The sequence below is a fragment of the Anoplopoma fimbria genome, chromosome 24 (assembly GCF_027596085.1).
Source record: "Anoplopoma fimbria isolate UVic2021 breed Golden Eagle Sablefish chromosome 24, Afim_UVic_2022, whole genome shotgun sequence".
NCBI lineage: Eukaryota > Metazoa > Chordata > Actinopteri > Perciformes > Anoplopomatidae > Anoplopoma > Anoplopoma fimbria.
The window spans coordinates 16,932,410-16,999,461 of NC_072472.1; the positions used below are offsets into that span (position 1 = coordinate 16,932,410).

At 39.9% G+C, this 67,052-nt stretch overlaps 6 protein-coding genes across 7 annotated transcripts; 3 read left to right on the forward strand and 3 right to left on the reverse strand.

Moving 5' to 3' along the window:
- Positions 1-7,843: 7,843 nt before the first annotated feature.
- Positions 7,844-22,905, reverse strand: LOC129113193 (gap junction delta-2 protein-like). Its single transcript, XM_054625390.1, has 2 exons — positions 22,835-22,905; positions 7,844-8,705 (listed from the first exon to the last, which is right to left on the reverse strand). The coding sequence occupies exons 1-2, from the start codon at positions 22,903-22,905 to the stop codon at positions 7,844-7,846; spliced, it is 933 nt and encodes a 310-aa protein (XP_054481365.1).
- A 4,852-nt stretch (positions 22,906-27,757) lies between these two features.
- LOC129113557 (ras-related protein Rab-6A) lies at positions 27,758-40,621 on the forward strand. 2 transcript variants are annotated; one of them, XM_054625926.1, is made up of 8 exons: positions 27,758-28,097; positions 30,448-30,506; positions 30,626-30,679; positions 31,309-31,414; positions 36,588-36,699; positions 37,075-37,168; positions 38,598-38,664; positions 39,173-40,621. In XM_054625926.1, exons 1-8 carry the CDS (start codon positions 28,028-28,030, stop codon positions 39,235-39,237), a joined length of 627 nt encoding a protein of 208 aa, XP_054481901.1. In that variant the 5' UTR covers positions 27,758-28,027; the 3' UTR covers positions 39,238-40,621. The 2 variants fall into 2 exon arrangements, with proteins under 2 accessions (XP_054481901.1, XP_054481902.1); XM_054625927.1 differs by lacking the exon at positions 37,075-37,168 and adding an exon at positions 37,625-37,718.
- Positions 40,622-41,173: 552 nt separating this feature from the next.
- Positions 41,174-43,682, forward strand: dnajb13 (DnaJ heat shock protein family (Hsp40) member B13). The gene is made up of 8 exons (XM_054625330.1): positions 41,174-41,241; positions 41,341-41,444; positions 41,570-41,731; positions 41,812-41,960; positions 42,049-42,162; positions 43,007-43,120; positions 43,209-43,285; positions 43,510-43,682. The coding sequence occupies exons 1-8, from the start codon at positions 41,174-41,176 to the stop codon at positions 43,661-43,663; spliced, it is 942 nt and encodes a 313-aa protein (XP_054481305.1). The 3' UTR covers positions 43,664-43,682.
- A 174-nt stretch (positions 43,683-43,856) lies between these two features.
- Positions 43,857-46,042, reverse strand: ucp2 (uncoupling protein 2). The gene is made up of 8 exons (XM_054625329.1): positions 45,943-46,042; positions 45,692-45,845; positions 45,238-45,445; positions 44,892-45,108; positions 44,613-44,810; positions 44,423-44,524; positions 44,146-44,326; positions 43,857-43,975 (listed from the first exon to the last, which is right to left on the reverse strand). Exons 3-8 carry the CDS (start codon positions 45,361-45,363, stop codon positions 43,861-43,863), a joined length of 939 nt encoding a protein of 312 aa, XP_054481304.1. The 5' UTR covers positions 45,364-45,445; positions 45,692-45,845; positions 45,943-46,042; the 3' UTR covers positions 43,857-43,860.
- A 2,233-nt stretch (positions 46,043-48,275) lies between these two features.
- LOC129113535 (dicarboxylate carrier SLC25A8-like) lies at positions 48,276-49,701 on the reverse strand. The gene is made up of 6 exons (XM_054625889.1): positions 49,576-49,701; positions 49,268-49,466; positions 48,975-49,172; positions 48,780-48,881; positions 48,483-48,663; positions 48,276-48,390 (listed from the first exon to the last, which is right to left on the reverse strand). The coding sequence occupies exons 1-6, from the start codon at positions 49,699-49,701 to the stop codon at positions 48,276-48,278; spliced, it is 921 nt and encodes a 306-aa protein (XP_054481864.1).
- A 4,843-nt stretch (positions 49,702-54,544) lies between these two features.
- Positions 54,545-60,617, forward strand: ppme1 (protein phosphatase methylesterase 1). Its single transcript, XM_054626069.1, has 14 exons — positions 54,545-54,839; positions 55,857-55,950; positions 56,200-56,292; positions 56,458-56,515; positions 57,255-57,306; positions 57,769-57,923; positions 58,356-58,446; positions 58,735-58,800; positions 58,897-59,020; positions 59,115-59,244; positions 59,424-59,468; positions 59,592-59,656; positions 59,877-59,944; positions 60,212-60,617. The coding sequence occupies exons 1-14, from the start codon at positions 54,754-54,756 to the stop codon at positions 60,213-60,215; spliced, it is 1,131 nt and encodes a 376-aa protein (XP_054482044.1). The 5' UTR covers positions 54,545-54,753; the 3' UTR covers positions 60,216-60,617.
- Positions 60,618-67,052: the final 6,435 nt, after the last annotated feature.

The following is a 67,052-nucleotide window of genomic DNA, read 5'->3' on the forward strand; positions in this document are numbered from 1 at the left end:
TGTATCGAAGACACACTCTAGACGTGCTTAATGACAATCTGACTATAACAATGGGGGTTTACATTAATATGTTTTCTTACACTAGGGCTGTAGTGTGCAGTTTGGTCCTCTTGGAGGCGCTGTGTTTCAGTGTGAGCCGTAGCACTAAACACAGTGTTCACTCTGCTGTCACTCAGCCTCTCAACTGTGACCCCTAAATGTCCATATAAATCTTTTCCTCTGCACATCCCCCCTCTAATAATGCTATGAGACGGAAACCAGCTGTGCAGAAAAAAGGGTCTACAGTGCAATTCACATGTTCAAGGTGGAGATGGTGTGTGTGATTAATCACAACAGTAATCAGGTAATTACTTGTTTACATACTGGCTCAAATCAGATGATTGTACCCTCTGCCCTTAAGAAATGGGGACTGCATGCCAAGGGTTTTGTAAAATGTCACATTTGGAGGACGCACCTGCAATAGGGACAGCTGCATGCTCTGCCACTAGACTTTATTGCACACAACTGATACATGCCAACTGAATGCTATCTGGTGCAATTAAAAAATAAGACCTAGATTTGACCACTGTGTATTGATCCAGGAGGCCAAGGTGCGTGGATGGGGGATGGGTGCAGAGAGAGGAGCCAAGGGTCCTTGGGCAACCCTGTGTGTTTTGATGTGTGTGTATGGACAGATCATGCTGCACAGGAGCTAGGAGTCCACCTGATTGTTTTGGGGCATAATGTAGGGCATACAGTTTGAGCATTTCTGTTGTTTGCATCCAGCTCCACGTCAGTCTGCTTCTAATCCAAAATATGTGTCCTTTTTGTGTGGTGGAGTGTTTAAAAAATGTCTCTGGGTTTCTGTTTAGTAGAAGTGTCAGTCTCTGGGTTTCAAAAAACGGCTGTAGCAGGAGCTGTGTGTTGTTAATCCGTGCTATCTCTATCCATAAGAGGAGCTGGTCTAATAACAGAAGGCGTTAAACTTGCTTGTGGCTATTTTTTCTAAATCACAACCTCAGAAGATATTTATCTGAGACGGATGAACACTTCTCCTCTGCTCAGGTCTTTACATACTGATTAAATGAGACCAAGATTACCCACAAGCATTACTCCCAGAGCAGTTAAACTGCCCGTACTAACAAAAAAAATCAGCATTACAGCAAAATTGAATTCATATTTCAAGGTTTCCATTACAGTAGTTTGACAATTGAATTCAAAGACATGCAGCATTACAAAAATAAAATCAGCATAAAATGACAACTTCTCACATCATCGACTGGGCAAGAAATTAAGGAGTTTCATGTGATGCAGGGTTAGGTGCTCCACGTGCATAATAGGTGTTTTTGAGCCAGATCATTTTATATATGTGAAGAACAACTGTATATGTGCAAACATGCATTTTTACACATCATTCTTCAGCAGTGGAAGGACATTTTTGCTCTTAAGCAGCACAGGAAATTCCGGTGATCTTAGATAGATCAAATCAGAAACATCAGTCATACAGACCTCAGTTTGTCACCCATGTCATGAAACTAAATTACCAGAACATCCACATTAGAGGCAGATTTGCTCTGAGTGTATTGTTAGGGGTATTTTAGAGATACAGCTGGTAAAATAAGTATTGAACACGTCACCATTTTTCTCAGTAAATATATTTCTAAAGGTGCTATTGACATGAAATTTTCACTAGATGTCGATAACAACCCAAGTAATCCATACATACAAAGAAAACAAATAAGTTCAGAAATTAAGTTATGTGTAATAAAATGGAATGACACAGGGAAAAAGTATTGAACACATGGAAGGCATGGAAAGTCAAGACACCAGCTGAAATCTATCAGTAATTATAAAGCAATCCTGCCCCTTGTCAGTACAAATTAATATCAGCTGGTTCAGTCCCAACTGATGGCCTATAAAAAGGTCTCTCATTACCAAGGTGTCATACAAGAAACATCTCATGATGGCATTGGTTACAGATGGATTTCTAAACTTCTGAATGTTCCGGTGATCACTGTTGGGGCAATAATCCGGAAGTGGAAAGAACATAGATTTCACCATAAACCGGCCACGACCAGGTGCTCCTCGCAAGATTTCTGACAGAGGAGTGAAAATAATTATCAGAAAAGCCAAGGACCACTTGTGGAGAGCTTCAGAAAGACCTGGAATTAGCAGGTACAATTGTTTCAAAGAAATCAATAAGTAATGCACTCAACCGCCGTGGCCTGTATGCACGCTCACCACACCATGTTTGGAGGTCAAATGGCACAGCACATCACCCAAAAAACACCATGGTGTGGGGCTGTTTTTCAGCATACGGCACTGGCAAACTTCATATAATTGAAGGAAGGATGAATGGAAAAACCGAGACATTCTTGCTAAAAATCTGCTGCCATCTACCAGGATGATGAAGATGAAACGAGGGTGGACATTTCAGCAAGACAATGATCCCAAACACACAGCCAAGGAAACTCTCAATTGGTTTCAGAGAAAGAATCCTTGGATCTGGAATGAATAATACCATCAGACAAAACTTGCATATTGTCTGCTCCAATTATGTCATATTTCCAGGATTACTGGGGAGAGAGACAACATCAGCAGAGATAATGAAAGCTGGTGAGCTGTTGGGAGAATATGTCTCAGTTTTTTTGTCAGCGTTTTCTTTGAAAAAGGCGAAAAAATCTTTGTGGAGAGAAAAATGGGAGGAATTAGGGTCAAAGACAGTTTATGAGAGAGAAGAGGGTGAAGAAGGACTCTCCTGCAGTAATTTAGCTTCAGCAGCTTTGACAATTATAAATAAGGAACACATACACCTGAGACCCAGGTGGAAAAGCAGGAGCAGGCCGACATGAAAGAGGACAAAGAAGGTCAGAGGAAGGCAGGAGGGCAGGATAAAATGGGGAGGTTGAGGAAGCAGTTGAAAGAGCGAGGAATGAGTCAGGTGGAGCAGGAGAGGACCAGATGGAGACAGAGAGAGAGGAAGGGCAGAGAGACTGTGCCAAGCAGGGCTATCACGCAAGGAGACCAAGTCACTGGCGGAGTGCAGAATGGAGACTGACACAAATTGATGATCCGAGACATTAGGAGGCTAGAAGTGGAGCAGGCTCCAGAGAGGAATAAGCCATCTCCAATTTCATATTTATGAATGAATGAAGAGGCAGAGAGGGAAAGTATGAGGAACAGGGGAGATGAATAATGAAATGATTCTTCGCTTATTGCTGTCTTATCAGGGGGGATAGTAATGAATCAGTTGTGGAGAGTAGGTCACAGAGACGATGAAAATTTGATGAGGAGGCAAAGGGGAATGCCTTTGAATAGATTGTCAATGCCAATCAATCTGCTAACACAGATTTATCCTTAACAAGATTTTTTTTTTTTCTTTGATTTTTTTTAAAGGTCAAGGTCAGAAAAATTAGATTTACATTGAATGCCTTACACAAGTCTGTAACATTCAGGCACTTCCTGGTTTGAGTAGCGACAGGGAGGTTTTTTTCCAGATCTAATGGATTAAACGGTATAGCTTATAACTATTCCTTTGGTTTTAATGATGTTTTAGTGTTTTATGCTTTGAGAAGAAAAAAGGGAATTGCTGATAAATGAAGTAAGTCAGTGAAAAATTAGTGAGAGAGAGAGAGAGAGAACGTGTTACTGTGTTATGTGGTGTAAATTCACTGTAAATCCTCAAAAAAGTTGAGGTTTTCATTTCAGCCACTTTAGTGGAGAGCATAAAAGAGCATTTTATGAAAACAACAATGGTTAAACAATGGTTATTTTACAGCTTATAACTGGGTCAAACACTTCCTAATCCACTGTTGTGGAAATAATTTGGGCTGAAGCCAGCATATGGCTCACATGTTTGACCCAGCTTGCCCATCCATTTGTTAAATTTAGCTAATTTGTTCTTTTTGTCATTAACAGTCAGCACACCAGCCCCCTGCTAATATAAAACTCTGTGTAAAATTCCTAACTATTCCTGTGATCACACGGTGCGGTGAACTGTCTATTTGCATGCTTTAATACCCAAGTAAGCAGTTAGGATGAACTCCTAAATTGTAGTTAAGCATTTGTGCTATACTTTATGGTCTGTATTGAGTGCACAAATGTTGAGTTATGTGGGAGTTGATTAATGTAATCAGAGCATATAGAAACACCTGCATATGTTTTCCAGTCAGGCTATTACTAACTAACAGTACAATACACAGTCAGTGTATAATGTATTCTCATAAAGCTGAAGGTGGCAGGAACCAGTAGCTATTAAAGTTTCTTCTTTAATTATGTTGGACTGTACCACTGCATCTGATGGAAGAACAATTTATGTGTTTTAAAAAAGCTTCTCTGGGTGATCAATTTTAAATATAGAATTATTATACACAAAATAATATTAATATGGAAAACTAGACTCTAAAATGTGTTGCTATGCTAACTCCTGTGGAAAACATCAGTGTTGTGGTCAAGACCACCTAAGCAGATATCATGACCAAGACCAGAGTGTACTGTCCGGTTTATAAAATCCTACATCTAAACATCCATATGAAAGGGCATTTTTCATTAAAACTGTATGTTTAATATTATGGGTGTATTATTATGGGGTTTTGCAGCTTCTGCTGTTTACTTTACACCAAATGATTGTGAAAGAATTGTAACTAAAGATATTCTTAGCAGGGAATTACTGTACTTACCTGTTTTTTTACTTGTACTGCAGCTGCAGGATAAAGCACAGAACAGCAGGCGTCTAACTTTCTCCATAAAAGAGTCTCAGGCTGCTGCGGTGCGACGGACTGAGAGATGGTGCAGTGCTGTTTCTGTAGTCTCTGTGGTGCTTAACATCATTACTGTGCCCCTGTCACCACAGCAACCGGCCTGGCTACATCCTCAGAAATGCTTTTGTTTAGGCATTTATTGACTTGTGTGTCTGTGTGTGTTGTTGTTGTTGGGTGCTTGTTGATGTGAATGTATATCAGCACACAGCAGAGAGTCAATCATGGCAACCTGAATGTCAATAACAACACTCTGTGGCCTTTAAGTGAATGAACAACGACGAAATTCATTACTCTACGTCCTATCAGACAATCAGCTTTATTAACACACTTCTCCATCAGCATCACCCTCGTCCCTCTTCCTCTAGTCCCACTGTGCTTTCAGTGTTTCCCAGGACACAGCCACATGACGCCTGATGGTTTAATAAAACTAAAAGGTCCACCGTCCCCGCACATCTCTCCTCTCTCCCTCAGTAACCTCGCTCATTACTGAAATTATCAGGTACGCTTTAATATGCCTATGAGTCACGCTGATTCTGAGAAACAACCGTGTGAGTATTAAAAACATTTTACTGTAGCAAAAAAATAAATAATACAATTTCACTGAAAAACAGAGAAGTAAATATAGTAAATTAGCAATAACACATTGGAAAGTTCTTACATGATACATATACTTTAGTCAGGCGTTTTATATCAAGGAAATACAGGTTAAATCTATAATTTATCAACAGAAACTCAGAGAGCGCAGTTATGCATCTCTCAGAGATGTATCATTTCTCAGCGTTGAATAATAAATAAAAGCATGTTTTGAAACTGTGCAGCTGAGAGCACTGCATTATATACACTGTGTTGCGTCAACCTATGTATTATGTACAGCACGAGACGCTACTGTATGTTTTATGTTACAGTAATACCACACTGTCATCCACACCACCAGTGATGGAAAGTGAAGAAGAATATCTACTCAAGTTAAAAACTGTAGCTACAACCGGAACTCATTCCCAACCCATCATATATGGACGCTCAAGAAGCCTTGGCGTCACTTTTTGAATTCAGTGAATATCCCTTTATTTCCAACTATGAGGTTTTTGATCACCTGGGAATGTAAGGAAGAGTTTTAAAAAGTACTTAGTAATAAGAGTATTGTTAAAAAATTGTATTTGAATCGGAACTCAAATCATAATCCTCTTAGAGTAAAGTTTTAAACCGGGCTAGTATTTTGCATTTTAAGGTACTTTATTATTGCCATTTTCTGCTACTTACAGTAATACTTCTATTACATAACATCTTGGTGTGAACTGTTGTACTTTTACTCCACCCAACTGATTTGACACTTAGAGTTTCTTTGCACATTTTTTACTTTTAGTTTTTTCACACTGTGGTATTATTGCAGTATTGGTAAGATTTCTTTAGTATGTGTAAACACTCACAACATCCTGAAAGTAAAATAATAAAAAAGTTAAAAAAGTAAAGTAAAATGGCAGCATTTCAAAGTAATTACCACATATTTGTTAAACACAGCACAGCCAAAATCTCTGTTTGCATAATAATTTATTCACATATTTTTTTTCACATACTATATATTATTATTGCTGCAGTTCTGGAGCCTTTCAGATATTCACTTTCAATATTCCCACAATGGGATTCTATGTTCATATCTCTTTATATTTTTCATCTTCATGCATGCTGAGTATAACATTTCACAGGAGCAGGATGCAAATAAATAAAACAGTCTCTTTTTAAGTTACATGTCATAATCTATCCATTCTATTAATGCTTCAGTAACATGCCTTTTCAAAGTCCATAGCGGGAAGGGGGGATGGGGGCTGGGGGCACTTTTCGGAACATATAGTCTCCATTAGAGGGCGAAGGCTTAACAAAGGGCACATTAATAATACATATTATTAAAGCTGGCAATCTATGATTAATCTTCATTACCACCCAAACCCCTGCTCCTCATCCAAGTGAAGACGACTACATCGCATAGGGAAAAAGGCTAAGTGTAATTCTTACATTTTATCTATGTACACATACTTTGAAATATGGCACCAAATCAGCTTGTGAAAAAAAGCTTGAGGTTACACGTTAAAATATTTGTGAGTACAATACTTTCCCCTGTTTAACTGAAAAACCCCTTAGACACCAATCACGCCTAATGAGCCAAAGTGGAAACACTGGCACACTTTTCTTGACTTTTCTGGGAGTAAACAGTGTGCCCTGCAGGCATTGAGAGCATTATGGTGCGTGACACAGTGTTGAAAAGTTAATCTAACTCATCTTCAATACACCATGTGTCTCACTTTGAGCAAAATCTCCCGGGCAATGTCAGTCTGCCGTGTGATTGGCACCTAAGAATATGAAGAAGAGTGACGATTTTTAAGAAAAAAGCCTGGTACACTGACAGCAAATACTGTGTTCCAGTTCCTGCTGAAAGCTTTAGTGCTGTTGGTTTTTGTGTTTCACTTTGTGTAAATGTCTTACAACATGATTAAAAAGGTGCTTTTTTTCCCCCAGCGAGTGACTTCACTCGAAGATCATGGACAAAGACAAATAACATCGTCTTTCTCTTAGAAGCTCAGATTAGCTTAGCATTCAATTTTCTGACTTAAGTCAGACGTTGGCTTTTTTCCCCCACTCACATGCGTATGCATGCACACGCTTAAGCTTTTGCATATGCATATACATACATAATTGGAACATGAGGGGATTATTTCTGACCTACAGCAAAGGCAAATAATGAAGATCTTCAAATGACTCAAACTGACTATCTTTACAGTATTTTAAATATAATTAGTAATTGCTCAGTTTTGTCTGTTGGGTTCTTTGAAGGCACCTAGTGTCACCTAGGCATCATGTAGGTTTTGGGTGTAAGCTTTGTTACAGCAAGACAGTAGCCTTTTTAGGAGGACGGTTCTGCCCTCCTGAAGTGTCAAAGAATCTACTTTGTGAATCAATGCTTCGTCACGACTACACAGAGTCTGTCTGTGCTCCTGAATAATAATGCAGTGGTGAGTTTTTGTGCCCTAATGATCTGTTGTCCTGGGCCAGGGAAAAGCTCTTCTCCAAAATTTAAGAGGTCCTCGAGCCCCCAGGCAGAGGAGCCTCTGTCAGACGTAGGCTGACTCACTAGACTGGGTCCTGCCCAGGTTTGGGGCCTGGGACAGGTGTGAAACATCCTTCTTGCGGACTTCACAGATGGACTTTCTTCGGGCCTGCACCCCTCGCATGGCCGTCTTTATCTTCCTCCAGCCAAGGTGATTGAGCTCAGCCAGGTTGAGCAGCACACAAATGCCACTTACTGCAAACATGAAGACCAGAAACACAGTCTTTTCTGTGGGACGTGACACGTAACACTCCACCTCCTTCACGCATGGGTAGCGATCACACTCAAACATCCCCGGCACATTGAAGCCGTACAGGAAGTACTGGCCAGCCAAGAAGCCGATCTCCAGCGCGTTGCGGAACACCACCTGGATGACATAGAAACGGGAGATGCCTTCCTGCCGTCGTACTTTAGCACTCTTGTGTGTTTGAGGGAGTCCCCGGGGTCCGTTGGGGATCTCCTTGACCTCCAGGCAGTCATGATCCTCCTTACTGCTGTCAGGATGCACCAGGATGCCGTTGATGTTGCGAGAGTGAAGCTTGCGAGCGTGATGGTCGTGGCGGCCGTGGTGACCGTGACTGTGGTGATCCATGTAAGGATGCAGGAGAGAGTAGCTTCGGTCACGCGCTTTGGCAGACTGGTGGACAGAGTATGTGATGAAGCACAGGCTCGGCGTGCACACCAGGATGATCTGAAAGACCCAGTAGCGGATGTGCGAGATGGGGAAGGCCTTGTCGTAACAGGCCTGGTTGCAGCCGGGCTGCATGGTGTTACAGATGAACATGATTTGCTCGTCCTCGTACACCTTCTCCCCCACAATGCCTACTATGAGGATACGGAAAATCACCACCACTGTCAGCAGGATCCTGCAGAGAGACAGAAGGAGAAGGAAAGGGCAGGATGGGGAGGGGGTGAAAGGGAGAAAGGTAATGTCAGTTAGTGAGGAACAAATGCACATGCTCAGGAAATATCTCACTATGATTCTGACCATTTCAAATTGCTTGTAGGTCTTGGTTTAACATAATCTAAATGGTGATTGGATGCTGCTTTGTTTATGTTGTATGCTAAAACAATATCCGGACAACAGAATGAATATAGTTTTCAGGCGAGATGTCGGACTGAACTGTGTGCCTTTGTGTGTGCTCATAGGTATGTTCATGCATGAATGTGTGTGTGCTTGTGTTATCACTCAGCTGCTGTGACAAACAACACCGTAGGATGGTAGAGTTGTGCTCTAGATAGCCTGCACACATGAGCTCACTCATAATAAGAGACTAAAACAGGAGGGGTCGTCACAAGGTAAAGGTGATTCACACTCATCTTCGCTGCTGAGCTGAAATGGAACATCAGTGGGAGTGACTGCACATACATAGTTAAACAGTGATTTCTGTTCATCAATCCATTGAAATAAGGATTAGTGTTAGTAATTAATTGTTAGTATTTGTCCGATAATATTATTTCCTGCTTTCACTCGTACTCTATCAACAAATCTCTTCATCGTTTTAAAGCTATTTAACAAATATCAAACTCTTTTTAACGCCTCTTAGAGGCATCTCCTGTTACCACTGTCATGGTAAGAGTGCTGATTATAAGCAGCATAGGGCTTAACCATATACGCTGAAACATACAGGTGAAATCTTCTTAAAACTGGGAGGACTTCCCAATGAGGCTCATTAGTGCATTGCTGCAGTTAGCGAGAGATGTGTCCAGGGGCTGGAGGATCTAGAGATCAGTGTGGCTGCTTTTCAAGGCCTCTGAGGGACTGGTGTGCTGTACTGTTATCTCCTGGTGTCGATCCAGCAGGAGCACTGCGGAGGAGGACTAGTGCTGCACTGTCAGCTCTTTCTAATGAGCGAGGAAAGCCTGAACATCATGGGGCTCCCTGGTATTTATGCCACAATGCAGTGGATGTGCACGCTCCCTGCGTGGAGGAGCCAATTACTTAGAACACACTTGTTTCCAAGCACAAGAGGGGCCACCCAAGGCTACGGGAGGGACAGAGATAGATGGGAGTTGGCCCCAGGTGGGTAAGAACAACTGGGGTTAATAGTGGCTATATGGTACGTATGTTATTAGCCTTTCATTCAAGTGATGTCACATAATACAATTCCTGTGCATTTTAATATTTACACGAAAAGTAGTTCTTTGTTAAGTCTGTGTCAATTAAACTCCATACTACAGCATTTAATAAAGCCTCAAACATTCCCACACCTGCTTTTCTTGCTCAGTAACCACAGCAACCAGCGAATTAGTCAAAAGGTGAGGAGAGAAAAGGGTTGTAGACACCAAGGTATAGAGAAACAAATATATTTTCCTTAAGGAGGGAAAAAAATAAATGTCTTCCAATGAGGTGGTTTAGGAGACAACTCTTGAAAGTTCAGAGGTATTGCAGAGGAATATCTGTGAAACAGATCTAAAATAGAGCAGCGTGCCGCTGCAGGACTGTTCTTGCTCCACCTGCGAGAGCATGCCTGTGTGTGTGTGTGTGTGTGTGTGTGTGTGTGTGTGTGTGTGTGTGTGTGTGTGTGTGTGTGTGTGTGTGTGTGTGTGTGTGTGTGTGTGTGTGTGTGTGTGTGTTTATTTTTGTGTGTGTGGGCAAGACAGACACAAGGACACAGAGACAAAGAGGGAGAGTCAGCCATGTGTGTAACTTGTGCAAAATGGCAAACATGTTCGGTCGTCAGTGCTCAGGGCAGCTGTGAGCATATACGCTACACCGACTTTCAGTACGTTTGGAAATACAACATAATAAAGCTTCTCTGCACCTTTGGCCTTTTAGAAGTGAAATGAGAGTCGTGTGTGTGGTTTATATTCAGTCACTTCATGATCCTTTGCTGTGAGCCGATGTATCTGCCTTCACTGCAGGTTTGACAGCAGTAGATTTTCTAAAAGTGCTGATATTGACGGAGCTCTGCACCACAAGGAGTCCTTTGACGCATTCTGCTCAATGAGATAGAAATCTGTAACTGACATTGCTCATTTATATGCAAATATTTGTTTAGGAAATACGGCTCATGTTCAGTGTCAGTGTGAGAATCTGCTGCTCTGGATGCTGATTTAAAACCATATAAAATGACAGAAGGCATATAAAATGATAGAAGGCAGCTGACTGTCTGTTTCTATTCAAGGTCTGCTTCTTCCAATGCCAGAGATAATTACTACATCATAATAGCATTAACTAAATGTCACAAAGTCTGCCCACTGTCCACTCTCTGTATACTGACACAAGTTAAGAGACTGGACAGGTCTTTCATGGTAAAAACACATACTGCATGTCTGATTATGTTCTCCCTCATTAGCAGTGGATACTGTGTATCCCATATCCTTATTTGTAAAAAACACTGTACTGTATCTGAGGCTTCCTACCAGTCCAGGTTCATTTAGGTTAATTATAGGCAGCTTTCTATGCATACATTTTTGTTGTTGTTTTGTGTCTTTTAACTGTCTTTAACTTATTCCACATGCATGGTATCCTCTTTTTAGCACAACTCAGCCAGGAACCAGAAATGACAAAATAATGACCCATTACAAGGTCCTAAGAATATTGTTTCTCTACTCGTACACACAGCAGAAAAACATTAACTATGATGCAGTTTTATCCCATCTCATTATGGTGCCTTTTTTCATTAAAAAGTCTATGAACGTATAAAAGCAGCTCATCAGCACTTTCATCTGTTTTTTCCTGCTTGGCGCTACATATATAAATAAAGTTCAGTTACTATAAATAAAACATGCTCTGTGTATACACAAGTGAATAGACAGACTCCAGAGGGTTGGAAACCACCTACTGATGTGTGGTGTTTTAATTGAGGGCGGGTGAACTTGTGTCTCATCAATAAATGAGACAGTCTGCAGGAGTCATTGTGGAATCATTGCGAAACTTATCATAAACCAAAAGTAACAAGGCATTTGGATGACCCTCATCAACTTGTTTAGTCGAAAAATGTTCAAATTTATAACATGAAGTTGCCTTCAAAGTTAGACAGCTTCTTCTCTGACTACTCGTGGAGACATTTTAGCTCATCGCTTGGACAACTGGCAACAACGTAATTATAAATATATAACTCCTAGTTCTCTTTCCAACCATGTCTAAATTATTGTGACAGTGGGGATGAACAAGAAGCTGTTTATGGCGGGTGTGTTGCAGCCGCATTGCATAGGTCTATTTCACACCATGTGACCACTGCAGCTTTATTCACCTTAACAGTCAGAGTTTTTCAGATGTACTTATGGACTTTCCTTGATAGAAAACTTTTGTAAAGTACTGTACTGCAGATATTGCGTCTATACTTGTTTGTTGGGCAGATTTATGCTGTTAAAATTTCCAAGACATTGCAAGTATTGAGTGTTGTGCTGTGTGTGTTTGCAGGCTTATGTGTGCGTTCATGTCTGCATGTGTGTGTGTGTGTGTGTGTGTGTGTGTGTGCGTACTCTACTGCTGGATAACAGGATAATCAGCACGAGGCAGATTGCTGCATTAGCAGAAAGTATTGGACGAAGGTTATCTGCAAACATCAGTGTTTTAAGTCCTGCAGGGTAACGAGCCAATACTGTACGTGAGGGCAGATTGGGACTGGACAGCCTGATCCTGCAGAATATTCAATAACCACCATTAATGATGAATTTATTTTTTGTAGTGTCTCAAAACCGAGTAAAGAATATTAAAATAAGGCCAACGGCAGAGTGGATTCAATACAGCTCATTCTCTATCTATCACACGGTTCTTTTAACATTCCCACATCTGTTACCACTTATCACCTCATTTAGCTGCCCGCTCTCCGAAGGACCTCCCTTCAGACCAATCATTACATTTTTGGAGACTTTCTAAATCCCTGACACTTTACCAGAGATCTAATAAGATTTGGAATAAAATTAATGGAGTCTTTATCCATGGATTGTGCTGCCATGTGGAAGTTATTTTCAAATTTTCCTTGTGCTGCATCAGTGACAGCTGGTATTTTCATAAAGTGCAAAGATCAACAGATCTCACAGACAGGCTAACGTTTATGTCTAGTGGGACAACGAGAGGAGGAAGTAAAGACAATGAAGTGCTGCTTCGCTACTGTGTAACTGTACAAACTGATGTGTAGGCAGCTGAGTGACCTGTGAGAATGTGAATATAGTGTAATGCTGCTTTTCAGCTGGTGTGTCGGCTGGACATGCAGGCTCTGACTCTCCCAGAGGCTTTTACACACACACACACACACACACACACACACACACACACACACACACACACACACACACGTTCATTCATACAGCAGCTGCTGTCACCAGCCTCAAGGGACAACAATTGCCTCCAGCACAACAGCAGATGCATTAGAAAACACACACGTAGACACACACACACACACACACACACACACACACACACACACACACACACACACACACACACACACACACACACACACACACACACACACATATATACACATTGTGATTATAAATAAGCCTTTAAATTATATGAGTCAGCACATATAGGTACACCGACTCTCTATACAGTGAGCAGTCCTCTGAAGGACTGGCTAATTGTAGTGTTATCTGTAGAGCTACCCTGAGTAAAAATACTCTTCCCGCCCGTATGCTCTCAATAATAAGCTCCACTGATTGCTGATGGCAGCACATAATGAATAAAGACCTTACCAAGGCATAGAAATTAGGCAGCTTAATTATCAGAGTGCAGACATTTCTTCCCACCCGCCCCTCATCCACTGTTCCTCTCTCAAACTGTTTTAATAGTTTTAGGTCTTGCCCACATATCAGGCAGATTTTCATGACCGCCTGAGGTGCCGCTAAGAGCCGGCGTGACAAATACATTAATATGAAGCTAAACTTGTGTGGTGGTTCACTCACTTCTGGCCTCTTCTTTCAATACTTATCAGCGATAGTGAGAGTGTAATACATAAATGGTTTAAAATAACTGTAAGCTCTCTGATATTTAGGACATTTTTACACATAAATCACAGAGGTCTTTTGAAGCTGTGAACTTCCTTGGTGCCACAACATGCGCGGAAATGTAATTATCTCACTCGCTCATTCAACAACTCTGAGGGAAATGACTTCCAGCTGCTTTTTTTAGGAATAAATGAGGAAAGTGAGGGAGACGCTTCAGGTAACTGCCTAAATTATACCTAGCCTGAGATAGACATAAACAGGTTTGGATTTATGATAATGCCTCACTATGAAAATATGCTAATATCTTCTTTTTTTTTTCTAAAGAAAACTCCTTTTTCGAAACAAATAGATAACATAATCATCGCCCAAAGCTGGAGGATTTTGTGTTTGAAGATATTTATAATAAGTGATCGCACAGCCCAACCATGCGTGGTGATGATGCCAGTGAATACCAGATGCAGGCCTTCTTCCATTCCATTTGTCTTTATGCATCTAAAATTTCCCTTTCATCTGAATTTTAGCTAAGGGAGGCAAACATGGTTCTGCTCAAAGTATCTCTTTATTAAATGACTTGAAAGTTGAAAACCTACAAACAAATGACATCAGCATTTCCCTTTGATTCCTAACAAGCATATTTTGCAGACTGCATCAATACGCGATTTCAGGATATTGTAGCTGTATTAGAAACCCTACTCTATATTTACAGTATGTTTTGCAAGTTATCTGTTATGAAACAAAAGATACGAACAATTTGGAAACATGGATTCAAGGTGAATAATTTTTCTGGGGTCTTTAGTGTAGATTTACACTGATGCCTTTAACATGTTTCAACCTCCTCATGAAGAATTGCTATCATCCCACTGTGACAAGTAACCAAACTGAGCACAGATTCGTCTGAATTTATGTTAGGTTCGCCTATTGTGATTCAAGTAAATCGAAGACATTGTGGGAAATTATATATGTTTCTCAGCTCCTTGGAAAATGTGCTGCAACCCCTATAGGAATCATATATAGTCCCCCTGAACTGATCAATAGATGATTTTTAATACAAAATGGTTCCAAGGTGAAAGTTTTGTTCTGTTGAAATTTGTAGATTAACATATAAAGTTAATGTTATTAAGCATTTCCCCCCTTTTAGTTGTGGTTAACTGGGATTACAAGGCTATCTTCACAGTTAATTTAACATGTCTGCTGGATTTATTAACAAGTTAACAAGTCACGTGACATAGGCTTTTAGGAGTTGTGGTTAATATTGTTTGGAGTGAAAGTGATAAAAAAACGGCACTCATAAATATACTTTGATTTAAAAAAACAAACAAACATGGTTCTCCATGTCCTTATGCAGATTTTCATCTTTCTAAATGTACTCAACTAGCTGGTAATAACCAGACGCACACAGCACTGACATGGCTTCACCTCCTCAGTCATAACCGTCACTGACTCAGCTGACTAGGCATTGCCCCACTTGGCATGATGTCTAGAACAGAGTCAAAGATGGAGGATTGAAATCTGACCTGACGTGAACATGAAAGGTTTATAATTGTTTTTGATCTGAATGAAATATCTTTGAAAATATATCACAATGTATTTTATGTTTAATATGTCATCTCTCAATTATTTTTTCAGGATGAAACAAGTAACCAATGTTTAAAGAAAAGCAACAACTGGGTCACTTCTGCCAATGTGATGCAACCTGGCTGTTGCTGATAATTGTTAGTAGAACTTATTAGTTGGCTGCAAAAATCAAGTTTGCTATTTTTAATTCCATCATACCTTTAATTGTATTTGCCACAGACTGAACTTAAATTTGGTAAATAGTGTTTTAATATCAATCTGATTTTATTCAGTTACTCTGAAAATGTAAAGTACACTAGCCACACTATAAAGAAAAGATGACGCAAAAACACATTCAGGAACCTCTGATACTGCATTTCTCAAATGTAATAGCTAACTGTGTACTATTATTATAAAGATAACTCATGGTCATTTAAAATGCATTCTGAATTAATGAACTATTACAGCAACTTTAAATATATGTTTTCATTTGAAATTCCAAATTACAGACTAGTACAGTCGATATGTTTGCCTCACATTCTCTTTTTTTGCATATCTTTTATTTAGTCTATATCAAATAGTAAATTTTGTATTCTGATACATGGATTGGTGATCATTGCCCTACAATGATTATGTATTGTTTATTAGAAAAAACCCACAGCAGTTCATACAGTTTGACAATATAATATCTTAACCACACAGACAGATTTCTATGACTGATATATCTATATTTATTGGATACATATTTATTCTAAAAAACAAAGGTTAAAAATCATATCTCTGTACAGTCTACCTCTGGCTGCCTTTATGATTTTGAAAATAGAGCCATTAATTATGTGCCAAAACATTGTACTGTATTTCTGGTTTATGAGAGTTGTTTTATCTAAAAACAGGCTCACAGGGCATCCTGTCCTAACCTCGTTAAGGAATTCAAACATGTAATTGAAATAAAGAACATCTAAGCTATGTAAAGGGAAACATTACACGCCCGGTGAAGCGCCAACACACACCATCAATATGTTGCTGAAATGAATAATAGCCCTCGCTGGAAGAAAGCTGAGCTCAGCTTTACTGGCAAAATCCCCCTGTCGAACCGTGTAATCAATAACATTCAACAGCAGGGACTGCTCCACAAATACACTAATGACAACTCTAGATGTGCAGAGGAATGGTTTAATTTGAAAGACAGTCCCGCTCCTCGCCAAAGGATGATGGATCACTAATCCTGTCGAATGCTGAAATATTGCTTCAATTGTTTTGCTTTGCAACACAATCCTCCCAGGCAGTATAGATTTTTTTTTACAGAAAGCTTATTATTAATGGTACATGACATATACTGTGGTTCACTAGTAGACAGGATGATGCCCTCAATTAAAGCAGAACATTCCTGCATCTCAAATTATTCTGGGAGAAGAAGTAGGGTGCCCGTCTCAAAGTAGGATACCTCCTTTTCGTGGATATCCTGACCTATTTAGACAAAGTGGAGAGAGAGCACAAATACGTGCACGAAAACTACTGGAGGATACAACTTTTAGGCAGACGGTCTACTGTACTTTGCTTTTAGAGCCAGCAAACAAGGGTGCGGATATATTTGTTTTCATCAAACCTTTCAAAACCGTCCGTTATAGTGTTGTTGTTTTTACCAAATAAACAGAGTTGAAGAGCAACAAGGTATTTTCAACACCACTTTGTCCATTCCATTAAAAGGCTGGACAAAACTTCATGCATTTTTAATGAACGACTTGAAATCAGTTGCAACTTACAACAATGGCCACATAACATTTATTATTATTTTATGAAGTGCTTATAATGCTAAAGTGGGAAGTGATAGATGTTAAATAATAGATTTCTCTGTGATGCAGGAATAAAAATCTAATAAAAGGTAAAGGATACAGATTCGCTTATCAGAGTACATCAATTATATATGGACAAAATTAGATTTTCTAAAATAACTATTATTCTGTCGGAAATGCAATATATGAGATGTAAGTCAAAATACATGAGTTCATTACATTTTTAAACAACAGAGAGCTTTTGCCTCTTATTAAAGGTGTTGTTTATTCAGCCATACCTGCGCCGCTGTGTTTGCAAAGATTGGTGAATATTGCATGTAATTTCTCTCAGGATGTCCTTGTGCTCGTCTCTTATGAGAGCTACAGTTAGAGCATTACATTCAGATGGATGTTAATTTAAAACACACAAAGGTCTTGTGTATTTTTAGAAGCCCTCATCAATGCAGAGGACACATATTGAGTTTGTGTGTGTGTGTGCAGACTGTTTCCTCAGCAGCAGGGTCAGTCAGCAGCTCCAGAGGAAGGAGCTCTGACACAGATTCTCAGCATTGAACATCTGCAGTGGGAAAACTTCTCTTCCTTCCTTTGTCTCCTTCTCCCCCCTCCAAGGATGCCCCCTGTATCCTTTTTGTTCTACAGCTCACATCCTCTCCTCTCTATTCTTCCATCCGGCAGCCCTTCTTATTTTATCATCCTTAGATCACTCACTTTAGTCCTCCATTATCTCTGCCTCTTTTTTTTCACTCTACTTGTCTTTGGCAGTGACCTCACCACAGCATTGCGGGGAAGATGCATCAACACACTTTCCTTGTTCTTTCCTACCTGCAAGGTGGATACCTCAAACCCAAAGGCTTCATGCTCTCACAGTTGAACGCACATACATGCACACCTATGGTCTGCAAAACAGCTGAGCACCACATGTGAAAAAGAAAATATGTATTGTGTCGTATTTTTATATAACGTATTTGTATGATACATTTTAATTAAGTAGAAGTATATATCACATATTTATGTTGGATAGCAGAATTTTTCCTTTTTTACATACAGTATTTAGGACTGTCTGAGAAGTTAAATAAAAATAATGTAACTTAATCTTAAGTAAGCAACATCTCACATGAAAAAAAGCAGTCTACCTGCTCGAAAAGGATGACCCTGAACACTGAATTGTTTGCAGGGTTGTGTGGACAAATCTCAGTTTTAGATATTTATTGCAAACCTTTTGTTGTTAAAGTATATTTACTTTACCTAGTGCAATTGAGTCATGATGTGTTCAACATTTTGAGACAAATTAAACAACTGCAAACTTTATCAAGGCTGCTGGTGTTATATTTTAAACAAATACGCCAGTGTATCATCAGCATATCAACATATCACCAATTTATTCAATTTGGGTATAAAAGTCTGGTCTGAAGAAGTCTTGGGAGGAATGCTGTTTAACAACATGCTGCTTTAAAAGTCAGTCAACAAACAGTGTCTGCAAAGAACTATTTTAAGGAATATTTGAAACAAGTATGTACAGTATGAGTACTGTATGCTCTCCTACAAATTAAATTAAAAATAAGTCCCAAAATCTTCGTGGAGTTTTATTTTTACTATATAAATAGTCCTTGCTGTGTCCTTACCGGTTGGCAGCTTACCTCTGCCCGTCAATGGAGGAAATTTCATTTATTTATGTAATTAACACAACAACCTTTTATAGGCCAAACTGAACTGTCAGTTATCTACTGCTGAAAGCCCCAGGGTCATTATAACTGAATATACAGTACATTTAGTTTAAGCTAGAGATGAGGTTTATGCAGCCTTGACAATGATTTCTCTTACTGTGTAATCATAATTACAGTCATTGGTTATCCATGCACACGCTGTACATTGCCCAGTTAGAAATCAGGCATATGGGAATCACAATACACAATACACAAACGTTAATCTTTGAATGAGTCACAATATGCAAGCCACCTGTGGTTAGTCAGAGGCACAGAAGCAACTCTCAATTTGTCTGTCTCTTCTTAAAAGACCATAATTAAGCTAACCTATGCCACTGCGTACAGATGGTCCATTTCTGTTTTTAACACTGTTATGTAAGCTAGGTTAATTATCTATCCCATGCCAGGGCATAGGTTAGCTTAAAACCTACAATTAAGAAGGAGCTTAATTGTAGCTGGATAAGACAGTCTAGACATCCAACAATGCTATCTGACAGTGTCTCATGGTAGAACTACATCCTCACGTTGCAAGAGAGAGGGTTGGCACTCAAACAGATGACCGACATGCAACCATGTTCCAAAGTTTTGATGCAGGGGAGACTTTTCAGCCATGGGGAGACATCACTGTTCTGCTCTTTGGAACTGCATCCTCTGAACTGCAAGCGCACACATGCAAACTCTTTCAGAGAAACTACACACAGGCTGAAGATCCTAGACATGATGCCATCTAGCGGTTGCTGCATGCTCCGGCCACACCCCGTGAAGTGCAGGACTTCACGATGCACAACAGTGCAACACTACATCACAGTTGGTTGTGTTCACAAGTGCAACGGACCACACCTGACCACACCCAACTGGGTTGTTGGGTGTGGTCAGTGGTGCAACAGACTTGAACCTTTCAACCCTTAGAGGTCAGTGCAACAATTTTGACTCCGTACTTGATTTAGTGTGGAGTTGCTCATTAACAATCTAGGAGGCATCTTCACGGCACAAAACTGTGCGAGTGGTGAACAATTCTCCAACTTGCTGGTACATCCAAAGACATCATAATGATCATTTAAATGTTAAGTGTGATTGATTTCCTGACCATGCAGGCACATGCTTAGGATTCAAGTCTTTATCTTTAGTAGTTTTAGTGTTATTGATTAGATTGTCTAAGAACATCTAATGCCTGAAAAGGCCTGTCTACACATAAAAAGTCAAGATCCAGAACCCACTTAATAATAACTGCTACACCCTGATCTGAAGTCTGTCAACCAAACTGCATAAGAACTCTCTGGTACATTTATTGAAATATCTTGCAAACAAGCTAGCTAAAGGGACAAGGTTTAAATCAGCTTGACAATAAATACAAGTTAAGGGATCTAAAGCCAGAGATACTCACAAAATAATGTACAAAGTTTCTTGACTCGCATAGCATAGACAAGTAGAGTAGAGAGAGGGAACCTCATTGGAAAGCAGCTAATATTACAGCTAATGCCCTAGGGTCAGCTAGACAGCCTTGTAGGACAAACACAGTCTGGGGGAAGCCAAAACACATAGGGATCACTTACAGAGCGTTTCACTATATTCAGCACAGTAGCAAATGGCTGGTGTTCTGGGCATCACACAAATGACTTACTGTATGAGGAAATTATTTAACTGGTTCATAATATCATTCCACAATCTGATATCATCTTGGAAGTTTTCACAATTTAATCTAGAAGATTCGTATGAAGAACAAAAACTGGTGCACAAAGAGCTATTCTAAATTGAGCCACTGCTAATCCGACTAGATGTATTTGAGGTATTCAGGGAACCCTTTTTAATGTTCAACCAGTGAAGTGCATGATCAACAAATAGCTCAAATTAAGCATATAAGAGGAAGCCATTACATCATCAAAGTATTCAGTTGACTTTTGAAAGAGGTAGCAGACAAATTGAGAGATGCCTCTGTGCCTCTGAAAAAGAACTGTAGGTGGCTTACAGTCATTGAATCATCCAATGATGACCCTGTGCTCACAGGGTGTTACGGATTCGGCTGCCAGGACTGGATTTTAAAGCTGCATTAAGTAATTTTGACCACTAGGGGGCGGAAAGACTCCAGAACAAGTTCACAACAGTTAGCAATTAGCTTATGAAGTTGTTATGGCTAACGGGTTAGCAAACAGTTGCCTACTTACAAATCCAGCAGAAACAGAGCAACACGGACATCCCTTTGGTCTCCTTTTTCTGGCCACCTGTTGAATGTAATTCCAATATGCACTGGCGTTTAGCCCTTGTTTGGTCTTCCAGCGCATGAATAATATATCTGACGCTTTTTGGCTTCTTAAATCTTCAAGTTTCTTCACCGGTTACTTCGGCTCTTTGCCATTTTGCGCTAACAATTAGCTTGTTTTAGCTTCTAGGTTGGGAGCAGCTGCCCACGTTGATATACTAACAGACATTGTTTTGGTTTTTTGTCGCTCTGGACACCAAAACAATGAGCTGAAAATGGCTGATAGCTCTGTAGAGCTTCATAGTGAGATGTTGATTCTCAGTGATACCGGCAATACTACCAATCCCATAAGCAGGAGGGAGTCGTATAATTAATGCCACAAAATATTTCTTAATGCATCTTTAAATCAAGTCAACATGCTCTATAATATGCAGGTTTTCATTCCGTCTGTGGACTAGACCAGGTGATTTCATTGTTTGAGGCCCTTTTAACCACAGAGGAAGAACTCACTGAAATTACTTGGTGTAGTGTTTGATTGGAAGGAAAATCTCCATTGCACATGGTTTCAGATCCCTGATCATCAGAAGTTTTGCAATACTGCGGCTCACATCATCTTTGTTGCTCTGGTGCAGTTACAATGTCACTGATTTTGAAGGATAAAGTCAAATGGTTCTGTGCACACAGTGCTTAATGTAGTCAATAAAGGCATGAGCCAATTTTCACTCCTTTAACTTACGCACACAGCAACACACACACACACACACACACACACACACACACACACACACACACACACACACACACACACACACACACACACACACACACACACACACACACACACACACAATCCAATGGAGCAGAGAGAAGATTAGGCCATGCCCTTGTTGCGGACTACCTGAGGTCTGGGTTAATGAGCACAGCAGTGCAGTCAAATTCTTAGCCTTTCGTAGCTTTCTTTTTTATTTCTGAAAAGCAATTTTTAAAATTACAAATCTATACTTTCACTTTGATTCACTTTTCCAACTGAGCATCCCAGCGTGACATTTGGATTGTGCTTAATGGGTGGAAACTTTTTTCCACTTTTGCTTTTAATTGATCACACAGAGATGATGTGGAGCACATTTTTCACACAGGTTTTACAGCATGTCTCCATGGCATTTCTCCACTGCTAATCAAACTAAAAGCTCATCTGTTCAACCCTCCACCACAAAAACATTCTCAAACCAAATATAACCCAAATATGAGAAAAGATCAAATCAGACTTTCACTATGACAAATAAGTGACAAATTGAATGAAATGGTTTTTTTTTGTTTCAAGTTCACTCAGAGTTTAGAGCCATTTACTCCCCCCTTTGATTCTACTTTCCACACCTGCTTGCTCACCATCCTTTCATCTTCCGCACCTCTGCTCTCCTCTCACTCCCACTCCCCTCTCCTCCTTCTGTCCTATTGGTTCGTGGCCAAAGCATCAAGCGTTATCTATCAATAGCTAGGCTAATAGGTATCAACACATGAACCTCTCTCAATTAACCAAAATGCCCACGAAAGCCTGCTATTGATCATGCTCAATAAGTTTATACCTTAGCTAATGATGGAGTGTGGAAGACAAGGGTGAGGAGAGCAGGGAGGTGGAAAGGACGGGGGAGACAGTGATGACTGTGGGGGACTGTAGAACAGAGGAGAGCACTGGGACAAGCCCGAGGAGGAGGAGGGGGTAGTGGAGGGGGGGGGGGGGTTCATCGACTGACACAGAATAACACACACTGTACATAAAAGCACCCAGCACATCAGTTTAAACAAAACCAGAAATTCAAAACCTTTACACACAAAATCCTAGAGAGTCTTACCTTCCAATCATGGTAGAGTGCTGCTGGACAGCCGCCTCCAGCAGCCTCTCCAAAATGGTCCATTCCCCCATGGTGATGGAAAGGTTGCAGGGCTCTCAGAAGAAACAGGACTTGGTCGAGCTGACCCCTCTTTCTCCGGCGGACTCCTCCTTCTTACTCTTCTTCCCAGGACCGGCCTGCGCTCTTGTGGACCAGCCGGTCAGTCGGGGTACACCCAACCCGGTCTCCGTCCCTGCAGCGGCTCCCTTTTGACCTCTACACGTTGACCTGGCCGATCGTCAGCGCGTCTTTGACTGTGTGTGTGTGAGAGTGAGCGTCTTCTCCTGGGCCTGTCCCGCTGTGCTTCTCCTCCTGGTGGAGGAGAGGTGCTGAGCTGATTGCCTCCCCCTCCTCTCTCCCTCAGCCTCTTCCTCTTCTCCCCCTCCCCTGTGCAGTGATGCTTGTCCTCCCCCTGCCGCACCACTCTGTTCTGCGCTACAGCATATGCTATAGCTCACTGTATGACAGCCATGATCACCCTCTCTTTTCCACTTGCCTCGCTCCGTCCCCTTGCTCTTTTCTTTCCTCTGCCTCTTCCTCCCCTGCTCCTGCCTTCGTCCTCCACCCTACCCCCAGGGCACTCCTTGTACTTTACCTGTACCCCCTGCCATCAGAGCTGCTCTGCGCTCGTCCTTGCATTGTGTATAGGATCTTTGCCTTTGCTGCACCCTTGCTACAACCTAAACACACACCCTGCATGTAGCCGATCCTCCTCTGGCTCACCTCAGCGAACAGCACTGTAAACACACTCGATGACAGCTCTGAATCCCACTCTCCCACTTCCTACTGAGGACTGCAGGTCCTCACCAGCACACAAAGCTCCTGCCTGCTGAATGTCATTTTACGGCTGGAGGAATGGTTGCTCCCACAGCTCAGAGCGCTGCAAGGACCCATAAAAACCTGCATACACATACACACTCACACACACACACACACACACACACACACACACACACACACACACACACACACACACACACACACACACACACTCAGAGCCGCACACGCAAACACACTGCCACCCAGCCCCTCAGTAATAAATCAGCTGCCTTGCTGCATCCAGTGAGGCTGAACCAAGGCAGTGTGCTGCAGACCTGCTGTCCTGTGTTGTCCCCCTGGCTAATTTCAGCACAGTCCAATGCCCAGAGTCATGTCTGCTGCAGAGAGCGGGGATGAAAAGCTGTCCTGTGAAGCCTATTTCTGGGCTCCATCATCCTGGATCCCTCTCTCCCCCTCCTCCTTCTCTCCTTCAACCTCCTCTTTCTTCCTCCTTCCCCTCCTTTGCTCACGTCTGTGTGCAGCGCTCAGTCTTGCAAACTACCACTGTCTCAGTGTTTCGGTCCCCATCTCTGCTTTGTTGTCTCCCTCTCTTTCTCTGTGCGTCTCTCTCTCGCTCATGGAATCGCTCTATCTCTGTCACACTCTGTGAGCATGCAACACCCCCCCCTCCTCCTCCTCTTCTCATAGATCTGCTCTCTCTCCTCCCTCTCCTTCCCTCCCTCCCTCCAGCGCTCCTCTGGTAAATGTGCTTGGATTGCTACCCTGATCGCTGCTTTACTTATGCTTGCAAGAATGCCTCCCACCGTACTGCTGTGTCTGTTCCTGCCTGAAGTGGCACAGAAAAAAAGGGATTGGAGATCTAACCGTGCCTTTTGGCCCGTCTCCACTGCAATCCTTTGTTCCAGTCTGGGAGCTCGGCGGTGTTTCCCTCTACTCTTTGAATGCTCTCTTCCTCTCTTGCCTCCCTCTCAGTCACACATCATCCAGCCCATACTTCCAGGAGGAGGTTTACAGGGGAATTGTGGCTCTGCTCCACCCCATCCCCCATCCATCCCCTCCCTTTCTCCATCTTACTGTACTGGAGATGAAAACACACCTATTTCACCCTGACCCAACCCTCACACCCGTCCTGTATTTCCTCTCCTTATCTTCCCTTTCTCATTCCTCATTCTGTTAATTTCCCCCATCCTCCATTACATCCCCCCGTGATCCCTCTCCCTCTCAGGAGAGATGAGAGCCGTATCATACTTTGCTGTGACATTGAAAGCTGCATTCATTAGATTTATGTAAAGGTGGTGTGGAAATGAGATGGACTCCCTCCAACAGATTCAGGCAGATGTATGGAGCGGAATTAACATGTTCACACACAGCAGACAAGACATACATGTACCTTCATCTAAGAGACAAGACACGAGAGTATGCAAAACAAGAGACAATAAAGAAGCACAAGTTTGTTTGTTTTTCTCCAAGGTGTGAGTCATAGCAAGGTTTTCCCATCTAGAGGACTGAGTCAAGTAAATGATGCAGTGGCATGACAAGAGACCCAGCACACTAGAATGAAGTCATGGCTTGAGGTGACAAGTTCAATTCATTTGTGCTGCAACTCTATTTAGTTACGCGTCTTTGATTTTGGATGACATGCTTTTCTGGTTGACAGCTTATTTGTTGCAGAATAAGGTGCATGCCTTTGAGGCTCTTTGGAATATCTGATACCACCTTTATGTCTTAAAATCCTGTACTCTAGTATTTCTGAAAAAAAACCATCTAGCAAATAGTAGTGGGGTGAGCAAATTCACAATCACAGCCCTTACACAACAACCTCTACAATGCATCAGTGATCGATCAAACTATCTAGTCATGTATGTTTATGAAGAAATTATTAATTCCCTCTGCACGTGTTTGTGAGGGAGAGAAAGACTGAGTGGGGTAGACGGAGCGAATGAGGATTTTTTTGTTAGTTCAGCATCTTCAGCGGGGGGGGATTTGGGGTCTTTCCCTTACCAAGGACATATGGTGTAGCAGTGCTGTTGGGGAGTGCGGGGAGGGGAGGCGGGCAGTGGAGTGTAATGGCTCTGGTACGGCGATGCTTGGTCGCAAGCAGAGCAGCTGAAGCGCTGGCATCAGCCGGTCGGCGCTCCGAGAAGAGATTTCAGAGCTGGATGTCACATTATGAGAGAGAAGCGCAGGTGTGTCTTCAGTGGCCTAGAACAGCCGGCGTCAAGCATGCATAAACACACATACTGTACTCAAACATGTATCCCCATAAACAATAACATTAACAATAAGACAAATGTAATTCATATTAGAAAAGGTCCTAATGTAAGGAAAAGCATAAAGAACAGCAAATGTAAAACTTAGCATTTTCACAGTTTATTCTGCAGGGATCCAATATCATAAATAAATAATTTCTTCTCAGCTTGATCTTATATGTCCCATATGTAAGGTGACATTATCCTCACAACAAGGACAATTGTGGAAATCAGAGGTGATTAGCAATTAATGTGAGTACCACTATGATGAATCACGTTTTAGTATACAAATGAATGCAGGTGGAAAGAGAGGACCCCGGCTTAGTCAGTGCCTCAGCAAGATCCCTGCCATTTGAATTCACAAATATGACAAAGTGGATTATTTCTTTCTTGAGCCGAAGAAACATCAGTAGAGAAACAAATATAAGTGGCATATATTATGCATATAATTATGCGTCATATTAGAAAACCAATGGGAACTATACCCTCATGTATTTAATATCTCAGTGTTCTGAAGGCTTAAAAACCCAATTTTACCTCTCATCCCTCCATCAACAGCTCCTAATATAGACTGAGGCAGATTTGTCCAGTGAAATCAATTTAAGGTAAAACCACTTAAATCTATCAATAGTTTTCTGCTTGTTGGTATGCTGTGATAGATTAAGATATTTGTAACTCCTTGGGTTGGTGGGTGATATTATTACAGGTTTAAATGGACGATGTTCCTGTAATTAGTGAACCAGTCTTCATTTTATGTAACGTATCACTATAATAGAACTGTGTTAAACAATTTCAAGGTTAATTGATTTAACAAGTTGTTATTGAAGCAGGTGAATAAAGTCACCTTGTATGTTGCCACGGGGCTTCAACCTTCTAGACAGCAGCTGTGACCTCCAGTGAGCTGTCATAAGCAATCGAGAGGGATGCTACATTGAGTCCTGTAAACATTACAGATACTCATTTTAAAAAGTGCCTCACACCCACGTTATGCCACCCATAACTGTGATTTAATTTAGTTCACATAGATAACAATGCCAGTTGGCTTGATGTTGAAAGATTACAAGCAAAACCTACAAAATATATGAATGTAGATATGCACATTGCACTGAGGTCTTTGAAAAGTCCTCCCTGAACTGAAAAAACCCTACAAGATGTGCATTATATTCTTAAGTGAGGTTGAGTCTAGACTTAAGCATTCCTGATTATTATTATAAAAGTATTAGGCCTATATAGAATTGTAAGCCTACACAAGTATTACACAGACATTATTAGTAAGGATACACTGAATAAATGCGTCGAATCAAGTCAATAACAAGCTCCATCTGGGAAACAATAATGAATATAAAACATTTGAACTGAGTAAGTAAATTGGTGAATTTCAGTATTAAGAGGAAATATAAGGACAACATGTCTGTGGTATAAACTCCATGTCGAATACGAATTAAATGAGGAAAATGATACTTACCAATTTCATTTCAACATCTGCAAAGGCCACTATCAGTGTAATGGGACGACCGATGAGTGAGATAATCATGAAAGTTGCTTATTAGGTGAGACATTGGCGGTGGGGTGGGTGCGCCCTCTTGTGGGCAAACAAACACACAACAATCTCCATTGACAGGCTGGCTCTTCTGGTTTAGCCTTTAGCCTCCTGTTTGACTACTATACGTCCGACTGATGAAACATATGTGGTTTATAAAACAAACCGTGTCTATTTAGTGTTAAATGATGTAGTGCGTCGCTCTGCCACATGGCTACACCCTTTGTGTCATGACGTGTTTGTCTCCACCAGTAGAGGGCAGCATAACAGTATGGCTGACTAACTAATAGTGTCAACTTTGTGTGTGAAGAAGAAGAGTAGCCCAGGGTGGCTAACTGTGGTCTAGACATGTCAGAGAACTGACAAGTAATGCTAACTTGTCCGCAGTAGTTAGGGAGTTATCAGAAAAGTGCCTGGAAGCCTAAAGGAAGGATTTTAGAGCGTGAACCTCCTGCCACGTGGCCCGTGTTGAGGGTTCTGGAACCAGTACAACGTAACGGATCCCAGACCTGTGATATCTGACTGGTAGCTAGCATTAGCCGGCTAGCTCCCGAAAAGTAACGTCAGGGCTCGTTTCATACAGTCATGTCTGCGGCCGGAGACTTCGGGAACCCTTTAAGGAAATTTAAACTGGTCTTCCTCGGGGAACAGAGCGGTAAGTTGTTTGTGTTTCCACTCTGTGTGGCGCTATGCCGGAGGGTTAAGTGAACTTAGCTAACAGCAGAGTTTGGAGGCTTTGGTGGGGTGATTAACGTTAACCAGTTAGCTTAGCATTAGCTGCGCAACGTTACACTTAGTATTGCGACACCGCAACTTGTTGCTAAGTGCGTGTTCACGCTGGCTCCACGGGAATGCAGTGATTGTCTCCCCGATGGGTTAAGTCATGTCTGTGAAATGGACTTGTTCGCTTTTTGTCTAACTTCCGTGTCGAGCTGTGACAACATCTCATTATAGAGGCAGTGTGGGCGAACTTAAGCAGAAAGTTACAAGTGTCAATAAAGGTGCAGTAGAGTTTAACATAGTAACGTTATGTAGAACTGTAAGTACTTTATATGTAATGACACCTGTTGTATTTTGTCTAATCAAGTGGAGGCTGCAGTTACACTGACGTCACGTACTTTATTTACAGCTGGTTTCAGGAGAAGGCTGTAAGTCCTAAAAGCACATGACACTGATTATGACACTGATGACACAGTCGGATCAGGGTATCTCCCCTGGGGGCTCTTCTGCATAGAAGGGTTGCATAGCAATTACCAAACCTGTCCAGTGGCATTCCTGCACTCTCCCTAACCATGTCCCCCCTTTCCAGACAAACTGAACACAGGGTGTGCTTGTACTGGAAGAGAAAGAAGGGGGCAGGGAGTATAGATCCATACTTAACAATCATGTTTTTGTTTTCAAAGGTAAATGTGTGGGGTTGTTCATTGTGTAGTTCGACGCCTCTCCGCTTTTTCCACAGCTGTGTGTTCAGCATGTCAATACAAAGTCCACAGTGTAAGCTGAATTGTGGGCTGCATGTAGAATAAGTATGCACAGATCCCACTTTTTCTCTCCCGATATTGATTATGATGCATTAACTCGAGGTACCTGTTGATACAAAGTACTAATATAATACTAATGGTAACTTATCCCAAATTTAAACAGCATGGGAATCATCGGGATTGTTTTTTTTTTTTTGTATATACATTTTAAAAAAAAAAAAAAAAAGAAAGAGGGATAATATTTTTGGTGACCCGCTGTGACACATTGAATGGAAATGATAGTGAAATTTTATGACATGAATGAAGAAACTGTATTTCATGTGGATCAATCACTTCTTGCCTGACAATAACCAATATGCCTAATAAGGATCAGCACTGATTTGTGCATCCCTAGTGTGGAAACAGGATAAGGTAGTGTAAAAATGCTGATTGTTTTTGAAAGGTATTGTGTCCTGTAATATGACTCTCCACTCCCATCAAGATAAGCCAGACTGTGTATTATCAGCTGTGGCTCGTTGTAAACAGCTGTGTTGGCTTTGGCCATGTCATCATCACTTGATGTAGAGTGTAACTGATAATGTAACTCGAGCACAGTGAAGCAGTCCGAGGCTGGGGAGGCCTGTGCTCAAAGTGGCCGTGTGACTGTCTCTCTCTGTAATAATGTGGTGTTTTACTAGTAAGCTAAATATCAGCAAGGTTGAAAGAAGAAATGTTATGGACCACAATGTACTGCCAACATGTTGAGAGAATGTGGAAGATCATTAAAGTTGATCTATTCAGACGGTAAATAACTGGGGAGCCTGGTTCCCAACCCTACTTGCCTCTCAACATTCCTCAACCCTCCAACTTATCCTACAAATATACTGTGCACCACACCTTTTTAAATGGACAAAAATATCAAGGTGCAGCGAGAGTTGCATGAGGTGCTGCTTTCAGCCTCAGTCCATTATAAGGGTTCTTCATCTGTGACTCATGGGCTGTACTCAACTGTGATTTTGTATCTTATTTAAAACTCTGTTTGCTCACAGTGGCTAGTAATCCATCCTTTATGTTATTTCCTAACTTTTTAAATTGTCAGCAAAGTTGTTTATCAGTCCATCAAGCACAGGATTGTACATGATGTTTTTAGTATAGGAAACATGTGACTTATGAGTCTTGTTTTTTAAATGTTACTGGACAAAAAAGGGAGATGGTCACATTAGCTACTTTGGATAATAATTAATTCACACACATTTTTATTATGAAAGGACACAGGCTTTCTCTCCTCAAAATGATTCAGTTATTATTGGTCAGGGCTTGTAATATTGTTTATTTCCGATTAGAGCTAAAATTATTAGTTGATTAACTGATTAGTCAATCAGTAGAAAACAAATCAACAATTTTCATAATTGATATGACTTTTCAAGTTGTTTATCAAGCAAAACAGACACCGGTTACATCCTTTCAAATGTGACGCCAGGGGAGAATGTTGCTTTGCCGTGTATATCGACTTAAAGTACTTTATTGTTTCTGTTTGCTTTTTAGTGGGAAAGACTTCGCTGATCACCAGGTTCATGTATGACAGCTTCGACAACACTTACCAAGTGAGACAAATATCTCCACCTGATTTAATCACAATTGATAATGTCCATATTATTCTAAAATCAAACATTAATGGATGAATAAGGTTATGCATATTTAATGTCTTGTCACCCATTTTCAGGCCACAATAGGAATAGATTTCCTGTCGAAAACAATGTACCTTGAAGACCGAACAGTAAGTTTTCTTCTTTTTTTTTTTTTTTTAAGAGTGTTTAATCAGTCAGTGATAGTTGGTTGATCTCGTCTTTGTCCAGATTGTGGATAGTCTCTTAGTGACTGCAGTGTTTTGGTGCAAGTAAAAGCAAGGGACACTTGACATCATTTTGTGTTCTTTTTTCTTCAATAATTCTGACAAGCACGCAGCACTAGTACTGCCTTCCAAGTCAGAGCTGTAAGACCTTCCCCCGGGCCGTCCTCACTTTCTTTGTTCGTTTCTCCCTTCAACACAAGTTTTCTTCCTCTCCTTCCTACCCCTCCATCTATTGTCTTCATTCCTGTTTTGAAATTAAACACCTTACTTGATCAAGAGAGGAGGGTTGATGACAAGTGAAGAGTGATTATTTATTTATTCCCCCCAGGCCCAGACGGCTTGCTCTCTCTGGTGGTCATTCACTACCTGCATGCTCTACGCTCTCTTTAAACTCCTCTATCTTTTCCCATTCGTCTAACTTTATTCAGTTTTTCTTTTCAATTTGCTTTTTGTCAACATAACTTACCTCATTTTTTCCCTGTTAATTTTCATACATTTTTGTTTTTGTTTTTCTCTTGTTTTGCTTCTCCTCCCATCCCCTTCCTGCCCCACAGATCAGGTTGCAGTTGTGGGACACGGCGGGGCAGGAGCGGTTTCGTAGCCTCATCCCGAGCTACATCAGAGACTCTGCTGCAGCTGTCGTAGTGTACGACATCACAAGTAGGTGGAGCTCCGGTGCACTCTGGTGTTGATGCCACAATTGATTTACCTCTGTTATGTATTTTCTATTATGTTAATGAACCATATGTTGAACAAAAAACCCCTGCACACTGTCTTCTTCACTTGCGCATAAATATCTTTTAGTAACAACGTTTCGGTACGTAGACCTTCATCAGGTCTGAAACATATGTTAAAATACACTTGAATGCTAACTTATGTTGGTAAATGTTTGTTGCATGATGTGATGCAAGCACATATTCATAAAAATTATATAATTATGATGCGTCGGCAGATGTCACTAACGTAGGTCTGCCATGGCGAAACTACAACAAAGAAAGACGCAACTAAAACATGACCCAATGCAATCTTTTCTGCTATAGCATTCAGGTTATATAAAGATCTCCTTCGGTGACGGGCTGCTTCACTCCTGGTGTGTGAAGGAGAGAAACCGGAGCTCCTTCCTTCTGCTGTTCATTACATTACATTACATTACAGTCATTTAGCAGACGCTTTTATCCAAAGCGACTTACAGGAAGTGTATTCAACATAGGTATTCAAGAGAACTACTAGTCACCAGAAGTCATAAGTGCATCTCCTTTCTTAAACAAGCATCTTAAAGCATAAACCAGAGCAAAAGTATAGTGCAGAGGCAAATTACTACAAAAACAATAATTGCAACAGACTAATACGAATACAATAAGTGCTACAAACTACTACGAATAGGATAAGTGCAGCAAACGAATACAATAAGTGCAGCGAAATGATAAGAATACAATACGTGCAACAACTAATACGAATGCAATAAGTGCTACGAGGAACCATGATTGGTTTTGAAAAGTCGTGGTGATGTCACAAAATGAAAACAATAATTGCAACAGACTAATACGAATACAATAAGTGCTACAAACTAATACGAATAGGATAAGTGCAATAGACGAATACGAATACAATAAGTACAGCGAACTGATACGAATACAATAAGTGCAACAACTAATACGAATGCAATAAGTGCTACGAGGAAGGCTCAGGGTAATTCAATTCAATTCAGTTTATTTTGTATAGCCCAGAATCACAAATTAGGGTAGTACTTCTTGAAGAGGTGAGTTTTCAGCCTGCGCCGAAAGATGGGCAGCGACTCTGCTGTCCTGACGTCAGTGGGGAGTTCATTCCACCACTGAGGGGCCAGGACAGAAAAAAGCTGTGACCGGGTGGATCGGCCGCAGGGACCTCTGAGCGACGGGGCAACCAGTCGCCCCGAGGCAGCAGAGCGAAGTGGTCGGGCGGGGGTGTAGGGCTTGACCAAGGCCTGGAGATAGGAAGGAGCTGTTCCTTTCACTGCCCTGTAGGCTAGCACCACTCGTATAGAATATCAATGAAACTGTTCAGTATCAATATTTCCTTTGTGCTGTAGCGTTGTTTATGACTACGTTAAAATACAAATATTGCTTACGATAAAAATTGCGGGGCACCACTTCTGAATAGAAGAAATAAAAATATGATCAATAATTTGGTGACAAATTATCCAGTCTCAATATCTCAGGCGTAAGTCCTGATTTCAGTGACCTCATAGTTCCAACCTTTTGAATCAATATGACAGACAACGACTTGGCGATATATGGGTAATTTATTAAAAAGGGAATTAAATGAATGGATGACTAGATTAATAATTAAAGAACAATACAAAACATGAATGAATGGGTTTCAAATAATCAGGCAATATTATACCAAATAGTGAAGAAAAGTTGAGGTATCAGCTCTGCCGTCGGACTCTCCGGTCCGTCGGAGGTGAAGAGGGTGAAGTGGACCTGTGGCTCTCAGCTGGCTCTCAGCTGGCTCCGGGGTTCTCCCTCAGTCAGCAGGCAAAAGTCTCTGAATTCTTTGTGTCTTGCTTCAAGACGGGCGTTGGATCCGGTCCGGTGTGTGGAGAGGGATATACAGTGGGTACGGAAAGTATTCAGACCCCTTTAAATTTTTCACTCTTTGTTTCATTGCAGCCATTTGCTAAAATCGAAAAAGGGTTTTTTTCGCATTAATGTACACTCAGCAACCCATCTTGACAGAAAAAAACAGAAATGTAGAAATTTTTGCAAATTTATTAAAAAAGAAAAACTGAAATATCACATGGTCATAAGTATTCAGACCCTTTGCTGTGACACTCATATTTAACTCACATGCTGTCCATTTCTTCTGATCCTCCTTGAGATGGTTCTACTCCTTCATTGGAGTCCAGCTGTGTTTAATTAAACTGATTGGACTTGATTAGGAAAGGCACACACCTGTCTATATAAGACCTTACAGCTCACAGTGCATGTCAGAACAAATGAGAATCATGAGGTCGAAGGAACTGCCCAAGGAGCTCAGAGACAGAATTGTGGCAAGGCACAGATCTGGCCAAGGTTACAAAATAATTTCTGCAGCACTCAAGGTTCCTAAGAGCACAGTGGCCTCCATAATCCTTAAATGGAAGAAGTATGGGATGACCAGAACTCTTCCTAGACCTGGCCGTCCAGCCAAACTGAGCAATCGTGGGAGAAGAGCCTTGGTGAGAGAGGTAAAGAAGAACCCAAAGATCACTGTGGCTGAGCTCCAGAGATGCAGTAGGGAGATGGGAGAAAGTTCCACAAAGTCAACTATCACTGCAGCCCTCCACCAGTCGGGGCTTTATGGCAGAGTGGCCCGACGGAAGCCTCTCCTCAGTGCAAGACATATGAAAGCCCGCATAGAGTTTGCCAAAAAACACATGGAGGACTCCCAAACTATGAGAAATAAGATTCTCTGGTCTGATGAGACCAAGATTGAACTTTTGGCGTTAATTCTAAGCGGTATGTGTGGAGAAAACCAGGCACTGCTCATCACCTGCCCAATACAATCCCAACAGTGAAACATGGTGGTGGCAGCATCATGCTATGGGGGTGTTTTTCAGCTGCAGGGACAGGACGACTGGTTGCAATTGAAGGAAAGATGAATGCGGCCAAGTACAGAGATATCCTGGAAGAAAACCTCCTCCAGAGTGCTCAGGACCTCAGACTGGGCCGAAGGTTCACCTTCCAACAAGACAATGACCCGAAGCACACAGCTAAAATAACAAAGGAGTGGCTTCGGAACAAGTCTGTGACCATTCTTGACTGGCCCAGCCAGAGCCCTGACCTAAACCCAATTGAGCATCTCTGGAGAGACCTGAAAATGGCTGTCCACCAACGTTCACCATCCAACCTGACAGAACTGGAGAGGATCTGCAAGGAAGAATGGCAGAGGATCCCCAAATCCAGGTGTGAGAAACTTGTTGCATCATTCCCAAGAAGACTCATGGCTGTACTAGCTCAAAAGGGTGCTTCTACTCAATACTGAGCAAAGGGTCTGAATACTTATGACCATGTGATATTTCAGTTTTTCTTTTTTAATAAATTTGCAAAAATTTCTACATTTCTGTTTTTTTCTGTCAAGATGGGTTGCTGAGTGTACATTAATGCGAAAAAAAAATGAACTTTTTCGATTTTAGCAAATGGCTGCAATGAAACAAAGGGTGAAAAATTTAAAGGGGTCTGAATACTTTCCGTACCCACTGTAGCTCTGAATAGTTCGATAACTGAGGCTACTTGTTGATAGTCTCCAACTGATCTCGTTTTGGCCTAAACGATAATAATTAAAGTTGATGTCTCACGAGATCAACAGATGTTCACTAAAAATAAGGCTTGTTTAAAAGAATGATTCTAAGATGCTCCAAGGAGTTTGAGGAGGAAAAATACTGGCAAAGCTGCTGTTCTAAAATAAAATAAAATAACACTTAACAACGACGCCTAACACGGACAAAAACGAAAAGGACAAGAGGACAAGAAGAATAAAAGGAATGAGAGAATAAGAGAGCGAACAAAGCAAATCTCCTGGTTTTATCTGTTCAAGATAGGTGTCGGGTCCCAGGGTGTGGCTTGATTTTATGGCTTCGTTTTTGTCAAGATTTGGGATTCCTTTGTCCCTAGTGTCGACGGTCTTGTTTAGTAAATTGACTAATCTAACATTTTAAACAAATAACCCACATACTTTTCTTCACTATGAGTTTAACAAACCTTACACACTTGTACGGATACAGAGATGGAATTTCAGTTACATACATTTGGTATACAGGATTAACAGAGGTCATGCATGTCCGATATGTGTTATTTCCAATTGACCACTGGAGGGCAATATGGTCACATGATGAGTCCGATCTGAAATATATGAAAATGAATTTAACTCTGTTTTCCACTCCACAACTACGCGAGAAAGGCGCATTATGCTGAAATCAAATGGGAAATTCTTTGGTTGGGGTTATTGAATGTTTCACAGACTTTGTGCAGTATTATACAGGGATACAAGGAATAATAGCAGAGATGGGTAGTGTGGTTCCTGTTCTCTTGAGCCAAGGAATTTATTGCTTTGACCTCTGTTAGCTTTTTGGTTTAGTTCCTGGCGAAAGGCATGCTTGAGTTCATCCCTTCATGTTTGCTTTTCCTAGATGTGGCGTTATCTGCTAGAAAAGAGAGGGGGAGGTGAGGAAGAAGGTTATTCATTGGTTCGTATTTCCCGGGCTGACTTGAGATCTTCCTCTCAGCCTGTGGAGTGTCGGCATTGACGCCTTTACGGCTGAAGAGATGGGGAGAAGAATGCTTAAGTGTATTGAAACCTTCTCTGTAGAGATGAAATACCAGAAAGGGGGGGGTGGGGGAATGAATGTCTCGGGTTGTTAGTCACTTCAGTTCTCTCCACTCTCGCTACAGTGCAATAATATAGATTCAACGGTTGGGTAATATTTGACTTTTTAACAGTTCAATAACGTATCATAGGCCTAGCTTGTTTTGTTCTTTTACCTATTGGTTACAGATTCGAAGTAAATAAATACATATGAAATGAATCAAAATGGTCGCTGTCTAATCATATTCATTCAAATAAATTGGATAGGTTTATGACTGTATGAAAATAATTGTTAAACCTGTGTAAGATTGGCATATCGTTTGTTTTCATGGACGGCCGAATGGTTCTTCACTTTAATTGTTGCCAACGCAAGGAATTGTGGGGTGGCATTACCTTTGGACTCCACATCCTTCCTGTCACAAACTTGCCCGTTTTCACAGCTGAGGCTTTTCGTCTCCTGAATACTGATCCCCCGCTTCCTGTTCCTCTGTCATCTCTCTTTCAGATGTCAACTCCTTCCAGCAAACCACAAAATGGATTGATGATGTGAGAACGGAGAGAGGGAGTGATGTCATTATCATGTTGGTGGGAAACAAGACAGACCTTGCAGACAAAAGGTAATCTGTTCTTCCTTCCTGCTGCTTCTGTGATAGTGGGTCTTCTCCATTAAGAGCATACTAATGACGTCATTAATTGTTGCTGCTTGCCTATCAATACAGAGTTCCTCAGCCCTTTTCTGAGGCAGAGCAAGTTATCTCTGCCCTTTGTGGATGTCAAAGATCTAATTTTCTTTTTTTTTATACTATATGCCCTCTTTTGCATTGTCCTGAATATATAGATTTTTCTAACCTTTTAACAGATCAATCTCATAAATGTTTTGATAGTTGTCAGCTGTGATGTTTGATTATATGTCCAATTTATCCAACTGTTTGATGAAGTAAGGTGTACAATGTCTTTTGCTGTGAATGTCTTAACCCTCTTATCTACCGCAGGCAAGTATCTATTGAAGAGGGTGAGCGGAAAGCCAAAGAACTAAATGTAATGTTTATTGAGACTAGTGCGAAAGCAGGCTACAACGTAAAGCAGGTAAGAGTGTGTGTGAGTCGTGCGCTGTCGTCCTACTGCAGATGCTGTCACCTGGGCTCCACCTCCAAAGGTCAACCTGCCACAATCAGAGGTCAGATGTTTGGGGAGTCTGATTTTATTCAAAGATCTCAAAGAGTCCTCCTAGAATAGTTTAGACCTTCTCAAATAGCCATTTGTACAACTTAACCGCCGAATCATCGTTCATTTTTTCCCCAAATGTAAAGCCTTCTGTTCCCCGTTATGGGACATTAAACAGCCTGAAGTTTTACTGTACGACTTTTTTGGTCTTGAGCTCAGATGGCAGTAGCATCAGGAAGGGGCACAGCTTGTTAATCCACTTCAATGTAATTAAAAGTCTGCATTTTCTTTCCCCTTTGTCTTTTTATGGACTGTCTGTGGCCGATATGTGTCCCTGTCGGTGTGTGTGTTGTGCGCGATGATTGTGGCTCATCACAGACAGATAACCACAGAGGAGGGAGAACAGAGAGCGAAAGAGATGAATGTTCTGTTTATTGAAACAAGTGCAAAGACAGGCTACAATGTCAAACAGGTAGAGCGTGTGCCACTTTGTGTGTGTGTTCATAGTGCTCATGCGCGCTTCTATTTCACACACGCATGCGTGCATAAAGGTGTGCTTTGAACTTTGGCTTCCTCTGGTTGCAAGTGAGGTGTGTGGATTTGTTTTCAAGCTCTCTCTCACCTGCTAGAAGCAATGATTTGTATAACCACCTACTGATCATATAGCCTTAAAGGTGGGTCAGGGTTTGAAAACCAATAGGCCCTTTTCACATTGTGTGTCATTGCAGGGTAAAAGCAGTGTAATTGATAATATCTATTATGGCCATGTTCCATTAAGGTGAGCCTATTGTGCATGCTGGCCCACTGGAATGTCTGTGTCATGCTTAATAGAATGGGACCATAATTCGTTTTACACATTACACCTGTGTTTACCCTGCTACAAGCGTCAAAACAGCTAATGTGAAACCGGCCTATGCCACTACACGGATTAGCACATTAGCAGTTTCCGTTGCATGTGCATAAGGTCTGGTCCTATGTTATGCTTTTTAGTGGGGGGATGTTGAGCATCATCGTGCATTCAACACTGTCCCTTCAAAAATCATTTGAATCCATCAATCACTCAAAGTCTTCCAAGCTCTATCGATGGAAGGTCTCAGTGAGGAGCAGTTACACCCTCTATTCAAGACAGTTCTGCTGTGCAGTGGTTCAAAAATAATGCTGCTAAATTCAAATCTAATTTGGAAAAGCTGGGGTGGCTGTTTTCCTCTGTGCGAGCTTCAAGCGAACCCTATGATAAATCATTTAATGGGAATATACAGAGAACGCTATCTTGATTTCATCCCGTGCTTCTGTCATGTTTTGAGTATAATTCCTTGTTCGACAGAATACATCTGGTTCTCTTTCCCTCCAGCTTTTCCGGCGTGTTGCAGCCGCCCTCCCTGGCATGGATACCACACAGGACAAGAGTAGAGAGGACAGTATCCTTTGTGTGCATTCACACGGCGTCTGTTTCTGTAATGACAGAAGGGAGTCAGGAGGTCTCCTCGCTCTTTTATGTCGTGTCATATGGATAGTCACTGCCAGAGGTAAAACCTACTGCAGCATTGTGACAGCTAGCTGTTGCTGTTTCACACGTGTCCCTTTAGATTTCTTTTCCTATTCAGGTCACATACTGTGCTCCAGCTCACTGACTATTTTACTGTGGGAATAATCTTAGAGAAATACTCACCACTTCAGCTGGATTCCCAGCAGTTTGATAACCTTAGTTTTGATAAGTTATGTTAGTAAGTATGGCCGCAGAACTTGTAAATAGTGTATATTCACAAGGAAATTCAAGATTATTTTGTGGTTCTTTAATATGTTATGTCCAATAACTTCAGCCTGAAAAGCAGTAGTAGAGTTAGGTTAGTTCTAACAACCTCTAACGTATATCTTAGAGTTGCATTTGCCTGTTCTGTGAAGTTCCTTAACTCTTAAACCCTTCAGTGATCGATATAAAGCTGGAGAAGCCACCAGAGCTACCTGTCAGCGATGGAGGATGTTCCTGTTAATGCCAGCTTATGTCATTGCTTGATATTTCTCTCCTGGCTCTTTCTTAAACCCAGTTTGTTTTTCTGTACCTGTACCTTTCACTGCACCCCTTTCTGCACCCCAGCCTGAAAGAGTTTAGACACTACAGCCGTTATACTTTCCTTTGTGAAAAAAAACCGCTCTGAAAGGACTTTCTGGAAGTCGTAAATCACTGACAGTGAATATTTGCACTGTAACCCACATACGATAAAACTCTATTCACAGGTGTCTGTCATTTCAAACAGAAGTCACAGTGATGTAGTTTGTGTTTAAAAATGACCTTTTGAACCAATCTGAAAAAAAAGTTAAATAATGCTTTAAACTTAATACGCACAATGTGGGTGTTGTGCGCATTTGTAAGTAAACATAATTTGTGCTGTTGCTATCGACTGGCAAGGACTCATTCATGTATCTGTTCCTTTTTTTCACTGTCTGGAATAATTTATGGAAAAGGTTGCAGAGTTGTGCTGAGGAGAATTAATTGGGGCTTACGTTGACACGTATACTGTACACCCACGATGCCAGAGCTTTGTGGTGCTTGTACTGGCAGAGTCAGTTATCCCAACATGTACCAGCAAGATATGACAAGTGAACATCACAGAATGGTCTCAGACCAGCACAAACACATGACACCTACTACAAAACCAACACTATCACTACACCATCCACATTACCGTCCTTCCTCTTTTCCCACACTTTATTTTTACCTTGGCTTCCATTTTCTATTACCATTTGAATAGATCTTTAATTATTTTTTTTTCTAAAGACTACAGATATAGATTAAACTATTTCTTGGAAGATAGTGTTGGAGAAAGATATTCTCGTATATTAAGAGTCATAATCATAAAACCCACTGTAAACATTAGAGATGGAGATATATGCCTTTTGGAGTTCAATTGTAGAGGGCTTCCTTGGCTTTGGGTTTATATAGGTAAGTTTGGTATGTTTGATGAACACTTTAAATACTTTTTTTTTTTTCTTTTGCTTGTTAATTTGTTGGTATTGATTTTCTTGTTAGTGATTATTCTACATGTGTATTTAATCCACAATGACTTGTAATATTTATTTCAATTGGACTCATATTTCTTTTTTTTATGGCTGTTTATTAATAGCTTCACTTTTGGCGCAAGTCCCGAATCACTAATAAAATATGCATCCATCTTGACCACCTTCAGCAGAAAGAGTGGAGAGCCTCTGCTGTACGATCTACCACCTCTAAATGGCAATTTGATCTTACTCATAATACAGTGCAATTATTGTGTGAACTTAAACGGAGGAGAGTCTGATTTGTATAGCATAGTAGCCCCTAACGTTTCTGTCTGGAATGGTTTTAAATGAAAAAATAAAAATACACTTGTCACTTCTGCTGGAATTCATCAATGTCTTATTGAGAGCTTTACGATTTGGCTTCAACTACTTACATGGTATCTTTAAAAATCAAAGATGAAATACTAAGAGTATTGCAGGGATGTTAATCTGTAAATCTTCAACCTATCACTTAAAATCAAAGGCTCACTTTGCATGGAATGGGAAAGCAATCAATATATCCAACAAACAATTTGTATAGCACTTATTGTTAGTGCAATGCAAAATGTATACGTGACTGAGAGGCTGGACAGTAATAGCTATTCCACCAAATTAGAACTTTGTCTGATTTTCTAACATGAATACAGCAGTCAAAAATGTTTTGTTTCTTCGACAGTGTGGATCCATGCTCTCGCGATACTTACAAAAAATGACCGCGGTTCAGCAATTAATGCATGTCCCGCGAGAGTATCCCGAGCTGTTACCCTGGAAACCAAGCTAAACAACTCCTGCTCCGAACGCAAGCGTTTCTATTTTGAGGCCCAGGCTGCGTGGACACATATTGAGCTTTTCTGTGATATTTGAAGTTAATTTTAAGCATTTACCTCCATTATGGGTAGCGATTACTACGAGACGCTGGAAATAAACAGAAATGCAACCGACGCAGTTATCAAAAAGGCGTAAGTTCTAGTAAACTACCAACCGGAAGTCTTTAACTAGTTAAAACGTGACCATCAGGCGTGTTGCTTATGTCTGTTATCCTCTTTTACATAAACCAGATATCGACGTCTTGCATTGAAGTTTCATCCGATCAGGAACAGAGAATCTGGAAGCTCAGAGACATTCACTGAACTGGGTGAAGCCTACGACGTGTTGAGCGACCGTGAGTGCGACAGGGAGGCTGAGAGAGTCGAGAGCACAATCCTCCTCTCACCAAAGCTCCGTCTATCCACTGCATGGACACTGGCAGTGTGTGTCTACAACAATAACCTTTCTTTTTTGTGACAGCTCGAAAAAAGGCAACCTATGACAAGTTTGGTGAGGAGGGTCTCAAAGGTGGTATCCCACCTGAGTTTGGCAGCAGTGGGGCTTGGTCATCTAAATATGTCTACCATGGGAACCCAGACAAAACATTCAAAGAGTTTTTTGGAGGAGACAACCCATTTGCAGGTGAGCGGAAAAAGACCATGGGGAATGTTCTTATTCAAATGTACTATTTACATAAACTAAACTCGTTTGTTTTTTGCTAGACTTCTTTACAAATGATACACCACTTCAGTTCGGCGGCCTCCAACCAGGAGTGGTGAAAACACAAGATCCTCAAATAGAGCGAGACATTCATTTGTCCCTGGATGATCTCTTCCACGGATGCACAAAAAAGATTAAGATATCTCGCAGGGTAAGAGCTTTTTTATGTGAGATAACTATCTTCTTTCGTCCCACCGCTTATTTTACATTCTTTCACGTTTGCCTCACTTGTTTAACAGGTTATGAATGAGGATGGATACACGTCCAGTATCAAAGACAAGATCCTGACTATAGATGTGAAGCCTGGATGGAGAGAAGGAACGAAAATTATTTTCCCCAAAGAGGGAGATCAGGTAAAAGAGTAATACATCACCATTTGCCATTGCGATTTAAGACAGCTGTAATAATGGTCACTGATAAACATATGCTGTTATTCTGTTAAGAGGTTTTGACTTGTTGTTGTTCTTGTTCTTCTTATGTACTGACCAATTGCTGCCTCTGTGAGAACGGTCAGAAAAAGGGCTGAGAAAGTGTGATTTGTAATGGTTTCACCTGTTTGGTTAAGGTTAGCTTAAGTTGTTCTGGTTGAGGTGAGGATGAGTTATTTTTGGATAAAGGCAAAGTAAAGATGTGGTCATATTCTGCATGGTTCCTCTATTTCTTTGCCCAATGCAACGTTTCTTACAAGAAAGTGTGTAATGGCCTGAGTTTTGGCTTGTGGCGCTGTCCCTGGTGCTGATTTATCAAACACTGTTAGAATTATTTCTTAGCTAATTGGACTTGATTATATACAGCCCCAGCTTATAGATGATAAGGGATGGTTCGTAAAATGGTTATTCATTTGATTAATACTAAATGTATTTTTTAGCATCTCTCAATGTATATTGTACTTATTTTTCACCACAGAACGCAAGTGTAGATATATGTATCAGGTTAAGATAACAGAAAATAATGCTTTAAAATGAACAGCTAAGAAAACAAATTTGGGGAAATGCATTTAAAGGGTTTCTACTTTCCACTGGATCCGATGCAATGCCACCAGTAGGTGGCCTCAGTTGATCACTTCCAAGGTGCTCACACATGGCCATAATTAATATAACCACTTAGTAAATAATGGCTTATTTTTGGCCTCTCTTTCCTCTTTTGTTTTGCTTGATGCAACTGCATGTTTATCATATTACTGTATTCTACCTTTAGGGACCAAACAGCATCCCTGCAGATATTGTGTTCATAGTGCGACAGAAGAGTCATCCTCTGTTTGCTAGAGAGAACAATGACCTGATCTACAAGGCACAAATCACTCTGCAGATGGTGAGTCGTGGTAATGAGAGCCAGAACAATTATAAGTCATACTTAGAGATTTGGTTTAAGCAGAATAAACACTGAACCTTTCCCACAGGCCTTGACTGGGTTATCTGTGGATGTGCAGACACTAGATGGCAGGCTAATCAGTATTCCCATCAATGACATTGTGGAGTAAGTGGAATACTAAATAACTCATTCATTCATTTTTGTCATCCTATTAATTTGACACTAAAGATCAATTCAGAGAGAGCTGATCATAAGAAATTCAAGCCCTTTATAGAAACAGTACACTGATATTACAAAAAGACATTTCTTAAAGAATAGGCATTGTTTTAGGTTTGTGCATCATGTGCATTAAATAAAAATGTCCTGTCTCTGATTTGTTTCTTAATCAGCCCTTCATACAACAAAGTGGTGACGGGAGAGGGAATGCCGCTGGCCAAGGATCCTTCCCAGAGGGGAAACCTCATCATAACTTTTGACATCCAGTTTCCCAAGAAGCTCTCAACCGAGAGGAAGCATCTGATCAAACAAGCTCTAGCTTTTTAAAACTGATCAGATTATAATACATGTGTTGCTATCCTGTGACTCACGATTCATGTGTTCATGAGAGGGAGGCGTATCATCACCATTTATAAAACTTTGACACTTGAGTTGAAATAGACACTAGGAGGTATCCAAAAGTAAAGAAATTTGTAAACAGCACCACTGTGCTACAACATCGGCCTTCTGACAGACATTAACGGTTACAGTACAGTTGTGAAGTTGTGATTCGCTGCCATCATGGCTCGTTTCAGCTGCTCGTATGTCACAAACATCACCACGTTCCACGAGCCCAGGCGTAAGAAAGATGGCATGAACCTCAAGGAAAAACAACAGAAAAACAAACATCATTGATTGCCACTCATTCATAATAACAGCTGTTTTGTACATTTACTTTACAACCATGTTCTCTCTTCTTCCTCCTCTATAAATGTGTGATCTATATCCTCATTAATCCTCTAAATATTGTCCACCCAGTCAATGCTTACCCCTTATAAAAGGCAAGCGGTCCCTCTTTGGTCATCATGGCAGCAGCACAACTGAAGACACTTTTGTACTGGCCAATAGCAGCGTTCATATATCTTGTTTTGACCACATCAACTGGAGAGGCAATCACCGTTGTGCACAGCCCAGCACCAAACGCTGATACCAAGTGGCAGGGCAGATTATCTGTGGAGTAAAAGTTTAATGTTACTGCTCCAAAGAGAAGAACGCTGGAGCATAATGTCACTCGCCTCTGCATGTTGTCATGCACTGCCTGTTTACCTGTCAGGGAAGTGGACTTAATGAGGGTATCCTTGATGAAATCGTACGTCACCAGCTCAGTGCAGTTGACAATTGCATTTCGTGCAATGTTTGGACCTGTGCCTGCATGATGGTATAAAAGATTTGTTTTAAGAAATGAAAGGAGACGCTTTAAAAACTAAATAATCACCTTAAACTCAAGCTACTGTACCTTTCCACAGACCACGAATGCCTTCTTCTTTAGCTATGGTCTTGTAAGCATTAATAGTGCCACAGTAGCGTCTGGCTTGCCCAGGAGTCCTGGCCTGTGCCTGGAAGCGGACCTTCACTACATCTGTAGGCTGAGCAAAAGCGACCGCCATGGCCCCAGTGGTACATCCTGCAAGCAGTCGAGTTCCGATACCAACATCTGTACCAGAGAGGAGGAGAGGTGTCAGGCCTGATTGGTCCCTTGACTAGCTAAGATCAGAATTAATTCATAGATACCCACGATCAGAGCCTTTGGTGTAGAACTGTTTGACAGAGTCATAGAGGCCAATGCGGACAGAGGAGAAGCTCATCTGCCTCTGGAGTCCTGCCACCAGTCCACTGTAAAGGCTCCTGGGCCCCTCTGTACGCACCATGGTGGCGATGGTGCCAAACACCCCCCGATACTTCACTGCAGAGCCTTTCCCTGCAGCTGCTGAAGCCCTGACCTCTCCTTGTATCTGTGCAGGATAAAATCATATGATAGGGAAGGATAAGAAAGAATGGGGGACTGTTAGATACAGTATGCTCACATATGTGCACATTCAATACCGAGATATGATGTGTTGATTATCAAAAAGCTTGTTTACCTGAAGCCGCACTTTGGCTGTGTCCAGGGGAAAGGTGAGCAGGTCAGCGATGCAGCCTGCAGCTCCGGCTCCTACAAACTTCACAGCTGCTGATGGAGGCACATCTGCAGGTCCAAATCCAACCATTTTCCAGAATTATTTCGATCAATAGATGGATCGAAAAGTGGCTTATTATCAATGTGGACAGGACAAGACGCTCCTCCAAAATCTGAAAAAAAAGACCCCAATACACATTTTATCCAAATTTATTTTATGGAAAAATGCCCTGAGCTATTGCATGGCTGATTTTACACCTCCATTAAGCTAAAGAGGAATCCTAAGGTAGAGGTTTTAGTGGTGCTAAAGTAAGACAACCGTTCAGTACATTCTGTGCAGACAGGGAGATCCTGGGCTCACATAAGCTAAAACACATTCCACCTAGTTTAAAGTGTGAGTTTTGGTTATTATTTCTTACCTTTAATGGAGCAGTTTAGAAAAGAGACATTAGATATCAGGATTCTCTAAAGGCGTCTCTCTGGCTGAACTTTGTCCCAGCTATAAATTGGTTTCCTTGTTTTGCCATAGAAGATTTTTCAGAAGTGATGAGCCTTAAAATCATACTCCAAATCCTGAAAAAAACAAGCAGAAATAAGGTTGAAAAAAAACAATAGCAGCGAAACAGTATTAACACTAGTATAAATATGACCAAAATAAAGTCACATTTACCGTTACTTGTGTTGTAGAAGGTAAAATCCCTGGTAAAATGCCTCTCCAAATGAATAGCCAAATGAATCGGTGAAAGAACAGGATGCAGTACTGTGTGGAAGAGAACCGCCTCTTTAAATACTGCCCTGTTCTTGTTACATCATGGCATGTGTTGTTGGCTGGGCCCCACCCCCACTACCTCTATATGGGCTGCCTGCTGGTCAAATGGAAGGCTATAAACCTGCCTGTGTGACATACAGCCTGTGGGTGTTTTTGTCTGATTCTGTATGTGCTGTAAAATATTTCTCCTCTGTCTTCTTGACTTTATAATCAAGCTTCCTCTATATTGTGTCCCTTGGACCAACAGTGACATCACAACAAACAGTAAAAAGCTGGGTTGTGATTGATTAAACAGGTTCAATATGTTGAGAGTTGAATGTTTTGTAAAAAAAAAACTTTTTTTTTTAGCATTTTTTTTTTTTTTTGCTAATGCAAATTTTGTGACGCCAGTAATCTGTGTGAAGGTCTGTACATGATATTATAGTACAGTGAGCACAGAGAGAGATTAAATGCTGCGTCATGCTGATTTCCAAGAATGCATAGAACAGCGTACACCAAATTTGTTCCTTATGTTCAGACTCTTCGTCTTTGCACAGCTTTTTTTTTTAGACGTGATCCATGACCTGCATTGTTTTATTAGTTTAAGTTGTTGAAGCTGTAAAAAAAACTTAGTCATATAGTATGAAATATATGCAATGTTATGAATGAAGGGGTACACGTTGTCCTACACATGACATGTATGATGGCTCTATAACTGACTGACCCAAGTGTGATTGTGAGCAGCTGATTCTGGAAATATTCAGTGCAAACAAAGCTGCATTTATTCAGAGACAGAAAGACCTTGCTTTATTTCCCAGTTATTAGTTATAAGTTATCTCACTTCAACAGCTCTGCATTCAGGGCACCTCTGGCTTAAATGTTGACACCTAACTGTCAGATCAGCTGATCTTTTCTGTTCTGAACACAGATACAAACAACTCTCCAATAGGAAGTGGCCAGTCATTTTTCTTTCTGGAGGACTGATAATTCAAGAAGATGTTGTAATAGGAAGATATAAGTCAGGACAATATGTAAGTCTTCCACAGATATACACAGTACCGAAGTACTAAGCTACTTGTATGTTTATTGCTTGGGTTTTGTAGAAACATAGTTCTGAAAATTAATTAATATTTGCTTGACAAAGACATGTTTTGAAGCCATGTTTTTAATGTCTACTGTCTTTACCAAATCAGATGGTCAGAAAAATTATATTTTCATCAAATATGAACTGAATTGAAATACTTAATAATTTGATAGTAATTTCTCCTACTGGCTGATTGTGGGAAAACTTGCCTTAGTCATCAAATTATAAAGTGAAGAAAATCCTGTGTAGTGCCTCATTTCCCCAAAGACTTGAGATGGGGTATACTACTGATTTTAACCAAAATGAAAAATAGTGAATACTGGCCCACTTAAATCCCCAGATGCTCGGATTTCTGTAATCCAATCTAAATCTTATGTATAACTCCACTTCAGTCACTTTATGAACTTTTATCTAATCACATTTTTTAAAACAGTATTGATTGTACTACTATGTAGTAGTATGATTGATGTAACACAATTTACAAAGCATAAAAGCAAAATTCAATAATAGACAAAGAAAAAAATGGCAATGCATTTATTCATTTTGGCATTATTTCTCACTGTTTGCAACATATTAATGACTTATCAACCAGCAATAAATCATGCTATTTACAATGACATTAATTTACATATAATTGATCACATATACAAACAATGGTAACCATTGTAAACTATAACACTGAAACAATATAAGGAACATAGAAATGGTCACTGTTTAAATCTGTTTCTCATGGAAAGCCTACCCTGAATAACAAATAAAAAGCCTAACATTGTTTTACATTATCTCACAGTTCAGTCTCGTAAACACCGGAATCCATCTTCAAAGCTATGTAACAGAATATATACAGCATGTGGAAAAGAGATCAGACATACAGTTACCCTGTGGAATTACAGTTACACATCTGTCTTTCACTCCTAAATAAGCATTTTTCATTGGAGGCGCTCACCATTACAATGCATATTATGTCTCTTTATACTTCATCCATAAGTCATTCCTTTATTGCAACAATGCCCTCAGAGTCTGTTCTTTTAGGAAGTTGAAGAACTTCATCTTGCTGCAACGTGTCTTTATAACATCCTTTTCCAACCCCGGGTCACCACTGCATTGTGGTGAAGGTTAGGCCGTTGTGTCTGTGCAGTCCTGTCTGAAGAAAGAGTCTGACAAGCTGAGGTCAAGACGGCGACTCCCAGTACTGTTGTGCCCTGGTCATACCTCTTTTAATTTGTTCATATGTCACAAACATCACAATGTTCCACGACCCTAGTCGCAGAAAAGAAGGCGTGAACCTAAAGGAGGCAAATTAAAGAAAAATAAGGAAGTGTCCCAAACAGGTTTTATTATTGTGGTTTGGTTCACTGCTCTGTAAGTGTGTGTTTACCCTTTATAGAAGGATGCAGGTCCTTCATTTCTAAACATGGTGAGAGCACAGTTGATAGCGCTCTTGTACTGGCCGTCTGCCGAGTTCATGAACCGCGTTTTGACTACATCCACAGGGGAGGCCACCACTGTTGTGCAGAAGCCTGCACTAAAGGCAGCACTGAAGTGGCACGGCAGGTTGTCTGTAGGAGAAATTAAGCTGAATCACATTCTTCAACAATATTTGATATTTGGATATATTAGAAATTGTTTTAATATTTTCAGTTTCTGCAATAATTTCTTTGCTTTACCAGCTCACCTGTCATTAGGTCATACTTCAGGATGAGTTCTTTGATAATGTCATAGGTCACCAGTTCTGTACAGTTTACAATGGCATTACGAGTGATGTTCGGCAAACAACCTAACAGAAAAGAGGACGGTTACTTCAAAACCATGATAAGAAACAGATATTATGCTTTTTTTAAAAATATATTTAAAGTAACATGACAAGCACCTTTCCAAAGGCCCCGTACTCCCTCATTTCGAGCAATCGTCTTGTAGGCATCCAGGGTGCTGTTGTATCTCCTCCCACCGTCAGCCATTCGCACCTGGGCTTGGAAACGCACCTTCACCACATCTGTTGGTTGCGCAAAAGCCACAGCCATGGCTCCTGTGGTGCATCCCGCCAATAGCCGGGTAACAATCCCAGCACCTGCACAGAGTGAGTATTTTAGTCAAAATGTAGCAGTGGGAAAGAAACCACCTGGTTCCTATATGACACAGTGATACGCAGGTTGTGAAACTCACTCTCAGTGCCTCGAGTGTAGAATTGCTTCATGGAGTCGTAGAGGCCAATTCGGACAGAGGCGAAGCTCATTTGCCTCTGGAGTCCTGCCACCAGTCCGCTGTAAAGACTCCTGGGCCCCTCTGTGCGCACCATGGTGGTGATGGTGCCAAACACTCCACGATACTTCACTGCACCGGCCCCTTGAGACTCTCCCTGAATCTGGACGATAAAATTACAATCAAGGATTGTTAACAGCAGGTTAAGACAATAATTGATAAGACATTTTTGGAGCAAAATCAGAAGCTGAAATGTGTCTCCTACTTCTAACCTGTAGTCTGACTTTGGCAGTATCCAATGGAAAGGTGATAAGGTCAGCAATGCAGCCTGCCGTGCCTGCACCGAAGAACTTAACTGCCGCAGAGGGCACCACGTCTTTGGGTTTCACGCCAACCATTTCTACGTCTAGGTTGATGACAGCAATGGAAAAATCTGCAATTAATGCTTTTTTCCCTCCAGGACGCCTGTGTATATCAAACCACACACACTAAGAGAAAGTCATCACCCAGTCCAGACCGACACACACCGAACTGTAATTTTATCACATTTAATCACAGTTTGTTCTGATTACAACATCCACATATCTACAGTAACTGTGGTAAAACCTGATTGTACTTAAGTGTACAAAAATACGTGTTCATGCTAAACATTGCGCATGACTGTAAGCTTCAAGTTGTTTGGTGAAGTACTCTGGTCTTATGAAGCGGTTCTGTTGTGGAAATGCCTTGGGCCATAAACACTGTTTGAAGTGAAACAGCCAGCATACCACCATTCACTGCAAAAACTAGCATTTATCATTTACTTACCATCCAAGGAGAGTTTGTATTGTTGGTTTCAAACAATTGATAGCTGTATCATTATGATAGCTAAGTAATACAGTAAAACTGAATCAGAGGTACAAAACATGTAATAGTTCAAGCATTTAAATATTTATTTTTCATTGGTTTCATTCTTTATCTAAATATCAAGTGATAGTTTGAGTCTGAGCTCATGAAAAAAGTTTGTTTTTAAATTACTGTCATCTTCGTGTTATCTTCTATCTTTGTGTAAGAGTTTACCTAGATAGTGGACCAGGAAAAGTTATAATCCAGCACAGAGGAAGAATGTACAATCCTTTAGGCAGTTAGTCCCTTCTGTGTCCTCGTCTCATGCTGTGTTCTTTGTCTTGAAGGATAAGATGAAGCTGCTGAATATATGAGCACCTTTTGCACATGACTGCCGAACAGCATCACAAGTTGTACCCACCTGTTATGTATATCTCATGTTTACAAGTCTGTGGGACACAGACGGATATCTGAGCACTTGTTGATCTGTTCCTAACAGTGTCATCTTGGCAACCTGGCACGGACTCACACAATAAGCACATATTAACATTGAGAATATGTTAATCTTGTTTCACAGCTAATTTCACAGTTACAAATGCTGACAATGTTGTGAATATAATACATTTCTAAACCCAGTCCTTAAAGTTTACATACCATTTCCCACATAAGCATGTGGGGACAGCAGCTCATATTACTACACTGACATCAAGGAGCATACCTCATGTTTCTATTGGTGGATATGTGTGGCCAATCAGACAGAGAGGCCTGTCTGGATTCACTAAATGATTTCATGGGGCATTTCACTAGCTGTCAAGAGCTCTGTGGTGGATAACTTTTGTCCTACATCCCTTCATTGGAGTAAGTGACCCGCAGCAAAATACCAAACCAGTTGGGGAGTGTTAGGAATTCCCTCATCCCTCCTCCCTGCAAGTAATAAACGTACAAAATGTTCCAGGAAGAAGAGCTCCCATGCTTCTCAGCCAATCCATACAGTGAACAAGGGTGGGTGGATGCACAAAGCATCTGTGTATAATCACTCTAGACATTAGCATCTGTTCAGGCAAACAGAAATCACCCAATGAGAGGACTGGCTGTTGAATGGAAACGGTTAGACAGGGGAGACACTCGACACAGTGGAGTGTTGGAGTGCTGCCTGTGCATGCCTTCACACGTGTGACTTTCCATAGCAGCTCCAGGACAGGGCTCTAGCTTACGTCAGTCGTGTCATGCGGTTGACTGTGCAAAACTGTCCCCTCATATCTAATGTTACACCTGCTGCTTCATGTGCCAAGACGTTCTATTCCCAAAACGTGACATGCACACCAGTTTTACCCCATTTACCGCTGCTCAACCGATTTATCTTAATGCTGCACGTGTCTGACTACTTCATTAATGTAAAGACATTACTGTGTACAGATAAAAATAATTTCTTATTCCATACACCATATATATATATATATATATATATTCTTCTTTCAATTGTTATTATTTTTATTTTTTTATTATAATTTTATTATTATTAATCAATTTAATATTAACACTAGCAAAAGTGTTTCAATTAAGCATACAGCAGAAATTACGTGAATGAGAACTTATCTTTATTTCAATATTTTTTAAATATTGAAGGGATATTTAAATACAATGTGTCCACAGTGCACAGGTGTTTGGACAAAGAGATTAAAGGCACTCATCCATTTTTTTTATTTATTTATAATTTGCAAGGCAAAGATGTGATATGGTAAAATCTTAATAATGGTGCAGAAGAGGAAGTAAGTTGCTTTCACCACCTGCTTTTCTTAACCTAAAAGCAGGTTCCTGAGAACATAACCTTTGAGCACAGTCAGACCAGTAAACAAGTTGCCAGTCTGGCTTCAACCAGTTTACAGTGACCTCGCCTACAGTCACTGAAAAGGAAACTGACTGGCAGACTCCCTTGACCACTCTGTTCGTCTGCACTTTGAATACCACGAACTATGAATCAGTGCTGTGAAACAGCTAATCTCCATTACACTATAAATAAAGTCTGCGCTGTGTCTGCACTGCAAGGTTAGTGGTGGGTGATATGGTTTGTTTTCCTTATTCACATAACTTCTGTCTTACCTTTATTTAAACTAATTAGTTGGCCAGGGATGCAGGAAAGGACCTGACCCGCAAGACTGTCAGGTCCTTTCTTTGAGTGGCTTGCTTTTAATCCGCGTTTTTTTGGTATCATTATTACTCGCTTAGTACCAAATCCCCTCCATTTGTACCATCTTCATGCTTTTAGGGTTTCTGTTCAACATCATCAAAAGCTTTTGGAATTTATTTTGAAATGTAGTATTTCACAGCACATGTGAAGAGATGGGGCAAAAATGGCAGCACCAGGGACAACTAAGTTGTTTGCTAATTGTTCATAGGAAAACTTTACCGGCACTGTTCATCTGAAAGATTAGTTTGAGGAAACTAAAGAGGAGCTGCACATTGTGGCTCCCAGTTAATTAAACAAATTCCAACTGTGAAAGTTTAAAGATCTCCCACTGATTATACAACTGTTCAGATGTGATTGCCATCTGTTTAGAAATCAAAAACGAATCCAGCCTAACAATCAGGATGGTAGGTAACAGGGCCTTATACACATCCAGTCTGTCAGTGCAGGGTGTATAGGCTAAGGCTATAGCTTGATATCATTTAGCTTTTAATAAATAAATAGTATATTACACCAAAATGTGTGAAATTTCGATCTACATTATTACAAACATGTGAATGTAATCCAAATAAAAACATTTAAAAAAGAACAAAAACACAAATTGAAGTGCTTTAAAGCGCCTGTCTAGGAAAATATTTTTCTACCAGAGAACCCACGTGATCTGCCATCTGAACATGTTTACCAAGAAAGGTATGGCCCACATGCTCCACATATGTATACATAGGTTCACGCACTCTGTTGGCCATAACTGGAACATACATCTGCTCAGATGTTTGGAAGGAGAAGCTCTAAAACAGACTAATGGATTTGAGCTGAATAATCAATAAATGTTCTTCACAAGTTGATATTTTTTTCTCTAATATGCATCAATGGAAACTTTCATGTCACTTTCAATAGCTTCACTTTGTCCCTATATCTTTTTTTTGTTCGTAGTTTGTTCAAAAGTGTGATTGTTGCTAGTGTAGTTGAATGACACCCAGCTCAAAGTTGTGACCATTGCCCTTCTTCTGCATTGTGTCGGTGCTGATCAAATTAGATAATTATCACCTGAGTCCTCCTTATAATCAATGAAGGCATCTTTGTCCCAATGTTTAACTAGCTTCTACACCTTCACATCTTTGTGTCCTCTATTGTGCCTCTCATAATCAAATTAGCGAGTCTGCAACTGTAGACGATCAGCTGTCCCAACATAGTCTTTATGTAACTGCATTAACAAGTCACTCAAATGTCTCTCATTGAATAACACTGACACATTACAGGACTTAAACTGCACTTTTAGTATTCATACATCTGCTGTACCGTGTGATCATAACAACAATGAATCACCTGATGGTTTTTTTCTTACCAGTATTACTATTATTAGATATACCTCAAGAAGTCACCAGCAGCAAAGACACTCTTCTGAACTGCACTTTGGTCCACTTGTTGGTCCACAAATGATCAAGTCGCTTCTAAAGGTTCTACTTTGGTTACGGGTGCAATACCATAAAATGAAAGGACTTTCACGGTTTTCAAAAACAAAATAAGTTGATCTTAATGCAGCTAGGCCAAAATATCTTGACTTTTGCCCTTCATATGGGTCTATCTCTTAAAACCAAATTTGCTATTTTGCAATTCAATGGTGTCATTAATCAGACCTGCCCTGCGTGCTTAACACTTATATCTTTCAAACACCACACTTATTACTTATGTTTAACCCTGATGGCATCAGGTGGACATCACCAGACTTTACAAAGCTTCCCTAGAGCCACAGAAGACACTGCAGTTGTCTCAGTTATATGCTTAAAGAATGTACTGGTGCCATCTTGTGTTCAATATTAGGCTATTGTAAGAGACAGGATATAACATTATCCTAAAATTTGCTCTTGCTTGTGTATAGTAGTTTCATTACCTTATAATAATGCGAGAAAATTACAACTACTGTTGAAAAATTTACTTCAGCTAGGGGAATGTGAATTTTTTTTTTTTTTAAAGTGAGTTTTTATTTCTTGAAATGTTCTCACTTCTCTCCTCAGACTGTTTGTGCATGTGCAGAAAAGAAGCTCACTGTTATTTGGTTTGAATAATTCTGGTACATGATGCATTTGTTTCTATTATACAATCTTTCCCAATCTTCAGTGGGCAAACATTAACACGTTGTAAACCTCTGATGTTTTGTGGGTGACTTCGTTGTCAATAGATGGCAGTAATACTGCACACGTACCGCGCCAAGCTACTAAGAAAGAAAACCGTAGAAGAAGAGGCCGACCAAAATAATCACAGCAGCAGAAGAAGAGCGCTAACATTAGCTCGTCAGAGGAACACACTCCCCGAGCTTCAGCTGAAACACACCAATGCCTGGCTAGCGTCGGTGCAGGTCTCGAAAAAATCATATGCTGCTAAAAAAGAGCAAAGGTCGCTTTAAACAGTTCCTGACGGAGACCGAGCAGCTTCTGACAACATGGAGAAACAGTTGCATTTAAACCTGTTACCCTCCAGACCTCCCATGGCAGGAGGCTTCCAGTCCAGCTCCAAAATGAAAATGGGGTGAGCTGGTTAGCTAGCCTCCTAATGGCATGATGTCAACTCTGCTGGCTGTGTAACGTTATTGTATTGTTATAAACAGTCACGTCAATCGCTGCTTCAGTTGTACTTTTACATCCAGCTAAAGGACAGGACAGCGGTGGCTAACGCTAGCTAGCTAACTTAGCTATCGCCATCAGTCCTGACCAACAGCGGAGGATAACATGCCGTTCATCACGTAGATCTGGAATAAAACCATAGCATTATAACGTTATATATATTGTTTTCCGTTAATCTCAGTCCAATCAGGCAGCATCCATTCATCTTAGCTAACATTAGCTTAGATATGTCAGTGTAAAAGTGATCATTTATGACACACATAAAGTCTGGAGACACTAAACTATAAGGTTGAGTAGTGTCCAGTGAAAGGTTAGGTTAGATTGTATTGTGCACAGGTCTGACTGCAGGGTTTGGGCCACCTGCAGTTTCCACTGGCTTGTTTACGACTTGTTCTCAATACTTGTATTACCATGGTTTAGCCTTTGTTTTGAATTGTACCCATCTATTACACACCTTGACTGTGATGTTTATTTGGGGTTTGAATGAAACCGAATCCAAGCCTGTGTGAAAACTGAAACTACACCAACACGCCAAAAACCCAAAACATTAACCTCTGAAAAGTCCTCAGTCTCGGTTTTTCCAGTCAAATAAATAGCCAACAGCCAGAGCATTAGAAAACATTGGTTAAATGTATGGGTGCTTTGGTGAGGCGAAGATGTAATGAATGAAGCAGTGAACAGTCAATTGTAGCTTCTCAATACATTGCTAGCATGACATTTAAAATAATCTGGTCTCATCATAATCTTTTATCTATATGGGCAATTTCCTCTTAAATGTTGCAGCATTTGACAATGTTAAAAAAAACACTTGTGTCAGGCAGCCAACTTGTCATTTTCAAAGATGTCTTGCACTATGTGTTTTAATAATCCCGCTGCAATATCGGATTTGTTTACATTTTGTTTGTCCTTTTTTTTAATACAGACCTGGACGAAAGAGAGATTTCACCCCCCTGCCCTGGAGTCAGTACTTTGAAACCATGGAAGATGTTGAGGTGGAAAATGAAAATGGCAAAGATATATCCTTGACTGCTGCTTGTGTTTGTATAAAAAAAAAAAGAAGCATTAATTATTGAAACTTTGGTGTTGCAATTTCCCAGAGCATTCAAATCCAACTAGGTCATTTCAGATTTAGCTACTTCTTTATACCAGTGTGCCATCTAACTTCAAGTTAGTATAGAAGGTAAGATGTTTATACAATCAATGTTTATCCTCCTTATTTTGTAATTGGCACAGCTCTGGTATGGATTTCCTTGACTACCTTGAACATTTTCAGAATTTACAGCAGTGGTGCCCATGGTCCTGTGCTGCTTCTGCTTCATGGAGGAGGACACTCTGCACTCTCCTGGGCAGTGTTCACTGTGAGCATAAAAACTATTACAGATACTCTGCAACCTCTTAACTTTGATAAATCATATGTTTAAATCCTACATTATGTGGAATAGTTATGGAGCTGTTCGGTTTTTTTTTTAGCATGTTTGCTGTACACTATTTAATTTCAATGGTTTCCGTATGTGCTTTGGCAGGCTGTCATATTTAGCAGGATCAACTGCAGGGTGGTGGCTATGGACCTACGAGCTCATGGTAAATATGTGTAGTCAAAGTAGATAAGATTAGTAAGGAGACATATTTTATTTATTGATTAGGACATTAAGATCTTAATGGACATTTTTCATTTTGGTTATATAGTATTATCAATCCCCTTTGAATAATGTGTTGCAGCAGTATGCACATATAGACATCCTTTGAGTCTGTGTCATTCACCGGTAAAATATACTGCATTGTTGTCATAAGTGGAAAAGTTATGATAGCTGTTGAATTAAATAGGTTGATTACTTCATCCTGATACTTTCAGCTCATCATTTGCATGCTGTAATAAATGTTATATACCCTTGGGTACCCTATACCCAAGAAAGCAGCAGCCACTTTTCTACAGACAGCAAAATAACTCAAGTCAAGGCCAAGACTTCCTTGTCCGTGCGCTTGTCTCATTGTTTACAGTCAGATTAGCAACTTGAGATGTAAGACTGGAGTTGAGACACAACATGTTTGACCTGGTTGTTTCACAAGTAGCCAGTTTACAAGCTAATTGTAAACCGATAAAAAGCTAAATCATTGCCAGACGATAGTCTGCGGGTTCTGAGATTGTGTTTTTGCCATTGTTTCTGCCTATATTGCGCCCCCCATGGACTGTTTACCTGCATTTAACTAAAGCCTGCTCAGACGTTATTAGTCAATAGTACAGATGTTTGTAGAGATTATTTACATATTCATGTCCTTAGGTGCAACAAATATTTAAATTTAATTCTGTCCTTACCTGCAGGCGACACCAAAGTGAAAAATCCTGATGATCTCTCGGCGGACACAATGGCCAAGTAAGTTGTTGTGTGTGCAGTTGAACCACAGCCTAGAATTTGTGAGGACCACATATGCAATCACTCTAAAAACCTTTGCTTTGAATCACAGAAAATATTAGGAAGCCGCAGAGGTCAGCAATGATGTGCAGATTTGAGGGACAGTCAGGAATGTCGAGTCACGAACAAAGTCAGCTCTGATCTCTACAGCTTCCCACCTAAAGGCATCGAATGTTTGGTGCTTTTACGGTTCAGTCCTGGAGGGAGAAAGGGATTTGAGAGTGTGTTGGGGTCTTGTGGTGGTTTACATTTGGATTAATGACTTGTTGATTAATGTGCTTTAAAATGAAAAATAGTAATACAATTATTAATTGTTAAATACACCTTGTCTTGAGCTTTCAGACTGTATTATCAGAAACACTGATACGTAATAGAAATATAACACTATTAACAGGTTATCCTCCCCTTTTTTTTTTTAAAAAGGGACATTGGCAAAGTGGTGGAGGTGCTCTATGGAGAAAACCCACCTCCGATTATGATTATTGGACACAGCATGGGTGGGGCCATTGCAGTTCATACCGCTGCTGCCAACCATATACCATCCCTGCTTGGCCTCTGTGTCATTGACGTTGTAGAAGGTAAGTGCTTGCTCGAATAGAGTAAAATAGGTAGATATTCTGCAATTTATGATGCTTAGTTTTTTTCTGTCTGTAAATATTATATTTCAGTTATTGTGTTTTTCTACTGTTTTTATTGCTTATTTATAATACTTGCAAATTTTTCATTTTTTTTTTTTTTTTTTTTATCTTGTCTTTCTTTACTATGTCTCTTGTGTGCACTTTAACTCTATGCTGCTGTAAGCCTGCAAATTTCCCCGCTGCGGGACTAATAAAGGATTATCTTATCTTATCTTATCTTATCTTAGTTGACCAAATAACAGGTTGATTTTTCTTCTTTAAATGAGCAGTGAATTTATACATTAATGTTCATAATGAAATCATATAAAAAGAGCTCAGTATAGTATTGCTGGCTGTATAAATGACAGATATTTCTTTGTCAATTGCATTCAGGTACAGCGATGGATGCTTTGAACAGTATGCAGAATTTCCTCAGAAGTCGCCCAAAGACATTTAAATCGTTGGAGAATGCCATTGAGTGGAGGTAATCATGGAACAGTTAGTGGTACTGCTGCGTCTTATATGTATGATAGGACTAAATTATACTTATCTGAAATTTGGTTAATGTTAGCAAACATTGTCATTAACATTTTTCTAAAACCGCCTTGTTGAAAACAAACGTTTGGAGAGGACGTCTTTTTATCATCCGGTTTTAATTTACTCCATTCGTGGAATTTAGATTTTCCAGTTTGCATGGCATCTAGCTCGTTTCATTTTAATAGTAGCAGTAACTTAACAAGTGTCTGAAAAATGTCTTCTCTTTTGCTTTCAGTGTGAAGAGTGGCCAGATCCGAAACATGGAGTCAGCACGAGTGTCAATGGGAGGCCAGGTGAAAAAGTATGTCTCCTCTGTCTGTCGTTTAGGTTGAGTCTTGCATGATTTTTACAAGTTATATGTACTGTATGTTCATTTGGTCTGTTCTGACAATCACAGATGTGAGGAAACCACCAGCAGTCCAGCTGTGTCTAATAGCATTGAAGGTATAATAGAAGAGGAAGAGGATGAAGAGGTGGAAGAAGAGTCCAACAAGAAAAGGATGAAGGAGGATGACCAAGAGGTTTTGTCTCTCTAACCATTTGTCTTTCTTTTGTAACATATATGTATTCGTGAGAGGTTGGAACATATCTAAAGAGCTGATTCCTTCCATACAGATAAAAAAGGAAAGTATCTTCACCTGGCGGGTAGAGCTGTCAAAGACAGAAAAATACTGGGAGGGCTGGTTCAGAGGCCTGTCTGCCCTCTTTCTCACCTGCCCTGTGCCAAAACTGCTTCTGCTCGCAGGTAAGATCGCTCACAGTTTCTCATATCAATATTATTTGGTACTCCAAATTCAGAAAAAAAAGTGTCTAGATAGAATTTCAGGGCAGTCCCACTGGTTTGGATGAACACAAATTATTTGTATTCCAAGCAATTTTGCCATCCACTGCACAATTTCACCCCTGACCTAATCCATTGTACAGGAGTGGACAGGCTCGACAAAGACCTCACTATTGGTCAGATGCAAGGTAAGCAGCTCAAACAGAGATTTTCTGCTTAGTTTCTGTTTCTCCTTCTCCGCGTTTGATTGTTGTTATACGGAAGAATACACAGACCTCAAATACATCCACAATCTCACTGTTTGTCCACAGGGAAGTTTCAGATGCAGGTCCTCCCTCAGTGTGGTCATGCTGTCCATGAGGACGCTCCTGAAAAAGTAAGGGGTTTTTGCCTGAACATGTCATATGTCTGTATTACTGTTTGATGCTTGTTGATATGCCAGACCTTATGCACACTTTAAGAAATTGTTGTTTTTAGTGTCACTTCTTGATTCAGTTTACAAGTCTTTGTTTTTTGTGTATGTTTAGCTGTTCCTGTTAGATCCAGATTCAGTTTGTAGCCATTTTATAAAAAAGTCCTCCGTCATCTGTTGCTAGGTAGCAGATGCTCTAGCAACATTTATGGTCCGGCACAAATTCACTGACTTTAAGGAAGGATACCTGTGGTAAGTAAACTTCTACCAAAATGTATAGACCATACTGATAGTATATAACAAAATGATAAAAATAGTACATACTTTTTGTGTAGAATTATAAGAGACTGAAATGTTAGAACAAATAAAGTCAACTTGTAGCTGTTAGTTAAACAGTCAGTTTCACAGACATTTAAAGAACATAGGGCCGCAATATGGAAGCAATAACATACATTATATTTATTATATAATATAATTAATATCATTTTTTGTAATGATTTTGTAATACTCTCTCCACAGCTAATTTCCAGTTTTCAGTCTATATTTAGCCAGCGGCCATAGAGGAAATATTTCAAGATTCATCCACATCCTTGTACAATTCAAAAGCAAATAAAATAAAATAAAACAAGCATTGTTATTATTATTATTATTATTATTATTATTATTATTATTATTATTATTTATTATGTTGCCTTTGTCATGTAGATAATTTGCCTTTGAGCTTTGCCTTATTCTTGTTTTAAAACACTGGGATTTGATTTTTCCTTTACAATATCTATTTTTTAAGTAATGCGGTCCTTGTTTAAAGTTTTATTTTGAGTGATTGCATCATTCTTAATGTGTGTTTGTAATGTTTGAATTCAAACAATGATTTAGCTAAAATGTCACCCATGCTTGTATATTTGGTAAATGTAATAAAAGGACATTGTCATCATTTTAAATGTGGTAGTTTATTTAAAATGACATGCACCAAGATAAATTAATTGTTTATTTTAAGTGATCACAATATGGTGAACTCAATTATGAGTATTTATTCTAGTTTTCCATCGTCTCCTTACACTCTTACGTATGCTGTAATTCACTTGTGTAGCACCCAAATATATTATATATACCAAATATTACAAACACATTTATTGTCCCAAATCACACTGGACATTCAACATTATTTAATGTGTTGAGACATCTTTTGTTTCTAAGGTGAAAGATGAAGCCCGGTTTCCACTCACTGCTGTTCAGGCAGCTGGTATCTCAAGTACTACTTGAAAACCGTCTGTAGCTGGCAGCAGAGTTTGGTTCAGGCAATCAGCGAAGATCTACTTGGCCTTTAGTCTTTTTTCCAGTCCCACTTTATGGTTAAGGTGTTTTGTTTTACATAAAATCGGTTGAATGAAATTCTGATGTCCAGTCCACATCTGAATTCCTCTTCATTGAACAGTTTACACATGACTAGACAGTGACTGCTTTTTGTTCTGCATCAGTGACTTTAGCCTGGAGGTCGCAAACAATTTGTCGGATCAAGGAAAAGCTCTCACGTTACAAAATAATCTAAAATGTAATGAATTAGTGTTCTAGCAAAAGAGTAACATTTTATAAATAAGAACATTATTTTATATAATAAGATGAAGCAATGTTCTTTAAGCATTCAAAAAACCAAAGAATGATGTACACCTGAGTAACCTTATTGGGGTTTACATTTTTGAATGTCTCTATTTGAAGAAAATATGTTTTATATATTTTTTTCACAACTTTTTAACAACATTAGCAACATGCAGTTGTATAAAGCATTTATTTCTCCACACCACCCTAAATAGGGAAAGTAAGACCTGTTTTTCTGCAGTTGGTTAACGAAAAAAAATCAGGATGCAGCAAAAACAAAAGTGGAAAACAAGGTTGTAGTTTTCTAAACTTTACTAAGCAGGTGACATGTTTTTCTTCATTGTGCCTGATTCCCTCGGGGGAATGAAAGTCAGGTCTTAATTGTCCCTCCATGGATCAACACCATGAGAGATGTATTGCAATTATGTGCAACATAAATATTTGAATTATTAATGACTGTCCTCCAAAGAATTACAGTCACCGAGATCATTATGAGATGTGAGTCTGTAAACAAAGCTGGCATGTTGTTCTGAACAGAAGTTCTTTGGCAGCATCATTTTGGGCCTGACAAATAATAATCTGTACTTTATAAACATTTTTAGCAAGGTTTTAAATACATGTATCGGATAAAGTTACAGCAGAAATGTGCAGAATTTACAAGTTGCTGGACAAGATAAAACCTTTAAATAATCCAGTACAGTGCCACAGACACAATGTCAATTATCAAATTTGGCATTTTCTTCATGTATAGTAACTACAATTTTTTTTATGTTGCAATATTGTGTTTGTTTGAGGCCAAGTATACACAATCACTGTTGAAACTAGTTCAACCTGTCGCTGGGTCTAAAAAAAAAAAAAAAACATCCTTTAACAAATGAAAAAACAATCTGCAATAAGGAAACTTATAAGGAGAAAGCTAAACTCCAATGTGTCAATCACACAACTCTAGCCTCATAAACATGGAGGAGCTGTTCACTCAGCTGTGGTACTGAAATACACACGTGACAATGAAGTGATAAGAGGCGCTGGTCCGAACCGGCAAGAGAGAAGAGCTTATTATTAAATTTATTCTAGTAATAAAAGAAGACCCGGCAACAGTTATCACTTTGGAACAACATGGATTGCAATGAAATGTGAAACAACCAGAGGATGAAATCTAATCATTTTGGTGATAACCTGACTTCATCTAGCGCTACTAACTGGTCAAAATTCCACTTACAACATTTATGTTTATGACAACATACTTTCAAGACTAGTGATCAAACTCTTGTTTGTTATGCATTTTTTTTTTGTCACTGCACCATTTCATTTGTGCTTTCGAGATATATAGAGAAGTTTGTTTATAACCAAAATGGACATTCTACAACAACTATGCCTAAAAACATTATCACTCTATTTGAATGTAAAAATAAGCATTATTCTTATACCTGCAGTAGATACGGTATATTTCACATTCAGTAGGCAAGATTCTCTAAGTTCTCACCAAACTTTAATATGTTTTAGTTAAACTCAGCAACATACGACATTCAGGGCACAATATAGTATCAAATAACTATTTGCTATGTGAAGATATAGCGGAGTAGTGTCTACCTGAGCAGAGCATGAATTCACTCTCCCTCTTTGTGTGTTCTTAACCAAGCTCATCCTTGCTTTGTTGACATATATGCCCTACTGTTTAGCATACGGTCACTGCTATGCACTGCTATCATGCGGCCGTTACAGCTAATAACGGCGTCACGAACGACAGCGTTGTCATGGAAGTGTAGCACCCACCACCTCAGGTAAACACTGTTAGCTCTGTCAGCATGTTTGCCATAGTTTGTACTGTTAGCACTGTTATAGCACTATTAGCAACAAGCCGCCAGCTCAGAAGTTGCCATGTTAAAAGACATTGAGAGGTGTGTAAAAATGTCTATGACCGGCTAAAACTCCTGTCAGCTTTATCTATACTTGGGTTTGTCTGCAACATAGCATGCCAGATGTTGTAAAAAAAAAAATGCAATCCTTGTATTAGCATTTTCACACTAGAAATACTTGCATAGCATTAACGCATGGTTTAAGGTTTCATGCATTTCAGTGCTTGTGTTTAGGTTTAGGTCTTAGGCACTACCAGGCCAACAGAATTTTACATCTTATCAACACATTTTCATCATATACTCAGTTTATAATTATGTTTTGCAGATTGATATTTCCAGTTTAACCTTCACCAGGCTGCTGAAGGTAAAGAGTCGTTATGAAAGGTACTTTATTGCTTGTCATGCAATTTCAAACATGTGGCCATATGCAATCTTAAAGTAATTTTATAGAAGATCTTTGTTTAAAATGTTTTTTTAGTCCTTGTAATATGTTGCTACATATATTTTTCAATAATCCAATCTGGCATCACTTTGGGTTTGGATTTGTGTTACTTCTGTGGCTCATTTATTACCACTGTTGAAGTACACACATATGAATAGGCAGGCTGATAATACTGTATTTGAAATAGTATAAATGCTATATAATGGTTTGAATTCCATTTTAGTTAATGCAGCAGCTCTGCAGGTGGTCAGTAGTAACAAATGGTCATTTAAAAACTTTTCAAATTCTCCTTTTAAAAAAAGCATAACCAATGCAGAGCTTTACCTTTGGTTATCCTTTTAAAAAAAAGCATAACCAATGCAGAGCTTTGATTGGTTACACTGAAACAGGTGATGAAGTCATGGCATAGATTACTTATAAAAAGCACATGATGTATTGGAGGTTGATTCATTCCTCAGTTTTCCACAAACCTTCATTGTTAAATGGGGTCTAAATCAGTAATATGTGAGTAATGTGTCTCGAAATATAAGAAATCTGTTTGTCACACCTTAAATTTCATAAGGTTATATGTATTTCGGAAATATTTGTATTTATTGTGATGCTGTCTATGTTTTTACTGACTGAAATTGTGGTTTTGTTTCAGGCCAACATGCTGATTTAAGATATTATCTGACACAATCAATCTGAGCAGGCTTCAAGATTCAGGACTGTTCAGTTAATGTTGATTAAGGATCAGTGAGATATGATTTTGTGCCCTGCCTTTACAGACGCTGCATGAAGCTGTGGTCATGAATAACACGACTGAAGTAACCCAGGTCATGCTGTTTCAGACGCCACTCAAAGTTCTGCTGTCTATACTGCCATGTCTTCTCTTTCTCTATGTGAACGGCGTCATGCTGTTCACCTTGCTGAGCAAGCCTCTCCTCCTGGAGTCCCCCCGCTATATTCTGTTTGGTCACTTGCTCCTCGCTGAATCTCTGCAGCTTCTTGTGACAATGTTGCTGTACATCTTTGCCGTGACCATGGTCAGAATGATCAGCTTCGTTTGTTTTGTCATCACAATGCTCGCACGCATCACTGTTAAAATGTCACCCATCAACCTTGCTGTGATGTCTTTGGAGAGGTATGTTGCCATTTGCTTCCCACTGAGGCACGCCAATGTTGTCACCACCAGGATGACAGGAGTGGCCATTGCTGTTATGTGGACGGTTGCCTCTTTAGACTCGTTCCCGCAGCTCTTCCTATTTATCAGTCTGGAGAGTACAGGCTTCACTGTGCTAAGGGTCTGCCACAAACACGTCTTCCAGCTGCAAATTTATTCAACTATAAACAAGGGCTACACCTTTGCATGTTTTGCATTAGTAAGCATGATTATCACCTACACATACATTGCTGTCATGATAACTGTGAAGACAGCCTCTTCTACTGTCCGTAACTCCAGTAAGCCCCATAAGACAATGCTTTTGCATCTGATTCAGTTTTGCCTGTGTCTCACCTCCACTCTCTTTGATATGATAAACTCTGTCAGCAAGTGGAAAATAAATCCGGCTATGGCCATCCACATTCAGTACACTCTCTTTTTAGGTCTTATCATTTTCCCTAAGTGTTTGAGCCCACTCATATATGGCCTCAGAGATCAGGCCTTCAGACATGTCTTTGAATACTATTTCACTTTTGGCCTCAGAAGCACTGCCAAGACATGTCCTAAGTCTTAATTTCAAATACGGGAGGCTGTGGCGTAGTGGAGAGCAAGGTAGTTCTCCAATCAGAGGGTCGGTGGTTCGATACCCGGCTTCGGTCAGTGTGTGAATAGGTGAATGATATGTAATATACTACTTACAATCGTAAGTCGCTTTGGATAAAAGCGTCTGGTAAATACAGTTATTGTGTTATGCTTTTTAGTTTGCTTGATCATTCAAGTTGAGTAGAAATGGCAAATGGTATTCGAAGTAAGCAAGTTTGTTTCTTTGTGTGATTAACTTTAGTGTATGACAAAGTGTATGACAAATTGTATCTGGTCAGATTCAGATAAGTGTGGTGTTTAATCATTCTCTCTAAACTGATATAACAACTACAATATATAGCAATGGTTTTCTAAAAGAGCTGTAAAGCCTAAAATCATGTCTATGAACCTAATGATTTTTGTGGTTGAAGGATGCTCTGGAAATTTACTGATTACAAAGAAATGAAATGCAGCAGCTTTTAAATCACTTCTTCTCACCAAGAGCCATTACATGTTGCATAAAAGTCAATTTCACCATAAATACTCATTTTCCAGTGAAAGTTGTATAAATAAAACACTTCAATCACATGTGTACACACTAAGAAGCTGTCAGAGATTTATTCAATGTAATAAATGATGACACATTTTTGTGTTGAATATATATAAGATTCATAATGCCCCTCCACGACTTACTTGTACATTTTATGCTTCTATCTAAAAACATTTATTTAAGTATATCAATCTTTCCAAAATGATGAAAATCCTTTAATGAGACAAATGTTTATGATTTACTAAATAATTGACTTTTTCAAGCCACATAATCTTTTTACACAATATATATATATATATAAATATATATATATATATATATATATATATAAAAAGAAAAGAATATATATGTATATATATAACATGAGCATATACAACATGAAAAGAATAATCCATGTACATAATGATTGTGTTGTTGTATAGTATCAGTGATAGCACTTTGGAAAAATATAACAAAATGTGTCTCTCATAACTTCCTTTAAAAGTTGTCATTGTCTTCTTACAAGCAAAACTTTGTCATAAACCGCTCAAAAATCTATTATTTAAATCAATAATTTGTTGATGTTTACTCGTCATTTATTTGAAGGTGCATATTAAAAAAAGTGATTTAAACATGCATTCATCATCTATGAAGGACATTCAATGAAGAACATTGTAAAGTATGTGTTGTCATTAAACACAAAAGGACACACTTTCTATTTTATTGGTTCATTATTATTATTATAGTATTTTTTCCATGCAGCACAGTGTTACACCAGTGGACCAAAATAGATTTACATATTCACAGAATATATTAGGAGCATAAAAATATTAAATTTAGACTTTTATATTTTGTATTGTTGATTGATGAAAAGACAAAATGATTTACGTTTTCTTGACATCTTAAAAGCATGATGTGAAGTCTGAATGTCCATATAAAGAGTTCATTCATTTAACCAGCAGATGTCACCTTCGGTTTGTAAATAGTTCAACAGTACACTGGTGCTGTAACTGCAGCCTTTTAATTATAGTCTTAAATATGTAAGCATATGGCACCTGAGCACTGTGAAACATAAGGATGTTCAACAGGCCAACTTGTGATATTATTGATGAAATTCCTGTCCCCTCCTCTTTCTCACAGTCCAGATGGACGCTTGTGTAGGTGAAAGGATTGAGACAGAAAGCAGAGAGAGACCAATTTATGTGGGCAAACAG

Excerpts from the sequence above, each read along its gene's own strand:
- LOC129113557 (XM_054625926.1), top strand. The coding sequence starts at position 28,028 with ATGTCTGCGGCCGGAGACTTCGGGAACCCTTTAAGGAAATTTAAACTG. Across the intron at positions 28,098-30,447 it reads CTTCCTCGGGGAACAGAGCG|TGGGAAAGACTTCGCTGATC; the intron begins GTAAGTTGTTTG and ends TTTGCTTTTTAG. Across the intron at positions 31,415-36,587 it reads CGTAGTGTACGACATCACAA|ATGTCAACTCCTTCCAGCAA; the intron begins GTAGGTGGAGCT and ends TCTCTCTTTCAG.
- dnajb13 (XM_054625330.1), top strand. The coding sequence starts at position 41,174 with ATGGGTAGCGATTACTACGAGACGCTGGAAATAAACAGAAATGCAACC. Across the intron at positions 41,445-41,569 it reads CTACGACGTGTTGAGCGACC|CTCGAAAAAAGGCAACCTAT; the intron begins GTGAGTGCGACA and ends TTTTTGTGACAG. Across the intron at positions 42,163-43,006 it reads TCCCCAAAGAGGGAGATCAG|GGACCAAACAGCATCCCTGC; the intron begins GTAAAAGAGTAA and ends TTCTACCTTTAG.
- LOC129113193 (XM_054625390.1), bottom strand. The coding sequence starts at position 22,905 with ATGGGGGAATGGACCATTTTGGAGAGGCTGCTGGAGGCGGCTGTCCAG. Across the intron at positions 8,706-22,834 it reads CACTCTACCATGATTGGAAG|GATCCTGCTGACAGTGGTGG; the intron begins GTAAGACTCTCT and ends GTCTCTCTGCAG.
- LOC129113535 (XM_054625889.1), bottom strand. The coding sequence starts at position 49,701 with ATGGTTGGCGTGAAACCCAAAGACGTGGTGCCCTCTGCGGCAGTTAAG. Across the intron at positions 48,882-48,974 it reads AGTACGGGGCCTTTGGAAAG|GTTGTTTGCCGAACATCACT; the intron begins GTGCTTGTCATG and ends CTTTTCTGTTAG. Across the intron at positions 48,664-48,779 it reads GAAGTATGACCTAATGACAG|ACAACCTGCCGTGCCACTTC; the intron begins GTGAGCTGGTAA and ends TTTCTCCTACAG.
- ucp2 (XM_054625329.1), bottom strand. The coding sequence starts at position 45,363 with ATGGTTGGATTTGGACCTGCAGATGTGCCTCCATCAGCAGCTGTGAAG. Across the intron at positions 44,811-44,891 it reads CTACACCAAAGGCTCTGATC|ATGTTGGTATCGGAACTCGA; the intron begins GTGGGTATCTAT and ends TCTCTGGTACAG. Across the intron at positions 44,525-44,612 it reads CATTCGTGGTCTGTGGAAAG|GCACAGGTCCAAACATTGCA; the intron begins GTACAGTAGCTT and ends ACCATCATGCAG.
- ppme1 (XM_054626069.1), top strand. The coding sequence starts at position 54,754 with ATGGAGAAACAGTTGCATTTAAACCTGTTACCCTCCAGACCTCCCATG. Across the intron at positions 59,021-59,114 it reads TGAAGGAGGATGACCAAGAG|ATAAAAAAGGAAAGTATCTT; the intron begins GTTTTGTCTCTC and ends CCTTCCATACAG. Across the intron at positions 59,469-59,591 it reads CACTATTGGTCAGATGCAAG|GGAAGTTTCAGATGCAGGTC; the intron begins GTAAGCAGCTCA and ends GTTTGTCCACAG.